We start from the raw sequence: 72,089 nt of genomic DNA, 5'->3' as shown, positions 1-72,089 counted from the left end.
TTTTTGAAGAGATGGACAAAAAAAGTACACCACAATGTTTTACCATTTTATTTTTGTTTTTGTTAACTAAGTGTGTGCTTAGATTGATAAATGTGGATATATATATATATATATATATATATATATATATATATATATATATATATATATATAATGTTAGAGATTTTGATTTTTCTTTTAATTATTTTCACATGGGTCAAAAGCCCATCAACGATCAATTTAGCAAAAGTATAAGCTCAAATAGTACGCCCAGGTCCATGATAAGAAAACAAATCCAAACCTAATCTAAGCCAATACCATAAATAGGTTTACTAGACCCTAATAGGCTATTTTTTTCAGGTTACCATGTCATTAGAAATTAGCTAATCTAGCTAATAAGTTCCTTGTCTTTTGTTTTTGGTTTTTTTTATATAGTTTTTTAAAGTATTTTTCAATCGAAAATATATTAAAATAATATATATATATATATATATTTAATATTACCTCATTAAAACAATATAAAGTACAAAATAATAATAATAATGACTTGAAGCTAAAAAAATTCAAAGTTTTTCAAAAACATAGTTGACCGCAATGCCAAACACCACCTTAAAATATAATTTCTCTGATAAAAGAACAAGAGAAAAAGAGAATTGAGTTAACTCGAAGAGGGCACAAGAAGTTTGGTAGCCTTGCCTGATGAATCGAATCGAAGTTTTGGATTTTTTATTCTATATATTCTATTGTTATAAAACCCGATTTGACAGGCAAGTCAACCTAAGACCTAGCTTGAGCAGGATTTCATGTCTAACTAAGTTAAGAGTTGACCTGGTTAAACCTAGTTGATCAAATTAAAATTCACGTGAGACTCAATTTCACTAATTTTTTTATCCCAAATGATGTTCGTAGACACAATTTTGAGCATCTGAAATTAAAACAAGCATACATATATAAATATATGATTTTATTAAATATATGACCGGATACAATCTTTTTCTAAAGTATTTTTTTAAAAAAGAATAAGACAATCCTCGGAGTCTTCCATTAGATTTGATATATGATGACTTGATTCATTTGAGAAATCAAGCCAAGAATTGTGATTTCCAAGAACACGAATTTGAGCGTGTATTACGAAGCAAGATTTGATGATTTAATGCTTTGAATAGTACATTTAATTTGTCTTCAAAGTTTTGTTGAAGAATTCTTATGGGGCGTTTAGGCTTGATCTAATAGAGTTTCGTTCTTTGTAGACTTCAAGCATAAATAGAAGGTTTGAGAACTTTTGAGAGAGCTTTCTTACTTGAAGAGTTTATCTTGTAGAAAGTTTGTGTCTCCAATAATTCTTTCTTTCTACAACCATTAGAATCATACTACTAACACACTATCTACCCCAAATGGCGAGGACTATGTGTCACTTTAGGAATTGAAATCATATAGTGGCCTTCCCATTTTCAGCACTTTTATGATGAAGTCATCCTTGCTGTCAATTAATAAAGTTGATAAGAAAGGATGCTTTTTTTTTTTTTTCAAAGAGCTGCAAGTATTTATTTATTGCATTTCATAAAAAAATGTGAGACCGTTGATAGTGACTCTTTAAGACTGGGTAGACTTCTTATTTTGAGATGACTTGAGATACAAGGTGCCTTTCTTTGTAGGTAAGTCTAGCGAATCCAATAAGATTACTTATCCATCTGGTTCAATTGACAAGTCTCGTATTCGCTTCGACAAATGCGTTTATCCTCTTAAAGAGCTTAATGTCCCTCTTTATATTCAGGATGAAGTTTATTTAGTAGATTTTTTTTTCATGTTGGCTATGTAAATTTGTATTTCCTAGCAAAGATGGTTTCATGCATCTTAGTACTTTTAAAGTAGCATTTATGATGACGATTAAGAGGCAATTCCTCTTGCGATACCAATTCTAGCAAGTATCTTTCAAAGTTTAAAGGAAGTCCAATCTGTATTAGGTGTGAATACATGAGACATCCCTTTTCCTATTCATTTTCTTAGTAGTTGGCTTGCAGAAAACTTTGGAACTTATCAAACAGCCATTAGCCCTGCCAAGTTAGTTAGGATGACAAGATATGTTGGCTTGGGGTTAGGAAAACATTTCAATTAATCTCAAGCTAATGCTCTTTTCAGAAATCCTAAGAGAATCATATCTCCTGCATTACTTCCCCTGGCCAAAGTTGTTGTCTTGTTTGATGATGGCAACTTGTTGGTCTTCAAGAGTGACTATTTTATGTGTTTTTGATCCAGCTATTTGAATCTTTGTTATGATGATACTTTTATTATTGAGCTCTATTTTCCTGATAGATTCAGTAGACAGTTTGGATTTTGCCAACATATTCCCAGCGATTTTAAAAGGAGAACTGGGTTCCATTCTTGGAAGATGCGTTTCAACTTTGGTATAGTTTTACTCAACACTCATTCCTAGTACAAGCTTTTGTTGCCCCCAAGTGCTGAACTTTCTAGGTGACTAAATGCTACATGGACTGATGGACTTTAAGATGGTCCAAAGTTTGTCCTCTAGAGACAAAAATCATTCTCAAAGGTCCTACTAATGTTGCTACAGTATCCTAGGAGACAAAAGAAAAGAAGAATAGCCTTATCTTAATAAAAAGAAGAAGAAGAAGAAGAAGAAGAAGAAGAATTTCTCCTACCCATAAAAGAGACAAGTAAGTAGTTGATGTTGATTTAGGCAAGGAGAATGGTGCCCAAACATATGCCCACATAAAGAAGACACCACTTGTGATTCTTAGTGTGAAGGGAATGAATGCTTTAAAAAATCATCTAAAAAATAAATCCATTAACTCCTCAGGGGAAAAGGAAAGGAATGCATAATCCTTTTCTTAATGATTGGTAAATGAATACTTGTTTTTTTTTTTTATGTACCTTGTTAATTTTATTTTTTTTAACTAAGATGCTCACAATGATATGTGTGTTGCAAGAGAAGAAAAAGGATGTTAAAGCAATTTTAAATGTTGAAGACAGTGAACATGAAGACAATTATCATAATTGGAAATGTTTAAAACGTAATTAAGAAGGTGTTCAATCCTTACAAACCGAGTTTTTTTTTCATGGAGTCCTTGGTGCATTAATAATACCAAACATTATTGATGAATTGGTTTGACACTCTTTGTTTTTTTTTTTTTGATTAAATATAAGAAATTTTATAGATCAAAACGAAACTAAACTGGAAACCAGTAAGTCAGAATATACAGGCATGTACATATAGAGGCTAGGGGAAAAAGCTCCCTTAGGCAAAACATTACATAGCCTAACAATCTGCTACATAGACGTGGCTGCAGAAAGCAGCAAAACAAAACATAAACAATAACACAAACTTTGCCTCATTAGCCACGACATGATGCATGCCAGCAGATAAGGCTCCTCTGCTAAAAAGCAAGAGCAACAAGAAACTAAGCTGACCAAATGGCAAAGGGCAGAAACACACAGCCAGAGGAGGGGAGCCCAACTCCAGCAAACCAAAAAACACCAGCTGCAAGAAACAGCTCACAAGCAAGCAGCATAAAGTACCGACTATCTACAAAAAGCACAGTGTCACGACCCGAATCCTAGGTCCATGACCAGCAACGCAAGAGTGGTGTCGAAAGGACACTCCACCTACGTTAAGCCTCAAAACGGACATATCAAAAGAACAAGTTATTTAAAAATACGCAACATTTCATAATCTTCAAAAATATTATATTATTCAAAACTAATGAAACCAAATGATAGTTCAAAACTTCTCATTAGTAATTAAAACAAAAAACAATAATCCATAATACTCATTGCATTGTCAAAAATCCAAACTTAATTAAAATAGAGTAATAGTGGAGTGTCTAAGACATCGAATCAAAACTAAAAGGAAAGCCTCGCAAAATAAATAAGGCATACCAACCAAAACTAAAAAAGCAAGAACACTAACAAAGTTCACCTGCTATAAAATACTAAGAACCTGAAATAATATTAAGAATGAGGGGTGAGTTTAGCCAACTTAGTGAGGGAATAATATTTAATATACATTTTAGATATTAATATTAAGAGTTGCAAGTCGATTTATCTTGATATACATATACATATACATATACATACCAAATATATTATCATAACATAGTGGAATACATGTCAGAGATCATATGACACCCAAAGGTGACCACTATGGGATGATCAGTCGCCACAGGCTGATGCCTCTCTCACCAATTAGGTATATAGAATACTATGTGCACATGGGCTAACTACTCTATGTTAGCATGGAGTTATTGGCAAGTCCATATCAAGACATAATAGATATTCATAGAATCATCAAATAAACGTATATCATATCTAATAGAATTTAGTTCGACAGATTGCGAGTGCAAATTCAAGAATAAATAAGTACTCGAAAAATAAAGCAAAATATATAAATATTCAAGAAATTAACTAGTTTTACTCATCGTATAATCAATAAATATATATTTATTTATACTATATGCATATTAAATATTATCCCACTCACTTGAAAAATATAGAACTAAAAGCAATATCAGATGAAAAACCCGAAAAACCTATTGAGGATCATTAGGATAACCTATAATAAATATATGAAATATACTAAAAAACAACTCAAACCAACACAAATAAAATATTACAATGCATAAAAGAAAACTAGGTTTAGTCTCCAAGGATTAGGGACTAAAACGATAATTATCCAAAATAGGGACCAAAACATAATTTTACCAAAACTGGACCAAACTGTAAATGCATAACCATACTGAAATTTCACCCATAAACCATCCTCAATTCCATCTAGAATAAACCAAGGACCAAACTATAATTTTTTAAAGTTTAAGGACTAAAATATAAATTTCCAAAATTGAGGGACCAAACTAAAAATATTCTAAATCAATTATCAAACTGAGATTCATCATCCTTAACCTCATAATAGCAATGTCCAGAATCTCAAAATACATTTAGGGGTCAAATTGTAATTTTTCCAAAGTTTAGAGGCTAAACTGAAATTTTCATAAATCAATGATCAAAATAAAATTTGGTCATCTTTAACCTCAAAACCATTCTGTCCAGATTTTCTAGCAAGGTTAAAATGAATTTTGTAACCCATAAAAATTAATTTAAACAAATCAACTCATAAATTCTTATTTCTAACAACATATTAACTAATCACCAAACATTAAACCCTTAATAATCATAAATCAATCTTAACAACATAAACTTCTAATCATTATAAACCCTAATCTCTCTCTCTCTCTCTCTCTCTCTCTCTCTCTCTCTCTCTCTCTAATCTTTCCATAAACAAATCATAATTAAAAGTAACATGAGAAATAATCACTTACTTGCTACTTCCACCTTTTGTAAACCTAAAACTCAATATCAAAAACTAAAATCTTTGGTTTGATGAGGAGAGGATCACGGTGGCTACAAGACTTAGAAGAGAGGACAATAATTCTCTTGCAACTTTTCCCTATATACCTAGGTTAACTTAGGTTAGGTTTGAGTTGACTTGGGATTGGGTATGGGCCAAAATTTTGGATCTTACACACAGACCGCAGATAACAACAACCACTTCAACAACAGTAACTTAAAGCAGACAAACCTGCATAAGTAGCAACAAAAGCAGCAAAACAACACATAATAGACCAGCAAAGCCAGTAGAGGAGCAACTCACCAAGCAATAAAAGAAGCAACACAAGCCAAAAGGGGTGCTACTATAGCAAACCAAAAAACCTATAATAAGCAGGATCAACATTAGAGCCAGCCTAAGAGCAAGGCCATGGCAAGCACAGCTATCTAGTATGATGGATCACACAGTAGGATGAGCATCACTGAGTATAGCCCAATAGACGATATCACAGCAAACTTACAAGCACAACTCTACATGTAACAACTATCAGAGAGAAACAAAGTGGAGACTAACAAGTTCAAGGGTATAAACACTAAGTAACAAAGGGAACATGCTTCCTTGACAAAATATTAAATCCACATATAGAAATTCTGTATAACCAAAATAGGACTACATAAAACAGCAACAAAAACCAAATTGAGTCATAAGAAAGAAGAAAGGGAATCTAAACCCTCATGTTTACCCTGAAGCCTATTGCTTGCATAGACCATAACTTTGCAAAACCACTACCTTCACCATAAATCTTTGCATGTTGGCCAATATTTGCAGTAGCAATAGCCCTGCTACAAGTCATATATTGCTTCCTGCCTATAGGGGGCTCTCCTCCTGCAGCAACAACTACATCTTGCATAGAATCATCAATAACATGTACTATTTTTTTAAGGAGCACATGGCATAACACCTGGAAGGGGGGAGGCATGTTCTACTAGCCCAACTTTAGCATATTTAGCCTTTTTACGCCCAGGGACTACAGTCTAGTTATCCACTATCGATATCACTTCAGCACATATCGGATCCATACATGGCTCACCATGGTACCTGCCACTATATACCTGTTGTTGTTCCATAGCAACAGTTTAGTAGAAGGAACAGAGCTTGGTCAACACTTTCTTTGTTCTTCATTTCATGTTACTTGTCATATATTAACCCTTTTTTTTTTCTCCTTATTGTTCTTTATTTCAGCTTGGTCAGCAAGACTTGCAAAATGACTTTGATATGCATGTCGGGCCAAAAATGAGTGTTGCTTCTATTGATAGCCCTAATCCTTTCAATATTTTAGCTACTAGGATTGGAAACTCTCATCCATCATCTAGTTTACAACATAAACAGTCTAATCATCAATCTATAACACCACCTCTACCAGTCCTTAATAATATAGGGATTAACTTGCCTACTCCTGGATCTACCTCTGCCTTTGAGCCTTCAAGAGTTACTAGGTATTGTGCTGATGACATAATAGGTGAAATAAGATTTGAATTTCGTTATTAAATGTTGGGAGAGCATTAGAAATAAGATTGTTTATACATCAATCCATTATATTCCTAACTTAGCTGGTGAAGTTGAGAAGATCCTTCACTCCATAGAAGATATAAAGGTTGATTGGTCCTCTATCAGAAGAATGGTGACTAAGGTGATTGAAGATGCAAAAACATTTATCCACTTAGAGTCTTCACTATCTCCTATAATTAAAAGCATGAAGTGCAACTTAAAAATTCTAAAGCTTTTGAAGATGAGGCATTTAGATCTATTTCCACCACTCGTGCTGAGATTAAAAAAAAATTAAGGAACAATTGATAGAGCTATAAAACAAGGAAGACCGAGTTAGAGTCACCCCTCAAGGCATATGATAAATAGCTTTGTAAGACAAAAATTATCACCTCAGGCATTCGAGCAGAGATCACCATAATATCTTCTTCCCCTGTGATACATGAAACTAACACAATTATTCTTTAAAAATTAAAAGGACTGTTGGAGACTAAACAAAAGGAGTTAAAAGGATATAACCGGAAGTCATAATATGCCAATGGTTTCTCTTACTTTGGAATGCTTTATAGTTTTTTTTTTTTTTTTGTAACATTAGCTTATGATTTTATGTTGAGAATACATACTTTATGTAATACAATTCTTCTTTCTATTAATAAAGTCTATATTTTTCCTTCACTTGTGTCTTGTTACCTGGATTTCCATGTTATGATTGTGTTGTCAGGCTTATTTACCTCTATTTTCTATGCGAACAACCATACGGGTTTGAATAGTTTTAGAGGATGATGTGACTGTACTTAAAATAATTTCTAAGTTGCCTACGTACCTTTGTGGATAAATGATCAAGTTATAATATAGTTTAAAATTTTCTTTTGCATGATTGTACTCAAAATCAGTTCCAAGTTGCCTATGTACTTTTATGGATAAAGAATCAAGTGATAACGTAGTTTAATTTTTTGTTGTTTTTTCTTCTTTTCATAGTTTTACCTCATGCGAGCCAGGAGCTACATCAAATTTCAAGAATAATATCTTTTTAAGAATTTCCCATTGATGGGCCAACCCTCAATCCATTCTCATTGACAATTTTGTAAGCTTTATTGGTGTAGACTTCTTCAACCACACAAGGGTCATCCTATTTGGAGAGAAACTTACTACCTATACGTTTTGACATGATTATCAAGTGTCGTACTGCCAAGACAAGATCTTCTACTTGGAATGGGTGTGGTTGTACTTTCTTATTGAAAGCTCTACAAAGTTGTGCTTGATAACATTCTAATTGTTGTTGTATTTCAAAATGTTTTTCATCTAAAGCTTCAAGTTTTTTAAGGCATAGACAGACATTATCTTAATTGGAGTCTTTCTTGGATTGCGATTCTTAGAGATGAAATTTGACATTTTAGTGAAAGAACAACTTCAACCTCATATACCAATAAGTATAGAGTAGTTTGAGTTGGCATTTAGAATATAGTATGATAAGCCCATATTGCTTCTCCAAATCTATCATGTAAATCCTTCTTCGAACGATTTACCTCTTTTTTTAGAATATTGCATAACGTCTTGTTACAAGCTTGTGCCAAGTCATTATTGGGAGCATTGTACATACAAGAGTTTATGTTGTTTAAAACCAAACTATGCATACAACTTGTTCATGATTGTAATGTAGAACTTCTTTTCATTATCAATTATGATATATCTCGATACCCTATAAGAGTAGATGATGTTTATTTGAATGAAGTTTATAGTTGTCTCTTTCTTGACCTCTTTTAATGCTACAACTTCTACCCATGTTGAGAAGTAATCTGTTGTGGCCGATATATAAATATGCCTCCAGAGCTTTTCATCAATGGTAAATCAAGTTTCCAAGCACCAAAGGTCCAAGAAGCAATTGTTAGGTATAAAGGCTCGGACGGCTAATGGATCAAATTAACATGCAATTGGTAAATTTGGTATTTTCTTACACAGTCTATACAAACCATTATAGACTAGTAGTACCCTATTCTTTTGACCCAGAAGTGAAGTTTAGTACCTGATTAATGCACTGCATAGATCCTCAAGTGTGTTTCTTTTAATGCTTATGTAGCTTTTTCTTCTTCAAGACAACACAAAAAAACTGCATCAAAAAAGTGTCAATAAATACTGCCTTGAAAATATATGAAACAAGAAGCTCTTCACCTCACTTCTATCTATATTGATTTATATATTTATATTAATTTTAATTAAATCAATTCAATTTAGTAATTAAATGTTAGGGCAAGAAAATACTCATTTGTTTTGTGCTACACCACAACACTAGCAATAAAAAAAAGAGAGGCTACTTTACAATGTTAATAATGAAAGTTAATAAACTCCAGCTTGTACCTTTTACATATGAAATTTTTTTCCCTTTTCTCTCTGCAATAAAAAAAAGTTAGGACATTTGTTGAAGCCTAATGAATTTTTTAAGTCAAAATCATGACATGAACTCATTTAAAATAAATCCAATCTCACTCAATTAAAATCAAATATAATAGTATTCCCTCTATTTATGGATCTTTAGTGATTGGGTCTATTAAAGTGCCTTTTTTGTTTTTTCTTATTTCAGCTTTATGCTTTGTCCTGAGTTATTCCTGTGAGCAAGCTTATGAGAATAAAGAAAGTATTTTTTTGGTATGTAAAAGTAATTAATGATATCTTACTAGTTATTTATTAAAATACTCTTTAAAAAAATAAAAATATAGAAACAAGCAAAATAAAGAAATCCTAATTGAAAATATTTTTATTACTTTTGATAGATTATATTTTATCTCTCTTCTTTGTGTAGGTTGTTTTTTTTCAAAATAAACACTAGAAATAACTAATAGAATATCACTATATATTTTTTTAGTACCATAAAATTTTTTATTGTATTAGTTGCCTAAAATCTAAAGGACACCTAAATTGGACCTTATTATATATATTAATAATAAAAAAAACTAAATCTCCAAAGCAAAGTTGTTGTACACTTGGAGATCAATTATTGTGGATTGAAACAATATAATTAAATATTTTGCTTTTCTAAACAAAAGTCAGTGAATTGGCTATTAGGGGTAATTAGATAGTTTACCAAGATCAATTAATAATTATCAGAATGATTAAGAGCATATTGATCTTTTCAACTTTTTGATGCACAGTAGAATGATTAAATTATCCTTTTAAAAAAATTATTTAACTATGATTTAGGGTCTATTTTACTTTTTTTAAGTATGGTAAAATAATTAAATTACTCTTAAGAACAAAAACAATTAACTACATCTAGGGCTTTTTTATTTTCATCTTGATTTTTTTAGTAATAATCAAGTTGACTTAGAAGCAAGTTAATTAATTTAATAAATATAAATATTATTTAAAAAACACAATGATTGACATGTGCAATGTATTAATCAACATGCGGATTGTTTTGTGCTATTTGGTGGCTTCTAGGACAACAATTGAATCATCATGGTAGCCCTTCCACCTTTAAGTAGCGCGTGTGACTTATTGACCTTCAATTTGGTGTTAGTGGCTTCCTATCTTCTATTTTCCCTTCATTTTTCTATTCTCATCAATTTTTGCATTTAACGCTTTGAATTTTCAAAACAACTTTTCAATTTGTTTACCTTCAAATTTGCTCTATTTTTTTAATTACTATTTACTTCATTTGAAATATTTTATAAAATTTGAATTTTGGTTTTTTAATTTTATACTCCAATTTTTTCATAAGTTAGATTTGATCTTAATTTTTTTATTATTATTTATTTTATTTAAGATAATTTTTAAATTTTTTTTATGATTTTATCCTCTAGTTTTTTCTTCCTATCATATTTAGTCTCCATTATTTTGGTTGCTATTTTTTTTTTACTCTATCAATTTTTTTCTGATTTTCACCCTACAACATTAAATTGATTGAGAATTGAACGTCTTGATTGAATCTAAATCTAAAATTTCATGAGTTATGACTTTAAGAAATTAACCTAAGTTTAGAAGATTAACTTGAGTTCGTTTGGGTTTTTTTTTTTTTTTTGTCTATTAGAAGCTTATCTTTTTTCAGTTTTATCCTATAATATTTATTTAATTAGATATTGGACTATGTTATTTTTTTTAAAAAAAAATTGCTTTCTATAGATTTTTTTCACTAATTTGAAAAACAACCTGGGCTATCTCGGGTCCTTTTAGCTGTCATTCTTTGTTAAATTTAATGTTTTTTTTTTAAAGATTATGTTTTTGAATTAAATTCAATTAATGAATTAAATATAAGCAAAGAATACTTGCTTCATGATATTTTGTTTCATTTATTTTTCAAGTCGTAACTCTTATGACACGACGTAACTCTTATAACCCGTGTAACCTCTCTTGTTGTGAGTTCTTTTTTATATATATAGTGAAGAAGTGTTCATAAGCAATTATGAGTTTACAACATGCTTTTTTTATTCTTCTTCCTATTATTATATTGAGAACTCATTTTGTATAATTAATTATTGTTATTTTTTCACTTTATTTACTACTGGTTTTTTTAATCATATTATTAATTTAAGTTTATTAAACTCATTCAAGTCATGAACTTGTTTTTAAATTTTTCTTACTTCTTTAAAAACACTATCATTGTCTAATATATTTTTTTTATCAATTTATTTATATTATTTAAATTAGATGAATTTAATTTTTCTTCTTCTATTTAGAAACACCTTAGCCTTTTTTTTTTTACGTTGAAAAACAATTAGGTCAGCTATATTAGGAGGCACATCATGGGCTTAAATCATTATATACTAGTAAATAATCTGAATTCACATTCAAATACAAAGAGGACAAGAAGGTGGCAATTCGATTCCAAATCAACATTCACGACCACAATTCCAAACCCACAGCAGCACCACCAGTCCACCACCGAACATTGGAACACTTCATCCACTCATACCTCTTATGTCCAGCAAGTAACCTAAAAACCTAAAACTGAAGGCAAAATCATTGCAGCCCCTCCTATTTTTCTATTCACCGCTACAATAGAATGAACATTTAGGTGTATTTTTATCCATGGAAGTTTTTAATGAACAATAAAATAACTAAAATACCTCTAAAATTAAAAATAAATTGTCTCAATAGGGGTACTTATTTTTGTTTTTTTTATACATTATACAATTACACATATATCCTTGGATCTAAGAAACTTAATTCTTTAGGATAAGGAGTATTAGTTGAGGATAGGAACATAATTTACCATTAAAATAAAATAAAAATTAATCAAAAAGATTGTTTGTACATGTTTTGCCCTCTCAGCTCATTGGAGCAACTGTGCACTTTGGGAGTGCACAACAACTTTCAGTTGTAAAAAATAAGTTTTCATTGTCTCATTTTATTCCTCATCTATTATGGGTGGCACGTGTCTTCCAAATATAGCCGATCTAGTAACCCTTTCTTTTTCTTTTTCTTCCTTAATTTCTCTCTCCTACCCTAATAAATACATTATGATCCTCATTATTAATGGTATTTCATATTCAATCCTTCAAGTTTTGATTTCTGTATTTTTTTTTTTTTTTTTGTTAAAGTTTTATTTATTTTCAATTAAACCTTTGGTTTTAAATTTGTATATATAATATTTTTCGATTCAATCCTTCTACTTTTAATTTCTTATTTTTTTCACTTTTTTTTATCAAAGTTTTTATGGCTTTCAATGTCATCATTCAGATCAGGTTTATAATTTTTGTTTTTTCAATGATAAGGTCCCTCTTCTTTTGATTTCTTATTTTTTGTCTTAGCTTTTTTATCAAAGTTTTTATAGTTTTCAATTCTATCCTACAAATCAAGTCCATGGTTTTTTTTTTTCAATAATAATAATGACTGTCATAACCCAATTCTAGGTTATTCCACAAATTTTAAAAATAAAAAATCAAAAAAATAAAATAAAGGCTGGCAACGTGGAGAAAGCAAACTAGGAAATCAAGCTGCAATTTTTGGAGGGAATTCAAGGCCTAATTGTACCCCATTATGCCCAAAAATCGAGAAAAAATGCAAATTCAAGGTCACATTAAATGATTATTGGACGAATTTGTATGAAAATTAAGTCCAATGACATATTTAAATTTTAATTATGTTTAAGAATTAATTTAGGTCTAATTGAAGGATTTAATTATACTTTAAATGAGTCAAATTAATTTGGGGGCTTAATTGGTGAAAAATTAAGTTTGAGAGTCTAATTTGGACTTAATTGAAAAGATTGAAATTTCAAGAGACCAAATTTAATTTTTACCAAGTGAATTGATTGAAATTAAGGGTCAAACACAAAAATTAAGGGACCAATTTTGAAGCCCGAAAAATACTTTACCTATAAATAGCAGCCTTCAACACACAAATAAAAGGGGGGGCAATTTTTGACAAATAAAAAAGGGGAAGAGAAACCCTAAATCCATCTCTTTCACACCCAGCTGTCGCCGCCCACCAGAGAAGTTTTTCTTCTCTGCACACAGCTTTCGGTGGTCCTCATTTTTCAGACCCGGCTGGTTTCACCATTTCCCCCACTCGTTGAAATCAAACCAGAGCAATCAAGACAGGCCGCCCCCCTTCGGATTTTTACTTTTTTTTCCTTGGCCGCTTCCCCCGATCATCAGCTCTCAACCTTCCCCACCTTTGCAAAAAAAGAAAAAGAAGCAGGCGCCAGGAGACCCCCTTTTTTTATTTATTTTTTCTTTTTCTCTTCTTTTCTCCCTCAAACGGCAGCCCTAAGATTTGATCTTCTTCCATTTTCCTCAGTCGTTCTCTTGAACCGCCCCCCTTCATCACCATTTATCTACTTCTTCTTCACTGGAGCTCCCCCACTTCTCTCGGCCGCTCCTTTCCCAGCCACCACAGAAGCCGCCGCTGACGAGCCACACATTCTCTCTCCAAGCTACAGCTCGCCCAGACCGAATCGGAGCCTCCAGTAACAGCCTAAGCACGGCGGTGCCCACGGACTCAGGTCAGTCGACACCACTAAAAGCATCGACCCGACTGCTCCTCTGCACACCGAGCTCCTCTTTCAACCGACCTCCACTAGTAGCTACACAGAAGCGGTAGATCTTCCTTCTCCACCGCTGCTCCGGCGAGTCACCCAACACTCCTCAACAGATCTGCGACCGAAAAAGAAGGAGAGAAGCAGATCTAAACGGATCTAAGAAGAAGACCGGAAAAAAATCTGGACCCGAAAACTTAAAATCAACTGCCATTGTTGTGTTTTTTGGGATTTGCAGGTGACTGGCAGCAGGAGATTGAAGAGGAGAGGAAGCCATTACAGCCCCCCCTCACACTGCCTGGATTTCGGGGCGGCACGTGGGAAGACGCGCCACCACTATTCATGCAGTCCTAGAAGTCCTTCCCTGCAATTTCTGGAGTTTTTAGGGACTATTTTATAAATTTCAAATTAATTAATGTAATTTTTATTTATTTGTTTTGATTTTGTATTGTATAAATGTGATGTAAAAGAAAAAAAAAGAAAAAAAAGAAAAAAGAAAAAAAACATAATAAAAAGAGATGTGTGTGTGTGTTTATTTATTTATGTTATTGAATTATAAAAATAAAAAAAATAAAAAAAACAAAAAGAATTAATTGTTTGATAAAATTGCAAGAATAAAGAAGGATTTAATATTTTGATTGGATCACGGTGTAGAAGTACAAACTTGTACGGAAGTTGTATTTCTAAAATCCGATGAAAAGATAAAATTTTTAAAACTTCTTTAACACATCAAGTCCACGAAGCAGCTTACCTCATGTAGGGTATGTTAGAGGTGCTAATACCTTCCCTAACCACAATTAGTCCCTTACCCGCGAATCTTTGACAAGACCAGTACATACAGTTTCCTAGTAGCCCTCAAGAAATTACTAGGTGGCGACTCCTAACAAACCAATACAAGCAACGCAACAACAACGAGAAAAATCATCAGGCGATGCCGCGCGGGATTTTCCGACGTGTGATAGAATGGCGACTCCGCTGGGGAGGTACTGTTTCTGACAATATTGGACTAAGCTTTGTGTATTTAATGTGTTTAAGTTTTGCCATTTTTGTCTTGTTTTATTTTATCCATGCATTTTTAGAATTGTTTCATGCATCACTTGTATTTATTTTTGAAAGCACACACAAGCTTTTAAGTTAGGTGGGGAGTAGCAGTTTGCCTCATGACTTTCAGTCGGGGTTCAGATTTGTGAAACATCCAACTATGAGCTGAGTGTTTACTCGGTAATGAGGGTCACACGATGCCCCAACCATTCCTTGTAAACCCCTATACTGCCTTCACGTGAGGTGGTCACTGGGCAGTTCATAGACCCTTTTGAGACCAGATAGAAAACCTACCCATATTCACATAATGAACAGAACCTGTCTTTAGGTTGTATGTGCTATCATTTATTTGCATCGAGGCAAACCCTTCTTGAAGCATCTGGAACTCAAGATTTGTGGATGACACAATGGTCGTCACTCAGAAAATATTCATTGTAGAGTTTGGGCAAAAATCACGATTCTTGTTCCATCATACAAGAGTTACGACCATGTTGTCACCCCTCGAAGGGCGAGTTCATCATATAGACTTCATGTTCATACAGTTGTCATGCATGCACCAGAATGAAAAGTGAATCCCCTATGAGTCTGCAACACCCAATTTTGAGTGAAAAAAACATTGGAGATAAAGAGCATGTTCGCTGCAACATCCATTTTCAAGGAGAGTTGGAGTCTCTAAACAAAAGCTTGACTCGCCTTTAGCTTACTCGAGCAAGTACTGATTCCTTCCAGGTGACCTATCATCTTTGTTCAAACCCCAACAAAAACTCAACCCAAAGAAGTAGGGGGCCCACATAATCAAGAGCCTTAACACACAATTTGAAGGGGAATTGCATTACCGTTGCAGAATGGAGCCTGTTCTTGTTCTACCAAAATAACTACCTCTGTTTGATCATGCCTGCAAAAACTTGATTTTTTATTTCAACCTATTCCAGTTTTTTATGTCCATTGAGCCTTTCTTGTTAATAAGATCATGTGTTTTCCTGTGTTCATTACATGCCTTCATTTTTGTTGTTTCATTCAAATAACACATTGAGCATAACCTTTAAGTATGAAACCATCGCGCCCAAAATCTTGTGGTGTGTTTCCCTTTTTCTTCCCAAAACAATGCATGATCATACATGTTCACATGAGGATTTTTGGGAATTCAAAGTTTAGTACAAAACAGAAATCACAACAAGAAAAATCGCCAGCCGATGCCGCACGGGATTTTCCAAAGTGCGACAGAATGGCGACTCTGCTAAGGATTTTCTGTTGTTGTGGCGTTGCTTGTATTGGTTTGTTAGGAGTCGTCGCCTAATGATTTCTTGAGGGCTACTAGGAAACCGCATGTACTGGTCTTGTCAAAAATTCACGGGTAAGGAACTAATTATGGTTAGGGAATGTATTAGCACCCCTAACACACCCTACCTGAAGTAAGCTGCTTCGTGGACTTGATGTGTTAAAGAAGTTTTAAAAATTTTGTCTTTTCATCGGATTTTAGAAATACAACTTCCGTACAAGTTTGTACTTCTACACCGTGATCCAATCAAAATATTAAATCCTTCTTTATTCTTGCAATTTTATCAAACAATTAATTCTTTTTGTTTTTTTTGTTTTTTTCATTTTTATAATTCAATAACATAAATAAATAAACACACACACCCACATCTCTTTTTGTTATGTTTTTTTTTTCTTTTTTCTTTTCTTCTTTTTTTCTTTTACATCACATTTATACAATACAAAATCAAAACAAATAAATAAAAATTACATTAATTAATTTGAAATTTACAAAATAGTCTCTAAAAACTCCAAAAATTGCAGGGAAGGACTTCTGAGACTGCATGAATAGTGGTGGCGCGTGGGTTCACGCACCGCCCTGAAATCCAAGCAGCGTGAGGGGGGGCTGTAATGGCTTCCTCTCCTCTTCAATCTCCTGCTGTCAGTCACCTGCAAATCCCAAAAAACACAACAATGGCAGTTGATTTTAAGTTTTCGAGTCCAGATTTATTTTCGGTCTTCTTCTTAGATCCGTTTAGATCTGCTTCTCTCTCCTTCTTCCTCGGTCGCAGATCTGTTAAGGAGTGTTAGGTGACTCGCCGGAGCAGCGGTGGAGAAGGAAGATCTGCCACTTCTGTGTAGCTGCTAGTGGAGGTCGGTTGAAGGAGAAGCTCAGTGTGCAAAGGAGCAGTCGGGTCGATGCTTTCAATGGTGTCAACTGACCTGAGTCCGTGGGCGCCGTCGTGCTCAGGTTGTTACTGGAGGCTCCGATTCGGTCTGGGCGAGCTGTAGCTTGGAGAGAGAGTGTGTGGCCCATCAGCGGCGGCTTCTATGGTGGCTAGGAAAGGAGCGGCCGAGAGAAGTGAGGGAGCTCCAGTAAGAAGAAGAAGAAGAAGAAGAAGATAAATGGTGATAAGGGGGGCGGTTCAAGAGAATCGGCTGAGGAAAATGGAGGAAGAAGATCAAATCTGAGGCCTGCCGTTTGAGGGAGAAGAGAAGAGAAGAGAAAAAGAAAAAATAAATAAAAAAAAAAAGAGGGTCTCCTGGCGGCTGCTTCTTTTTCTCTTTTGCAAAGGTGGGGAAGGTTGAGAGCTGATGATCGGGGGAAGCGGCCAAGGAAAAAAAAAAGTAAAAATTCGAAGGGGGGCGGCCTGTCTTGGCTGCTCTAGTTTGATTTCAACGAGTGGGGGAAATGGTGAAACCAGCCAGGTCTGAAAAATGAGGACCACCGGAGGCTGTGTGCAGAGAAAAAAAATTTCTCTGATGGGCGGCGGCAGCTGGGTGTGAAAGAGATGGGATTTAGGGTTTCTCTTCCCCTTTTTTATTTGTCAAAATTGCCCCCCCTTTTATTTGTGTGTTGAAGGCTGCTATTTATAGGCAAAGTATTTTTCGAGCTTCAAAATTAATCCCTTAATTTTTGTGTTTGACCCCTAATTTCAATCAATTCACTTGGTAAAAATTAAATTTGGTCTCTTGAAATTTCAATCTTTTCAATTAAATCCAAATTAGACTCCCAAACTTAATTTTTCACCAATTAAGCCTCCAAATTAATTTGACCCATTTAAAGTATAATTAAGTCCTTGCACTTAATTAAATCCTTCAATTGAATCTAAATTAATTCTTAAACATAATTAAAATTTAATTTGGCCCATGATTAAATCAAATTGACCCATTAAAAATTTAATTATATCATTGAACTTAATTTTTATGCAAATTCGTCTAATAATCATTTAATTTGACCTTGAATTTGCATTTTTTCTCAATTTTTAGGCATAATGGGGTACAAGGAGGCCTTGAATTCCCTCCAAAAATTGCAGCTTGATTTCCTAGTTTGCTTTCTCAATGTTGCCAACCTTTATTTTATTTTTTTGATTTTTTATTTTGAAAATTTGGGGAATAACCCAGAATTGGGTTATGATAATGACAACAACAACAACAAGAATAATAATAAAAGAATAGTGGTGTTAATAAAAATATTAATAATAGTAGTAGTGATAATAGTGATAATGACAATAGTAGTAACAGCAGCAATAATAATAATAGTGATGATGATTGTGATAATAGTTGTTTAATAATAATAATATTAATAGGACTGCTACTATTATTATTACTAATAATAATAATAATAATAATAATAATAATGTTAACAATAATTATGGTAGTGGTTATAATAATATAATAATAATAATAATAATAATAATAATAGAGATGATAGTAATAACAATAATAGTAATGACATTACTTATTAATAATAGTAGTTAAAATAATTTTAATCCGCGTTCTTTAAATTGTTATTTTTTAAAACCTTTTATATAATTAATTTTTTTTTTTCAATTTCAATCTTTTAATAGGAATTGAACTTCATCATTTTTTTAAATTAGATATTTCATGTCTAATAACTCGGATTGCAGGTTTAAAAAATTAACATAGTTTTTTAAAAAAATACTTTAATATTATTTTTATATTTTTAATCAAGTTATTTTAGTAACATAATCTTTTTTTACCCCTTTTTAATACCTAAACATTATTTTATTTTATAAAAAATAGTCTAACCTTGCAGCGAAGCGCCAGCAACAAGATTAGTGGAGCACTACTTTTACATGATTATTTATCCATTTCATGGGACCAATAATAATTCAATGAGTTGCTACCCGAAACAACACATGGCTCTCGCCAATTTCCCAAAGTTGCTAAAACACAACCTAAGAGAAACCGGTGCTTGTTAGGCATATACGAGCCTCTATACCCATGCGTTGTCGCGGGCTAGACAATTTTTTAAATAAAAAACAATGTTCAGGTATTGAAAATGCATAAGGAAAGATATAGAAAATCATTTATGACAAATATATAAAAACGCTAATTAGAGCTAAACCAACACAAGAAATTTTATCAAATTTGTCAAACTTACGAACTAAATCATATGACTAGAATAACCCAATTAAAAATAAAAAAAAATTATAAAGCTTTAAAAAAAAAGTATTAAATTTTTTAAACTCAGTTAAACTTGAAACACCAAATTCAGAAAAATCACGAAGTCTAATTCTAAAAAAAATAAATATTAAATAATAAAATTGAAGAAAAAAATTCTAATCATACAAAAGAATTTTAAAAAATTACGAATCAAGATCATTATAACTACTATTATTAATAAGTAATATCATCATTATTATTATCACCACCACCACCACCATAATTATTGCTAATATTATTATTATTAGTAATAATTGAAACATTCCTATTAATATTATTATTATTTTAACAACCAACACAACAATCATCATCACTATTATTATCACCATTACTATTATTATTATCATTATCACTATCATCACAACAACTATTATTAGTATTTTTATTATCATCAATATTCTTCTTCTCTCCCATATTATTATTATTTGTAATAGTAGTAGTAGCAATAGCAATATTGTTATTACCACAATACTACAACTACTACTATTATTATTATCACTTTTATTTTATTATTAATTATTGCCACTACTATTATAACTACTATTGTCACAACTATCATTAATATTATTATTATCATCATCATTATCAATAATAATATTATTTTTATAACTATTTTTATAATAATAATAATAATAATTACTATTATTATTATTATTATTATTATTATCATTGTTATTTATTAAAAAAAATAAAAACTATGAAGTTAATTTGAATAATAGAATTGAAAACTATAAAAATTTTGACAAAAGAATTAAGAAAAACAACAAAAAACCAAAAGAAAATGAATCAAATTGAAATCTTTATTATTATTGGAAAAACAAAAATCATAAAATTGATTTAAAGGATCAAATTGCAAGCCATGAAAACTTTGATAAAAAAACAAAGAAAAAAATTAAAAGTAAAAAAACCCGAATTGGAATACCTTATATATACAAATTAAGAACTCATGGTTAAATTAAAAACAAACAAAACTTCAATAAATAAATGACTAAAAAACAGCAACTAAAACTCTAAGGTCTAAATTTAAAATAACAAAAAATTAAGGATCATAATGTACAAGGGCATAAAAGAGAAATGAAGGAATATATATAAAAAAAAAAAAAAAAAAAAAAAGAATAGTCGGTGATACACTGATCATATTTAGAGCACACATGCTCCTTATAATGGAAAAAAAAAAATGGTGAGGAATAAGGTGAGACGACATATGACCATTTTTGAAAACTAGAAACTGTCACATGCACCACCCCAAAGTGTGGTGGCTTCAACACGCAGGCACGTGCTTTGCACGGGCCTATAACTTTTTAAATAAAAAAATTATTATTTTAATGGTAAATTACAAAACTACCCTTAACCAAACTTACAATTAATAAAAGAAAAAATGAGTTTAAAATACCAAATACCCCTGAAAACAATTAATGAAATGTCTTCCATCCAAGGATATATGTGTAATTCTATTTTGTATAAAAAAGAATGAATACCTAAATACCCTTACTAGACAATACTTAATGTTTTTTGCTCCTGGGATATTTTGATTGTTTTACTGTCTATACAACATTAAATGGACAAAAATACTCACAAACAAATCAGTAATGATAAATAAACCATGTGCAAATATCAAATTTCCCTTAATCCAAAGACATTAATTTTTTTAGGACAAAATGATCACCACATTATAGTAGTAAATAGAAAAATACGCTGGGAGCTACAGTGTGACTCCTCCATGCCTTTTAAAAATCAAAATATGTTATATACAAACAGATTTATATCAAAATATTTGATTCGATAAAAATATCTTTAAATTTTAAAAATCAAGATTTTATTAGTAAATACAAAATATATCATCCTACCTTAAAAAAAATACTTAAAATAAGTTAATAAAAGCCAATAATAAAAATCTGATTAAAATTTATCAAAAGGAGATTCTTTATTTTTGTGTCATTTAGACAATAATATTCATAAAATTTGTGCTATTTCTTTTTTCTCATCGCTACTAATAATATTAAAAGAAGACACCTTTAAATAATAAAACAGTTCATAAAATTTCTTCTCATGCCTGTATTTTTAAGTTTCATGCATACGACATATAATTAAAATTCAAAAATAAGAAAATTATATCAAAATTCAATAAAGTTATTAAATTAGACCTTTGTTTTTTTATAGTGAACCTTTTGGTTATTTTTTATGTTATCTTTGATTCTTTTAGGAAAAAAGAAGAAGAAATTATACCTTTTTCCAAACTCTATTAACAATAAAAAAAACTCCTTAGTGAAATGGTAGAATAAAAATTGTATTTATTTGTATATGTCTCATACATATTAAAAAGAACTTTTTTAAAATAAAAAGATTTGTAAAAAACTATAATATAATCATGTTAGAATTTAGTATAACCTTGAATAAAATTTATATTCATATTTGTGCCTTATATATTTGTGTTACATACAAGTAGTTTTATTCAAATATTATTCCTATACAAGTATTTGATTGATTTTTTTAATTTTCTTAGAATTAATTTTTATGTAGTATCTCTAAAACACACCATCTCATGATTAAAACATAGAGACATGGAAAAATAAGGACATGCCCGGTGAGTGAGGGAGAGAGCACATAGTGATCTAGCAGTGTTGGCCAGAAGTGTGCATTCGTTTTTCAATATATATGAACAGCTAAGATTGAAAAACGAGGGAGAAGAACACATCCTCCTAAGAAAGAGTAGAGTACAAAAGAAAAGGAAGGGAAAGAAATCACCTCCTAGAGCTCATGAAGCAGGCAGGACTCCAAACAGGATAGCCTATCCCAGAGCAATTTCCCTAGCGAGAATTGATCCTTCGAGAGCATAACTTTTACTTCCCTCCCAGATGCTCATGGGTACTGCAAAAACTGCACATCTCCAGGAGGTCTTTCTGTAGTGCAGCATGCTATTTTTTAACCCACCTGCTCATACGCAAATGGCACATCATGCAACGGGTGACCTTTTTCATTTCTCTGTATTATCTTTCGTGCAAGAAAAACTTGCTTCCCAACAGCAAAGATAAAAGCTTTCCCGTTTCCTCTGGCACCCCTGGCAGTCCTTCCAACACGGCGCACATATTCACTTGGATCACGTGGAAAGTCAAAGAGTACCACATGATCCACACCAGAAAAGTCAATTCCACGCGATGCTCTGCCACAAGTTTCAGAGATATAATTATTACTATATTAAGTTTTAACAATTATGATGCAAATGAGAAATGGTCAAATTATCTTTAATGCAAAGCAATTTCTCTCAAGTTTTGTGGATGCAAGGGTGCGGATTTAGAGCTGTCTGTTAGCATAGCTTAAGGCTGGATATAATTCATGCAATAAGCAAACACCGTACCTATCAGTGCAAACCAAAAAGAGAGACTCTTCTTTGGGCCGAGAAGGATTCATGAACTCCTTCATATTTGCGAGACGTGATTCTTGTGCCAGAGCAGCATGGAATGGTAGAACTCGAACAAGAGTCCCTTTTCTATCAGTACGTTTTAATGCATTCTCTACCTTTCTGCAAGTCTCAATCTGTAATTTTAGGAGGAAAAATTTATAATTTACCAGTTTCAACAATAAAAGGTCAGATAAGTTCCCCCATACACAGAGCTCAAATTTACCTTATTACAGAAAATAATTGTTTTCGAAACTGGACTTTGCTCCACCAGTTGCAGAAGAGCAGATTTCTTATTGAGAAATGCTGTCTCAGGAGTTTTTTCTGCCTCAATTTCTCCACTGCAATCTACTAGAATCTACATAATGCACATGACCATGTAGGTTAACTGTTATCATATTCCATATTCTAAAATGTCTTCATATTTATTAGTTATGATCATATGAAGGATGCCAGCACTGTCCTTGATAATGGCTAAACTTTACCCATAGAACAGTTTGGCTACCAGCAGAGCTCATCACCAAGAGGGCTCTCGTATGTTATGAGTGGTGGTAAGGATGGGGGGAAAGAGCAATAGAAAACCAACCTCTTCAAGCCTGGCACTTGTACGATGCACACCAGGTCCCATGATGACTTCACAATCAGGAAAGACTTCAATGAGTTTATTGCATACATCTACAGGTAAAGTTGCAGTCACAAACAAATATTGTGTGGTAACAGGAGAAGAATTGATCAAGCCTTGCAGGGAAGCCTCAAAATTCTCATCATTGAACAGTATGTCTATCTCATCTAGCACAGCACTGCAAAAATGAGGTTCAGATGAAGCATTTAGCACAGGCACGATGTAGTGCAGAGAACTGATGTGATAAGCAGATGCATAGAGACACAAATCTGTGGTGATTGCAACCACCGCTGACAGGTTGCTTAAGCTGGCAATGGATGTGCATTCAACACAGATTGTGGTCAGAGTTATTGAATCATGCTAAATGTGCCTTATGATTCAACATCACGGAAAAATATTCCCTTATGAATTTATTTGGTGCATGCTTGTTTTTTGCTTTTTGGCTCAGGTTACAAAAAGTACGTACTGTAGAATTAAAAAAAGGTAAAATTCACATATAGAGTAAAAATAATACAAATTCATGGCATAAAAGGAACAACTGAAATGAGATGCACAAGGAAACCCATTGCAGTGCTTCTGATGCAATCAAAGTTACAGCACATGTAGAGTAGTGCACTAAACTGAGAATTTAAAACGCATCTTGACAGTTCGCAGAGTTCCTTACCAGAGGTGTTCTTAATGCAAATTGCAAGATCCAAATCTTGAGGCATCAAAAATATTTATTTCTCATTATTCAATGGAGTCAGCAACAAGTTGGTTTAATGTCCTTACACAAACAAAAATGGTAAAAAGAAAGTTTCCATTTCGCTGTTTTGTGTCCAAGGAATTCAAAATATCTACTCTCCATTATTGACTCACATCCATCATTATCACCACAACAACTATACAACTTCATTTAAACTGAAAATAGCTGAACAAACAGTCATTGCAACAACAACAAAAATTCCATTTTGGATCCAATATACCATGAAGGTATTTGGAATCAGTTACGGTTATTCATGTCCCAGACTCCCGAGGGATCTTCTTCCAACCAGCTCTTGACTCACATGCTTGTAGTGCCTTTAACTAGTTAATAGCAATTGGTGTTTCTCATGCAAACCATATTTACCAATTTTTTCATTGCATTCTAATTGGAACAACAGTCAACTTATGGAAGGCTTTTATAAGATCAATAACAACAGTTATTATTTGTATGTTTTCTTTCATCGAAAAAAAAAGAAGAAAACAAAACAAAATAGTACATGTTTGCATGCCCTCACTGGACCATCCACCTCATCTGATATAGGGGAAAAATCTAGCTTTCTCTGTTCTCACAAATTGTTAATCAAGCAAAGTAAAACAGGGCTGTTATCACCAGCGGAAAACATAAAACACAAAAAGTTACACCCAAAAATGACAATTAGGTTCATCCATGTAGAGTTTATGCTTTATTTTTTAGTATAGGTTTATGGTACTCCAAAAAGAAACATGAAATAGATAAATCCTTAATTATAATGGTCATTTCTTGTCAAAATTAAGACAATGCTGTGACAACTGACAATGATGATAACAATTATTGCTGCCTCTAAACATTTACCAAGGAAGAGAAACAATATTACAGTACACATTAGTGCAGAATTCACTTTTAGATGTGCACCATATACCAATCCTTCATTTAGGCTTAGCAATAAGATGTAAAGCAAGTAAGCTTCAATGGAAGTAAGGTTACCATTTAAGATTCTGTAATTTCAAGAAGCCTTCTTTGATTAGGAACATGAAGCGACCAGGGGTTGCTATTAGAACATCAACGCCTTGTTCTAGATTTTCCAGTTGTGTCCTCTGTCGAAATCCACCTGTCACAACCATAGACCGAAATGGAACCCCGTGTTTTGACATCGATCTGCAATTGTTCAAAACCTGCAAAAGTTACGTCTTCTTTACACATTCACCAGGCATTCATAAAATCAGATGCCAATAGCATGAAATATCCATGCTTTTTAGTTAAATGAAAAGAAAAGTATTACTTTGCATTTGTGAAATTTATAGGGAAAATAGGATAAAAATCAATAGACAATGACATCATATACAAAATTTAGGCACTGCTTAAGATAAATGGCCTCAGAGTGGACATTCCATGATCCATTGTGAAGAAGGTTTAGAATGGTAGTTCCTGCTCCTTGGAAGGTACCAAATAAATGACTACTTGAATTGCCCGGTAATAAAGTCTAATGCCGGGAAGGGGATTTTTCTCTACAACCACTTTCCTTTAAGCTGCCTTTCTCTTATATACAATAGGAGCAAACTCAACAGATTCGATGGCAGCAGATTCGTGAACAAGAGCTGTTCCCATTCCTTCAACAGCTAAATCCTGGAGGATGGCACTTGAGTATATTCTATAAAGAAAGCTAGTCCTATTCCCACCGACCGCTACTCTAACAGCTGCCAATTTCACCCTGAGGGGAACTGAACTCGCTCCTTACCCCGGCTCTTACACAGTAAATCCAAACCTTGCATTGATAGCTTCAGCTTTTAACCTGATGGTCAATCGAACTACAACTCAAATCCTTTGATGCTCAAATGAGTTTGGGTGTGAGTGTCACAGAGAGATGGGTGAAAGATAGGGGATTTAGCTTTTAACAGAACATGGGTTTTATGCATTTAATGCTCAAGTCTTTGAACTTATTAAAAAAGAGAGAGCACTTCTCTTTTAAATCCCCAACAGATTTGATCCTCTTGAGAGACTGAGGTGAGTTTTCACTTATCCTTACAAATGAATGTAGGCATTTTCCTTTCTGAACATGGACTTGGATCTTAACTGGATCTCACATGGCTTTGGATGAAGCCTAAAATCAGTATCTCTTACAAACAGTGATCAACCAGGGCAAAATTCAACCCCTATAATTATCATACATCTCTATCACATTAAACTAGCTCAATTCATACAGCAGATAAGTTGTGCGACAACTGAGCACAGCTATAAGTAAAGCACATTATAACATTAAAGTCAGCGCTTAAAAATATGCCAAAAGTTGGGTTGAAGCATTACATCCCGATTCATATCTATAGGACTTAATTCTCTGTGCTTCTTATTTCAGAAGCTTAAGTTTATTCCGTCAACTTTGAGATAATTTACCACAAACTAATGGAAGGTAATCAGGGAAAGTTTACAAGGTGATGCACCAAATTGGAGTAGTGGCAGATGCATAAGCTGGTGAGAGAATGGATGCTAAGTGATCTGATTTCTTCTCACATATGCATAGCTCATAAAAAAATGATACGAGAAAAAACAAGCATGAAGTCACAGAGTAAACTATGAGGGAAAGAGTTTCAAGATCACATGAGGTGGATTTCCATCGCCTTTAGTGTAAAGGTAGCTAACCTGTGATGCCAACTCAGCAGTTGGCACCAATATAAGTACTCGAGGACTTTGAGATAAGGATTGACCAAGTCCTTGGAGTTCTTCTTGCCTCAGACGTTGAATTAAAGGTATGAGATATGCCATTGTCTTCCCTGATCCACTTTGGTCTGCTATAATACAGCTCTTCCCGTCAATTACAGGTGCAAATGCCATGGCCTGCAGTTATCCATGACAGAACAAATGTATATAAGTTGCACCTCACATGGGTATCACTTTCACAAGGCATGGCGCAATGTTTCTAAAAAATACGAATCTGTCCATGATAAAGATGGGAAAAAAAAAAGTCTTCAAATTAAGGAAAGCCTCTCTGCTAGATTACTCGACACATGGTCACCACTGGAACTAACATAGGCTATAAATAAAGCAGAGAAAATTCCAAGGCTAGTTCACTTAAAATAACAATTAAAGCAAGTTAGTTAGAATGAGAGGTATACTCGAGTCTTCAGAGATGGAGCATTGACTGGAAGTGAGAGAAAGAGAAAAGGTGGTACACTTAAACAACAGGGCATGATATTATTGTACCTGAATATGAGAAGGGCGCACAAAAACCTGCCCTTTTAAAGACTCAATCATAAAGTCAGTGCATCCCAGGTCTCTAAATGATTTTCTACTAAAGAAGTCATTCTCATGTCCTCGTTGCATAGAAACCTGCATTGATCTGGAGTCGATTCCTTTACCCCAACCTCTTGAGTGGGAAGAAGAAATATGTGTTCCAGCCACTTTGGAATCGGATTTTCGAGGTTTGATATCATGCCTTGATGTCCTATTAACACCACGCTCGTCTGAATTCCTACTGATGGGCTCTTTATCTGCCTCCTCCTCCTCCTCTTCTCGAAAATGTTGGTTTTTGTTGAATTGTTGCTTTGCCTTTCTGGCAATAAGTTTTAACTTGTGTGCTTTTAGTTTCCCAAAATTTGCAGCTACTCCCTTAGTTTCAATACCTATGACAGTGCCGGTGCCCATAAATATTAATAAAAATTAAAAATATTATAAGTGCAGATTGAAATTTATGTATTTTCCACATTATTTTTTAAATTTCAAGTAACAAAATCGATTAAAATTGGAAAAGATTATATTCCACGACCAAAATCAGATAAGGAGTAAAACAACAACAACAACAACAACAGTAACAATTTGAGAAAAAAAGAGATAAGGAAGGGAAAGAACCTGAATCATCCTTATTTGAAGGAGGAGAAGGAGTGTGATGAAGATCATCGAGAAGGTGAGAGTGAGAAGCAGAGGCTTGAAGGTGAGGGACAGCTCTAACCAAAGACAAAACCCTAGGACTGCTTCTATTCAATTTCAATTCAATGTGGCTGTGGCTGTGGCTGTGGCTGTGGCTGTGGCTGTGGCTGTGGGCGTGATAGGCGATGATAATGCTTTGGGGCCTCAAGCTTACAAGAAGAGGATGTGCCATTTCTTCTTTGGTGCTTAAAGCTTGGAGATAGATGCCGATACCTAATAGGAATTAGGAATAGAGATATTCTCTTCTCTTCTCTTCTAACCCGACTTCCCCTTCTACTTCCACTTTAACCACTGCCTCTTGTAATATCTACGGATGCGACTCCTCTTTTTTTTTTTCTTTTTTTTTTAATGCCTCTGCTTCTGAACCGGATAAATTTTAAAAAAAAAAGAGAAATTAGGATAAAAGTTGATTCAATTTAATAGAAATTAACTTATGATTTAACTGATTTGATTAAAATTTAATTTGATTTTAAAAAGAAATAAAATAATTTTAATTACATATTCAATTCAGGATCTAAATCATAAATTTAATAACTTTAATTTTAACTCTGAAAGTTTGGACTTTGAAGTTATTTCATTATAAAGATTGTATAGTAATATTGAGACCGAGGCTTTTATAGTTTATTTTTATCTTTCAATTTATTTTATTTTTTTATAATTACACTTTCCATTTTAAGATTTATAAGTATATAATATTTAAATCATCACGCCGGTAAGTTAAATGATTCAACGAGAAATATTATACTATTATTATATGGATCGCGCTCCGTGAATTAATAACAATTTTTTTAAAAAAATATAAAAATATTTAAGTTGGGTTAAAAGTACATAATATATTTAATTTTTTTTCCTTTTAAAATATGTTCAACTTTATTTTTTATTCTTTAAAAAATAATTTATTTTCTCTTATTGAATTTTTTTATTCATGATGTAAAGAAAAACTAAATTGATGTAACTTTTTTATATTGTATAAAAATTAGGTGATGATAATTTGTTTCATTTTAGATTGGGTTGAATTTTCTTATTAAAGCATGTTTGTTGTTACTTTTCAAAAATATTTTTTTTTAATTTGAATTTTATTTATTTTTTTCTTACTTCAAATAAATATTTTTTTAATATTTTGTATTATTTTGATTTAATAATCTAGTTAGACAACCAAACCCAAGGAGATTAGGTCAATAAAAAAAATCAATTAATATTTTTTCTTTAATGCAAATGAATGTGTTGATGTTTTTTTATTATTTGATGCTATGAAATACAAAATCAAATGTAAAAAATAAAAAATATATATTATCTCAATATATTTTTTCAAAACAATATTTTTAAAAATAATCATAATTGATGGGCCCTGCTACTAGCAAAACCATAACGCTATTGGATATTGATGAGAGGCAGGACTCGTCGCTCATGGGTCTAGCTACTAGCAAAACTCATCGCTATCAAGTCTTGTTAAGCAATTGGACCCAAAGTTGATAGGCCCTGCTTGATAGCAGGATCTAATAGCTTAGATTTAAAAAAAAAATTAAAATTATATATATTATTAAACTTATTAGCAGTGGGTCTTGCTGACAACTGGACCCATTAACGATCGATCTTGCCCCTAGTAGGACCCATAAGACCGGAGTCCTGCTGCCCCCATCCTTGTTGGGCCTTGTTAGACAACAAGACCCATCCTTGAGCTTAGATTTTTTTTTCAATAATTTTGAATTATATATATTATTAAACCCATCAACGATGGGTCTTGTTGCCCAACACGACCCATTAGCTTTAAGTGTTGCTCCCCAACAGGGCCCATCAGCTTTGGATTCTGCTGGCAACGTGACCTATTAGCAATGGATCATGCCTCAGAAGGTCCCAACAATTCTTGGATCTTGTTGGGTAGCCGAACCTGAGAATATTGGATTTTATTGGACAATCAGGCCCAAAGCTCTGGACCTATTCTGTTTTTTTTTTTTTTTTTTTGACTTCTTTCAAATAAAAAAGGAATGAAAGCCTTCTTCTTTTTTCTCACTTCTTCTTTCCATCCCTTGCTAGGACAAACCCCAACGCTTAAAATCCACAATGCCAACAATACACACTCAAGACATTAAGAATCCCCTCAAAGCACGCTAATGGCTCAATCATCATCCCGTGTAACACCATCTTGGAAAGATGAGCTTGATATTGTTATCCTAACTTTAGAAAACTTAGATTTCTTCGAGCAGCACTTGGCAAAGGGCCATGAATAATGAAATGCTCTCATCATTTTCTTCGGTCTTCCATCACCACCTTCAGAGACATGTCCTAAATTCGTCTTTAAACTCAGCAACAGAAAATCCTAACTTTTCTTCAATCAAATGCAGAGTCACAATGGTGGCCTAGTAAAACATGTATTTTTGGTGAGTTTTGTGTTAAGAAGACATGAAAAAATTAGCTGGGATTTACTCCTTCAATGTGGAGCTGTATAAGTTTTGGGGAGAGATTAATCAACCCAATAGTTTCTTATGAAAAATAGCCAGTTTTCGTTGATACCAAGAACACTAAGGGGGAGCACATCCTATAGTTCTCTTCTATCCAATTTCATACCTTGTAAATTAAAGTTGCCCACAATCAATACAATAGCCTTGGGTATATCTGTTTCTTATTGTAGAGCAAGGCTCAATGCTATTGAATCCTGCCTTGTAGCAGAGCCCAATGTTATTAGATCTTGTTATGAGTAGGGCTCAACTCTAGTGAGTATTATTGACAGCAAAGCCCAACACTAGTGAATTTACCTTTAAATTTAGTTGCTCAATCAGACCCAACAATAATTATTGACTACACATGGAATAGACAACATTCATTGGATTTGCCTTTGGATCTGGTGGTCAAACCAGATCCAATATTATTTCATTTATGTTGTTTAAAAGACGCATATATATATATATATATATATATATATATATATATATATTAAAAACAAAAAATCTACTTTCTTATTTTTTATTGTAAATTTTTTACATGATTTTTTTTAATATTAGTTATATTTTTACTTTTTTTTTTCTTTTATCGCCTTACAAATTATCGAGTCGTGATTTTTTTTTTTTTATTAAATCTTACTTTTTATATTGTGATAAATTTATATTTTAAAAAACAATGATTTACATAAAAAAAAACATATTTTATTTAAAACAAAAAAGAAATAAATGAACAAGGAAAGAAAGTTTTGATTGAAGATATACATCTTTAATAATTGTGATTTGTGTGAATATTTATTTTAATGATGTGTATTTTTTATTTAAAAATCACACTACTAATAAAAAAAGATATTTTTTTTTCATAAAACAAAAAAATATGCATTAATAAAAAATAAAAATCCATATAATAAAATATATTTATTTTTCAAAATTTAAACCTTACTTTTCTTACAAATATTTTAAAACTAAGTTAAAATTGATTTTAAAAAACTTGCACTCCCTGGCAAAAAAATAGTACTAATACTAAACGTTAGCTATCTATTTTAAAAGATAGGAATCCTTTTTCTATTTTCCAAATTCTAATCCTATTTATAATGCAATGAAGAATAATTTTTTATCAATTATATCTTCTTGTAGAATCTATAATTTAGACAGAGAATGTGAGATAAAAATTTTATCTCACAACAAAAAAAAAAAAAAAAATCTATGATTTAAATTTCCATTTTACTTTTAGTATAATATTTTCTAAAATATATTTTCCTTAAGAAATAGTTAATCTCTGTTAATCTTAAAGAAATTATTCTACGTTAGTAGTCATAGTGTCAGGGAGGGAGGGAGGGAGGGAGCGAGTAGCAGACTAGCAGACTAGCAGTAATAGTGTCAGGAGGTGATGAGAGCAGCAATAAAGATAGCTTAACAAAAAATAAAAATAAAAAATAAAAAAGAATTAGCCACGTTGATTTTTAGCAACACAAAAGCTAAAATCCAAAAAGATTTCTAACTAAGAAAAAAATCATATTAAAATTTATCATGCTTAAAAAATGATTTATTACATGATTGATATTTATCTTGGATATTTCTCAACCTTTTAGGTTTCAAAACATGAATCATATATATCTAAAAAACATCATAAAAAAATACATAAAATAAAATGAGTTTGTGTGAACCATGAAGTGTGTATTTGATATTGTAGTAGTTTTTATAATTACAGTTTTTTTTAAAAAAAAAGTTTAAGAAAAGGTACAATTATAGCTTCTCTATCATCCAAGTTTTGACCCCAATTTGAGATGTAAAGCAAATTTAAGCAATCTCAATATGTGTTTGATAATTGATATTGTGATGCAATGTGTTTTTTAAAAGTTTTTGTCTCTTAAAAATATATCAAAATAATTTTTTATTTTTGACACCACCACATCAAAATTATCAAAAAAACTCAAAAATAGCATCAATTTGATGTCTTTTCAAGGCAGATATAATTTTGAAACATTGTTAAAAACACACTCCCAAATAGATATAAACCAAATAACTTTTTAAATGGTGGTTCGCCTAAACATATCTCCAACCACGTCACATCATCACAATGTATAAGACAGAGTTAAAGTGGATAACACTATTAAAAAAATATGAATCATATATAAGATGCTAAAATCACAAACTATTTCTTTTTATAATCTCCACTGTATAGGTGGCCCACTTACTATATAAGATGCTAAATTTAAGTAATGAAAGCCAAATAATTTTTAAATTTATGATCAACTTACAAGCATCTCTAACTAGAATGCATCACAATGCAAAAATGAGCCGAAATGAACAATAACTTTGAAAAAAATATGAATCATATGTAGAATGCTAAATTGACAAATTGTTTCTTCCTATAATTTCTTCTAGATAGGTGGTTTGTGCTACGTTATACGCCAAGTTAAATTTTTCATAATGTAAAAAATGCTTAAGTGATGATAGCGTTTTAAAAAAAAAATAAGAAAAAATTGGGAGCCGAGTCATTAATTCAAATAGGTTCAGTAAGTTTGATTAATTTAATAATATGATAAAAAAGCTAATGACAAAAAAAATGACAATGACTAATAAAAAAAATGAATGTGTTGCCAATGTTATGAAAATATACCTTCTAAATAGTCTTTTAAGGTATCAACAATTTTATTTGACAACAAATAAAAAATTAAATGAGAACGCAATAACCTCATGAAGAGAAAAATAAAAAAAAAATTGAAATTCAATTACTTGCTAATCTAAAGTTGAACAAATTAATTTTTTTTTTTTTAAATATAACTTTAGTCAGCATGCCAAGCTCACATCTCGGTTATAAGGTTGGAATAACCTCATAAAAAATTGAATAAAACAATGGATGTCAACTCTCAAACAAACTAAACGATGAAAGATGGAACTAGAAAAAAAAAATCAATTTAAAAAGTATTAAAAAAAAACCCCGAGGCAATATAGATTAACTCACCTAACTCGTGACTTGGGATATAAGATTAAGATAATCTCATATAATGAAAAGCAACAAAAACCATGAAACTAAAGATCCAAAAACATAATATCGAATGATGAAATTGAAAAATAATATTTAAAAACATGACATAAAAAAGATTGAAGTTAAATGAAGCTAATTTTCAAAACCTGCGACCCTGATTATGAGATTGGATTACCCCATAGAAGGCAAACCTGAAAAAATCATGAAGCAAAACTCTCAATCATCTAAGATTAAAAATTAAAACAAATAGCAATAAAAAAATAATGAAAAAAATCTAGTATAAAAATTAAATTAAATTAAATAAAACAATAAGGGAAGAAATTAAAAAATAAAATAAATCAAGAAAATAAAAACTAATTCTGGTATAAAAATAAAATAAAATAACGAGGGACAAAAATAAAAAAATAAAATAAATCAAGAAAATGATAAAAACAAAAGAATAAGGTCAATTATGATAAATGAAAAAAAATTGAGGATAAAATTGAAAAAAAATCTAATTTTATAAATTATTTTAAATAAAGCAAATAATAATCAAAATAATATGGACTAAATATTAAAAAAAAAACCAAATGGAAAGGCTAATTTAAAAAATTAGAGCGATAGATGCAAAAATTAAAAAAAAAAAAAAAGAGAAAATCATCAATATGTAGCTAGAAGTTCATTAAGCACACGCGCCACCCAATAATGTAAAGGCCACTAAGGATATTCTAACACTAGCCCAACAAACAAATGAAACACCTACTCTTCGACATGCATTTATATCATCTTTATAATAATATTTATATTTATAAAATTATCAAAACAACCCTTAGCTAACTTTGATAATAATAATTAAAAAAATAAACAAGATTAAGAAAACAAAGGAACCATGTAAACCAATTAAAAAAACTTGGTATTTAAAGATATTTTAGTAATTTTAATGTGCTTTGAAAGTAAAAATACAAAATAGTTCATAGACTCTAGTGAATTAAATTTTGCTTTCAATGATGATTTAATAATTTCTTTGTGATGAAAAAAATCTATATATGCCCTAGATTATTCGAATAATAACTAATAAATAATGTAAAAATACTATTTTACCCCAGTGGCTAGTGTAATGTTTTTTTTTTTTGTGAGATCAACAAAATAATAATTTCACCAATAGTAATTTCAATGTAACTATCATGTGTACAGTAAAACAATAATACATCTTAGGTGTTTTTTTTTTTTAGAAAAAAAAAAAAAACACAACCAGAAAGCCTTCCCCTGCAAGTCGCTAAACACTTATCGATGACTTCCACTACTTTCACAAAGCAATCATCTAATGTTTGAAAACAACATCAAACACTTGAGGGCTATCCCAGTGCTCATTTCTGCTTTGCATCCACAACCAAAGAGATTGAGTGGAAAATCCATCTTCTACTTCTTTCACGAAAGCAAACAAAGACCAGCTACATCTCAAAGAAAAGGGACCTCGAGTATAAAAATGGGCGGAGAGGTCTGCCAAACTTGAGAACTGGTCTCAATCCACATCTAACTTGGCTACAGAATCAACAAACAAATGGTGGCGTATAAAATGAGTTAAGAGTATGATCAACCAAATCTTTCGATCCTTCGAAGACGTATTTCTTCCAATGTAAGGTCATCAGAATGGCTTGAAAATTCACGGGAGGACAATCCACGAGCACCCCGACTTGTCCCACACATCTCACATACACTTAACAGACTCGAATTATCATATGTACATGCTTGGCATCTCCACAGCCCTGACATTGTCCTTCCCGTCTGCCTCCCACCAACACTTCCACGACCAGAAATGCGTCCTCGCCGGAATTGAAATAAATTCCTCACAAACCTCAGAGGCCAGCTTATTACATTGGTAAGGGTTCTGATGGTTAGAGTGAGTGGGTCTGGACCTGAATACGCTCTCTTCAACTTCAGATAGAGAATCCCAGCAAGTATTCCACCGAGGTGGCCAAGAAATGAGACGCCAGGTACAAACATTTGGATAAGAATCAACTCTGCCCAAGCAGCATGGCGTGCCGGTATGACCAATCCATAGACATTTGTAAGACTCTCGGACTGAGAATTGAGGACAACTTTCATGGCAAAGAGAACACCAGAAAATCCAGCAGAATATTCAGAGTAGAAAGGTTTGTCATAATCAAAGAAGAGGAGGAGGGACCTGGCTAGCAACAGTGTAATACCCTGGGACATAGCAAGTAAAGCAGCAATCATAGATGCAAATTCAACACTTCCCACAGAAGTTTCCAATTGAATTCCCTTCCATAAGAGCGACATCATGTTGTAAACGAGATGAGAGTCACTCACATGATAGAATGGTGAGAGCAGGAAGCGTTTCAGGTCCCTATACTGCTCAATAAAAAGCAAAAGGCAAAGGCATCATCAGTTATTTCCTACAATTAGGACACAACCTACAAATACAAAATCTTTAAACCACAAGATGGTTTTTTCACTTAAGAATTGTATACAAAAATTAACAAAGAATAAGATAGGTAAAACCACTAGACTTTAGCAAATTAATAGCAAAGCCCATCATCAATCAACCAATCGATTCTTTCTAAAATATTGGAAAAACCGATTCTTTCTGATATTTTGGAGAAACCCAATTGATTGATTTGCCCAATTAACAAATAATAGCAATTAAAACATGTAGGATCTACTCTACTCTACTAGTATAGTAATGATGACCACAACGACGACGACCCAGATAGGTACCTTAAGAATGAGGTGGGGATTAAACCAGACTTGATCGATAGAGGGAAGGATATGACGGAGAAAAGCAGGCCTCAAATAGATGAGAGTATTGGCACCGAGAAGAGCCGCGGTGACGGGAGGTTTCCATGGCAGCCTATAGTACTCGCTTACAGCGTGAATTGCCAGCAGCGGCAGCATTCCCTTTGTTAAGCTTCCTCTTCTATCCATTTCCCTTCGATTTATCTATCTAACAAACTCGATTGTTCAAAATCTACCTCTTCTCTTTTCTCCTGCCTATTCAAAATACATACATATGTAATAGAAAATAACTATAAAAAGCATCACTGCTAATCCTCTCCTGCTGCTAAAGTCGGTTACCTGCAGAGAAAGGAATTCTAGATGCTTCCTCTCTCTCTCTCTCTCTCTCTCTCTCTCTCTATAATCAACCCGACCATGGTCACTTGTAGAAGTGAGCAAAAAACAATTACAAAAACTAATTAAATCAAAAAAATTAAAACAATTTGAAAAAACTAAACCGTAAAAAAAATTAATTAAATCAATTAAAATTTTAAAAAAATTAATCAGTTTGATTTGATTTTGATTTTATAAACTTGAAATAAAAAAAACCAAATCGAGCCAAACCGGAAAAAAACAGAGTAAAAATAAAAAAACAGAGCCAAATTAGTTGAACTAGTTTTTATCTTAAAAAAACAAACCGAACCAAAATCGGTCGGTTTGAACTGGTTTCGATTTTTTTAAAAAAATTTCGGTATGGTTATTATTTTTTTTTATAAAAATCAAACCGAACCGAAAATGCTCAACCTTAGTAACTTATTATTGGCTAAATCGATAAAAAAAATGAGGCCAATTTAATTAAAAAGAATAGAATAATGTGGTTGCAAGTTTTTTTTTTTTTTTTATATAAATCAAATTAAAATATTATTCTGGTTTTGATTGTGTCATCATTAATGATGGAATGAATTTGATTTGACAATGTTAATTCTCAAGTCAATTTAATAAAAAAAATTAGATCTAAACTAAATCTTGAGTTGATAATTATGAAGTTGACTCGTTGAATAAAACTAGGTTTTATAATAATGTTTTTTTTATATGTAAATAAGTAATAAATATAAATATTAGTTAAGAAGCAACTAAAAATAAAATAAAAATTTTATAACAAATAGTCAAATGGGTTAATAAGTGAATTAAATTTTGAGGAATTTTTTTTATATGAAGATTTTAAATTATGTTCAACTTAATTTTATTTATTTTAAAAACTCAAATTTGTGTAAATTAACTTAAATTTTATAATCCCCAAGTTAATTCAAAGTACAAAATGACATAATTTATGCCTATGTTTAGAATAGTTGAGCATGATAAACCACGGTGTTCAGCTAGAGGTTTCAAATGAAATTCCAAATATTTGGGAGTAGGTTGATAGTAGACGTTAACGGGACATAACGATGTAATGCATGGGAGTAGCGTGAATACGTGCATGGACTGTGTCTTAGCAGTGTGCACAGATTGGGCCTTAGTAGTTGGAGAAATTTATGCTTAATGTTATTTTTTTGTTGCATTTTATTTCAGTGATACGTGAAGTTCATTTCTATTATTTCATTTGTTAGGCGTCGGTTATTGGTAGTGGCCTTGTGATGTTCCTCTGTTTTCAACTTACTCTGTTTTTCAGTTTCATGCATATGGTCTGCTATATTAAGTAGCCATGGATTATTAATAAGGGATAAAAAAAATTATTTTAGTTAAAGTGTGGTACGTCCTCACCCAAAAAGGATATTTTTGTGAATGTTTTTATTTACATTTAAACACAACATGTCATTAGTATTAGAGCTAGGTTTCTTATGTGAACTAACAAGGAGCGAATTGAGCACTTAGGGTCTCAACTCGATGTAGTTCAAGAGGGATTACAGAGAATGGAGTTTGATATGAACGACAAGCTCCACCATTTTGAGGAAGCTCTCAATCGACTTTCAAATATGTTGCTCTCTAATTCAGAGTCCTCAAATCATGGCAATCACCACCAAGAAAAATAAGATGGAGGCTGGCAAATCATCTCGTCCAAATCAACCAAGCTAGAATTTCCACACTTATCTGGAGACAATTCAACGGAGTGGTTCAATTGGGTGGAACATTTCTTTGAATACCAGGGCACGACAAAGAACCAAAAGGTTCCTATGACTATTTACCACCTTGAAGGGGAGGCCAACTAATGGTTGTAGTGGCTTCGTAGGATGTTATAGGAAGAAAGACACGTGATTTCATAGGAAAAATTCAAAGAGGAATTATGGGCTCGCTTCAAACAACCAAGATACGAAGACTTTGATGAAGCTCTTTCAAGAATCAAGCAACTGATAACGTTGAGAGATTATTAATGTGAATTTGAGAAGCTCGGCAACAAGGTACTTGGATGGGCATAAATGGTATTGGTGGGGATGTTTATGGAAGGTTTGAAGGATGAGATTTCTAATGGGATATAGATGTTTAAATCGCAATCCTTTAAAGAGACCATTAATTTAGCACGAATACGAGACAAGTAACTTATATGACATCAACAATTGACATGAACTCCACCCACAAGAACTCATCTAGCTTTTCCACAAACCATGCGTACAGCTTCTTTTACCCCTGCTGTTCCAATTAAACACTTTGCATGGGAAGAAATGCAAAAAAAAAAAAAAAAACTTTGTTTCAACTGTAATGAATGCTTCACAGCTGGATATAAATGTCAAAGACCATAATTATTACTTTTGGAAGGGCATTTGGGTAATGTGGTATATGATGAAATTATTGACCAATAAACATTGGAAAAAAACCAAGTTGAAGATACAGGGGAAGTATAGGAACATGAACTGAACCCGAAATCACATTATATGCATTAGCAAGATGAATGGGTCCAAAAACTATACTAGTCGTTCTTACAGAAGCATTTTCTATCTGGGTAGCTAATGGAGAAAAACTAAAGTGTCAAGGGCGTTATGATAAGGTACGAGTAGAGTTGCAGGGCACTGAGTCTTACCTCACTTTTTTTTCTCTACCTTTAATAGGTCTTGACCTTATACTTGATGTGTAATGGCTTGAAATGCTTGGCTCCGTGGTCTGCAACGGGAAATAATTGACCATGGATTATATTTAGGACAATCAAAACTGAAGGCTGCAAGGTGTAGACATGCAAGCAATTCAGGTTGCGTCACCTAATGAATTATCAAAGGAGCTTTACCAAGGCCATGCATTATTTGTAGTATGCTTTCAACCAACCCTGGGAATAACATCACATGGTGCGCCACCTGATGATAAGCAACAAGATATGTAAAGGTTGCTGAAAGACTATGCGGACGTGTTTCAGGAGCCCTCAAATGTACCACTTGTGCACGAAGTAGAGCATTGCATTATGCACAATAAAAGGATTGAACCATTTAATGTATGCTTGTATGCATATGCCCATTTCAAGAAGGAAGAAATTAAAAAACAAGTTTAAAAGATGCTTAATTCTAGCCTCATTTGACTAAGCACCAGTCTGTTTTTATTACTGATATAATTGGTGAAGAAAAAGGACAGAAGTTGGCGATTTGGCACAGACTACCTTGCACTCAATACCACAACCATCAAGGATTGATTTCTCATTCCAATAGTAAATGATATATTGAATGAATTACATGGCGCATCCTTTTTTACCAAGCTCAATCTAAAGGCCAGATATCACCGAGTAATAGTAAATTCTTCTAATATACTCAAAATTGCTTTTCGTACTCACAACAGTCATTATGAATATTTAGTGATGCCATTTGGCCTTTGTAATGCACCCTCTACATTCCAAGTCATCATGAACTCTATATTTTGACCTTATCTTCAAAAGTTTATTTTGGTTTTCTTTGATGATATTCTCATATATAATTGTACTTGATATAGGTATGTGTTGCATGTTAAACAAACCTTGAAGATTTTGAGGCAACATCAACTTTTTTTGCCAATGCCAGCAAGTTTGCATTTGGCCAACATGAATTAGAATATTTGGAACACATTGTTACGCCTCAGGGAGTGAAGTTCAATAATCATAAAATTACAGCCATGGTGGCATGGCCTCAACCAACTAATATTTATAAATTACATGATTGTTTAAGCTTGACAGGATATTACAGGAAATTTATTCAAAATTATGGCATCATCGCTCAACCCCTTAACAACCTCCTTAAGAACCTCCTTAAGAAAGAGCAGTTCATATGGAACAAGGAAGCTAGAGTAGCTTGTATGACTCTTAAGCAAGCGATGACCACCATATCTGTTTTGGGGATACCCAATTTCAATGAGTCCTTCACTATAGAAATGAAGGCTGCAGGAGAAGGAATAGGTGCAGTTTTAACTCAACAAGACAAGCCCATCATCTTTATGAGCAGTACATTGGGAGTTACAAAACAATTATGGTTAACCTATGTCAAATGAATGTTTACAATTGTAGAGGCTATATGCGTATGAAGACCATATTTATTGGGGAGGAAGTTCTTCATCCAAACCAACTAACACAACCTAAAATATTTTTTGGAACAACATTTGGTAACATCGAAGCAGCAAAAATAGATAGCTAAATTGCTAAGCAATGATTACGAGATCACTTATCGCCCAGATTGTGAAAATTTAACAGCAACGCCCTCTCACGTAAGCCTAATAATTCATTCCTTAATCACCTCAATGTACCCACTGTAACCATATGGGATAAAGTTCGAAAGGCATATAAAAGAGATCTATACATTCAATCAGTCACTCAATTAGCTAAGAGTTAAATTGAAGGGTCATATATATAATGACATGGGTTATTCTACTTTAGAGTTTGGGTAATCATTCCTTCCCAATAGGAGTTATGAAAAAGGTTACTATATGAGGCTTACGACATAAAAATCAAGAGGCATTCAGGAGTGTTACAGACATTCAAGTGGTTGGCTCAATAATTTTATTAGCCTTAAATGTATCGAGAAGTCCATAAATACTCCAACGTTGTGAAGTATGCTAAAAGATTAAACCCAAGACACTCTCACCTACAAGATTTCTCCAATCGTTGCTTATTTCGTGTTAAGTATGAGGAGATATCACTCTTGACTTTATTGAATGACTGCCTCATTCCCACGACAAGGATACAATATTAGTAGTAGTGGATAAGTTAAGTAAATCTTCACCTTTCCTAACCTTAACTCATCCATTTACTTCTAAAGGTGTGGCTGAAAAATTTATGGAATGGATTATCTAGTTACATAGGCTGCCAAAATCCTTCATCAGTGATTGAGATCCAGTCTTTATTAACAGGTTTTTGTAAGAATATTTTCAAATATCAGGCACTAAGTTACAACTTGGCTTCGCCTATTATCTTCAAATCGACAACCAAACAAAAATGGTCAACCACTGTGTGGGGCAGTATCTTTGGTACTTTATACATCAATGGTCACGTAAGTGGAGTGCCTATCTTCCTTGGGCTAAGTTATGTTATAATACAATGTACCATGCCTCAACGAGAATGACTCCATTTCAGGTGTTATATGAGTGTTCGCCTTTCTCATTCCCATTTTCTCATAACAGTTTTTATTTTATCAAGGAAATGGATGGGAAATTGATAACTAGAGATGCGATACTATAACAGCTTAGAGCCAATCTAGAAGCCTCCATCAATCGCATGAAACAAATAGTTGATAAAAAAAGGAGAGATGTCATGTTGGAAGTAGGTGAAACAATGTTTCTCAAGTTACATCCCTATCAACAACAATCAGTTTTTAAAAGTGCCCACCAAAAGCTTGCCAGTCAATTTTATAGGTCGTATCCTCTGATACAAAAAAATTAGAGCGGTTGCTTACAAACTTCAGCTGCCAACAAGAGCCTGCATTCATCCAATTCTTGTTAGGTAGTCACAACTTAGCTAAGCTAAGTTTTAACTAGTTGGTAGTGTCTATTTTTTAAAGTGTATCTTATTATCATCCATTAAACTTGTATATCACTAATATAAGGGCTTCATAGACAGTTATGAAGAAAATAACAAATATAATCTACCATAATAATATCATGGTAGTCAACAAAATCATAATAATTGTCATAACCTATTTTGGCTTATTCCCCAAAATTTCACCCCTTTTCCTTTTAAAATAATAAAAATAATAAATAAATTAATAAAAACAAGGAGATTGACAGTGCAGAAAAAAACATTTGTTGAGGAAGGATTTCAAATATAGAAAGTTAAGCTACAATTTTGGATGGAATCAGGAGTCTAATTATACCTTATTGTACCCAAAAACTAAGAGACAATGTAGATTCAAGGTCAAACTAAAATTACTGGACAAATCTGAATAAAAATTAAGCCTAGGGACATAATTCAATTTTTAATAGGCTAAATTAAAAGTTTAATTATGTTAAAGAATTAATTTGAGTCCAATTAAAGGATTTAATTAGGTGTAAATACTTAATTATACTTTAAATTGGTCAAATTAATTTTATTAGGGGTTTAATTGGTGAAAAATTAAGTTTAAGAGCCTAATTTGAGTTTAATTGAGAAGAATGTAATTTTAAGAAACCAAATTTAATTTTTATCAAGTCAATTGATTCAAATCATAGGTAAAATTACAAGAAAATCAAAAGTTTAGGGTTAATTAAGATTTAAATTGAAGAAATCTCCAACCAAAAACCATTTTACAAAAGGCGTCGAACTCCGGGGATCCAATTGATGGAAATCAGGGGCAAAATTAAAAAAAAATTGAAAGTTTAATAGTCAATTTGTATAAATTCAAGACCAAAGACCAAAATAAAAAAGCACTAGAATTCAGGGCTAATATTGAAGTTAAACAGGGACAAAATTACAGAAAATTGAAAGTTTATGATCAATTAAAAGTGCTATTAAAAGAAATCAAATGTTAGAGAACCAAATTAAACTTTGATCAAATCCCTAAATTAAAACCTTAAAAGCCAAAATAACGCCGTTTTATTTAAATGAAACGACCCTTTTCCTTTCAAATGCAACATGTATGACCTGTACAAATGTAGTTCGACTAAAAAAAACTCAAGATGATATTCTTTTTTAAAAATATTGAGATTACAACATATTAAATCGCCATAGGTTAGCCTGAGTTAATATTCCAAATCCACAACTCAGGTCATGAGACCATTATAACTTACATAAAGCAAATTATGATTTGGTGGGTCAACCGTAGTTAACTTACCAAATTCATGATCCGAATAATAAGATTAGGATAACCCTATAGAAAATAAATCGAAATAAATTATGATGCCTATTTTTTAATCAATTCAATGTTGAAGGATAAAGTTGAAAAAAAAAATCAAGTTAAAAAAAAGAACACAAAAGAACAAGGTTAACCCACCAAACTCATGACCCCATGTCTTAAGACCAAAATAATCTCATAGAAAGTAAATCGAAAAATAACCCAAGTCAACCCGGGTTGACCTGTAAAGCTGATGACCAAGGTCATGAGACAGTGATAATCCTATGGAAAGAAAATCAAATAAATTACGAAGCTTAATTCCTAATAAACTCATTGTTGAATGGTAAAATTAAAAAAAGTTCAATTCAACACACAATAAACAACCTGAATCTACTTGGATTAATTCGTAAAACCTATGACGTAGGTTATGAGACTGGGATAACCTCAAACAAGACAAACCAAAATAAATAATGAAGTCTATTTCCTAATCAACCCAGAGTGAAGATTTTAAAGGATAAAATTGAAAATAAATACCAAGTAAAAAAAGAGACAAAAAGAAACTTGAGTCATCTTGGTTAACTCGTTAAACCTGTGATATGAGTCATAAGATTGAGATAACAACATAAAAAGAAAAACACAACAAATCATAAAACATAATCTCCAATAAACCAAATGTCAAGGGATAAGATTAAGAAAAACATATAAATTAAAAAAAAAAGAATATTACAATGAATAATAGTTTATAAGATGGTATACAGTAAAAACACCACCTCCTTTAGTTTTTGTTAATTGTGTGACAAGTAAAAGACCTGTATGTTTTACATAGAGGTTTCTCATGATTTTCTAGTGCCAATTCTTTGGCTTAACTACGATCGATATACATTGTTTGCTTGTAATAGTATCTATAACTAATTTTAACTTTTATTATAGTCGATCAAGCCTTGTCTATTATATTTTTTCCTTTAACAAGAAGTCCGCTTGATGTAGGAGCAATGAATATTGTTGTTATCTTAAGAAATGAGTCGTTAATCACCTTTATTTTGTTTTTCAATACCTTTTGAATCAAATCTCTAAAAATAATACAATTGCTAGTATTATATTTATATGAATCATGCCACTTATAATATTTCCACCCTTTTATTTGTTCAATAATGAGGTTGGATGATTGTCTAGGAGTTTGATTTGTTTTCATTGTATCAATTAACTGAATATCTTTTATCCTATTTCCATATCAAATGAGTATTTTTTTATTTCATTAATAGTTTTGGTCATTTTTATTTCTTTATCAATATACTTACTAGCCTTTTTGTTTTTTGTTTTTTTTTTTTTACATTTTTAATGCAATGATCTCAAATAATTTTCCCACTTTGCATTCTATAACTAATATTAATTATTGATGAATTTTTTCAAATTCTTTCGTTATTATAAATATTTTATACACACACTAAATGATTTCAACATTTTATACATTGATCATCTTTTTACACCTTTAATCTATTAACATTTAGCCTCTAGATTATATTTGGTTTGGGGTTAAGGAGGTATTTGACATTAAAATTGAACCTGTCTTTCATCAAATTTTGATTTTTTTTTTAATTTAAATTAATATTTTTTATTAGTATTTTTAGATCGTTTTGATGTGCTAATGGAAAAAATAAAATTTAAAAAATATTAAAAAATATATTATTTTAATATATTTCCAAGCAAAAAATACTTTAAAAAATAATCTATATTTTTTAAGCATTAAAGTGTAAGAAAGTGGCGGAGGGTAAAAATATTAAAGATATTTGATATGTGTGTAAAAAAGATTTTTAGTGATATGATCTAATTTATTTTAAATAAAATTGAATTTCCATGTAATAATAAATAATATTTTGTAATGGAATTCATTTGTTTGGTATTGTAAAAAGATGGAAAATTGAAAGTTGGATTTAAGAAAAATATTTACACAAATTTCAAAATTTTCCGCATTAACGATCTTGTTCCCCCCACCCCTTTATAAGTGTTACCTCTTTAGGGGTTAATTATTAACTCATTTAACCTTTTCACCTCCCATAAACAAGGTGGTAAAATGTTAACCCTTAACATTTAACTTCTTTTAACCGAAATCTAAACACAAACTAAAAGTAAATTTTTATTGGTCTCAAGTATAGTTTATATCAATTAGCCCCCTCAGTTCAATTTCTTCTCCCCTGGTATAGGTTTCATTTTTTTGTTTTTTTTTTCAAATTTCTTTTTCACTTTTTATCTTCAATATTTGTTCGTTGTAATAAGGTTTTCTCTTTTGTTTCATTGCAGGTTACATGGTTTCTATCGCTATCTCATACCCACATAGCAAGTTTCGCAAAGTAATCATGATTGGTTCGAGTCAATCCAATATGTCATTGTATCAATAATTAAAAAAAATATATATATATATACATTATACAATGTGTCACCATTTTAGTATTTAAAAAGTGTTTCGGTCGATATAAATTAAAATTTTAACTTTCTAGCATTTTTATATGTCTTTTAGGTTGAAGAAATAATAATTCAACCATGGGCAAAAAACCCTAGTTTGAAACTATAGTTTGAGGACAAGACAAGTTGAACATTAGTGTGATTAAAGTTTGCACTCCATTAATCACACTGGATGTTCTTTACGGCATGTTAAGAGAAGAAAATGGATGTGATGTCTAAAACTCAAGGGATATATCTTGGTAGCTAGAGAACTCAAGGGATATATTTTTTCTTGTTTAAACATTGATTCTCTCTTAATTGTAGAATTGGTGAAGGAAAGGATAATGTTGATGTTGATGAGTGATGCTCTAAAACTAGTTTTTATAAAATTTATTTTTACTAATAAAGTGTCTTTTTCCATTGAATTTATGTTTTATTTTGTTAATTCAAATCCATTAATTTTCAATTTCAAATATTAAAATTAAATTGAAATTTATACATGCTACCATTTATATTCAACTAGTTAGGCGGCCCGCGGCATACTTTTTTTCATAAAAATTATCAAAAAAACTTAAGACGCAAGAATGTTGGGTTTGTCTGTAAAGAAAGACCCATGAGCCTTAGATTTGACATTGCCGCCACACCTAACGCTCTTGGGTCTGGTCGCAACGCCAAGCCCAAAAGCATTGGGTCTAGCGTGTTGGGTCTGGGTCTGGGTCTGGGTCTAGGTCTAGCTGCAATGCAATACCCTTGTAGCCACACCTAACGCTTTTGGGTTTGGTCGCAACGATAGGCCCAGGAGAGTTGGGTCTGGGTTTGATTGCAACATTGGACTCAAGAGTGTTAGGTCTGTCTATAAAGAGAAACCCAAGAGCTTTAGATCCTGCATTGTAGCCACACCTAACGTTATGGGGTTTGGCTGCAATGCTAAGCCCAAGAGTATTGGGTCTAGTGTGTTGGGTCTGGATCCAACTACAACGCAATACCCTTGTAACCACACCTAACGCTATTGGATTTGGCCGCAATGATAGGCCCAAGCGCGTTGGGTCTGGGTTTGGCTGCAACATTGGACCTAAGAACATTGAGTCTAACTACAACACCAGATCCAAGAATAATATTTATAATGTCAATTATAATACCAACAGTAATATTTATAATATAAATAATAATATTAAATTTGTCTAACCCAAGTTCTTATAGTTTTAATCCCTTCAAATCAATTTATGGTTTTTCTTCAATAGTAATAATATTTTATTTCAATTTTAATAACAATAACAATAATAAAAATAATAATAATTTTGAATTTTACCCTTCAAATCAAATCTATGGTTGTTTTTCAATATTAATAATATATTTTTAAAAAATTTATTAATTATTATATTAATAATATTAATTATAATAAAAATAATAATATTTATAACATAAATAATGATATTTTTAATATTAATTATAATAAAAATAGTAAAATTTATAACACAAATAATAAAGTTTTAATATTAATAATAACGTTAAACTTGTCTAACTTAAGTTTAAGTGGGTTTGATTGTAACCCCAAACCCAAGAGTTTTGAGCCCTTCTTAAACGCACATGGGTCAGAGCGTTGGACTCTAGAGCCTTGGGTCTAAAAGGTTGCAAGACCTAAGGGACTTGGGTCTGTGCCACAGCAACACCCAAGCAACTTGGATCAGGTGCCTTTTTCCAGTCCCGAGTTTCTTGGGTCTAGAAGGAGAGGTCAGATCCAAGTTAATAATAATAATAATAATAATAATAATAATAATAATAATTGATTTTATCATTCAAATCAAATATATATTTTTTTATAGTAATAATACTTATTTCAAATTTAATAATATTAATGAATTTAATAATATTTATAATATTAATAATAATATCTAACTTGTTTTGCCCAAATTCTTATAGTTTTTAATCTCTTCAAATAAAATTTATGATTTTTATTTTATAGTAACAATATTTTTTTTTTCAAATTTATTAATAATGATGATTATGATAATACTAATAATAATAATGTTTAATTTCACCCTTCAAAACAAATCTATGGTTGTTTTTCAATATTAATAATATTTTTTAAAAACTTTATTAATATAATTAAAATAATAATATTAAATTTGTCTGACCCAAGTTTAAGTATATCAGACCCAAACTTTAGGCACGTATTAAACATCAAATATAAGAACCTTAGGTTTAGCTACAACACCGAACTTGATGCAGCCCAAGAGCCCTGAGTCCGGATGTAGTCCAAGAGCTTTGGGTCCTGACATGAGACCCAAGAAATGATGGTTCAGATGCTAGACCCCAGAGATTTGGATCCTAATGTTGGTCCCAAAAACCTTGGCTCCAAATGCTAGACCCTAAAATCTTGGGTCAGGCAAGGCTACAAGACCTAAGGGACATAATAATAATAACAATAATAATTGATTTTATGCTTCAAATCAAATTTATATTTTTTCCAATAATAATATTAAACTAGTATGATCCAAATTTTTATAGTTTTTAATCTCTTCAAATAAAATTTATGATTTTTTTTAGAATAATAATATTTTATTTCGAATTTAATAATAATAATAATTTTAAACTTGTCTGACGTAGGCTCTTATTGTTTTTTAATTCATTCAAATCAAATTTATGGTTTTTCTTCAATAATAATAGTATTTTATTTCAAATTTAATGATGATGATGATGATGATTTTTATTTTTACTCTTCAAATCAAATTTATGATTTTTCTTCAATAGTAATAATATTTTATTTCAAATTTTATAATAATAATAATAATTTTAAATTTTACTCTTCAAATCAAATTTATGGTTTTTCTTTAATAGTAATAACATTTGTTTTTTAAATTTATTAATAAGAATACTACTACTACTACTACTACTACTACTACTACTACTACTACTACTACTACTACTACTACTAATAATAATAATAATAATAATAATATTAACAATAAGAATAATACTAATAGTAATAATAATTTTTAATTTTACTCTTCAAATCAAATCTATGATTTTTTTCTTTGAATAGTAATAATATATTTTTAATAATTATATTAATAATAATGAAAATAATTATATTTATAATATTAATAATAATAATAAACAAGCCTGACTCAAGTTCTTATAGTTTTCAATTCCACCCTTCAAATTAAATCTATAGTTTTTCTTCAATGGAAATAATAATCTTGACACGAGTCTGCAGCTAGGTGCACAAGTCTGACCTTAGTGTTTAGGGCATGGCAACCATGCCTGATCCTAGTGTCAGGTGTCTAACAATCATGCCATGCCCCAGCACCTGAGGCTTGTAGTCTTATCATGCTCCAACAAAATCCGATCTGACCATTTTATTCTCAATCATTCTTTAATATCAAATGCATCTTGTGAAAAAAAAACAACCCTACCCCCCATTGCATGCCTAACAAATTTCTTTGACAAGGAAAATTTTGTTATTACACTACTTCAATCCATAATAATCTATATTCTTCGTAAATAATAAGAGAGGCACTAAGCTTTTTTTAGTATATTATATAATTATAAGTTTTTTTTTTCAATTACGTAACATTTAAAATTTGATCAAAATAGTTCATTTATAAAATAATTTGATTTTTTTTTATATCATTTATATTTAAAAATGAAAATCAAGATTCTTAAAGATGGTAGAATATATATGAATTTTCTTTTAAAAGTGGAGTTCATTAAAAAAAAAGGTAAAAAATATAAATTATTTTAAAAATTGATAAAATCTAAATTATTTTTTGTTTAACTAAATAGCTCATTACATTTCTAATTAACTTAATCATAATGAATTCACAAGTGTATTTTTTATCTTATAAAAACCAAACATATAACTCATTAATTGAAAAAAATATATATAATAAATATTTTTAGGAAAACTTTATAGACCAAGATACAATTCATTGCGAATTTTCACAATGTTTTTTTTTTCTTTTTATCATTTTCATTTTAAAATATAACTCAATTTCATTTTTTCATATTGTTTTAATTGAGAATTAAGTCTAATAATTTGTTTTTATTAGGTCAATTTCATTATTTTTATCATTTTCATTTTAAAATAAACGTTAGGCACAAGAGCTTTGGGTTTGGCTGCAACACCGAACCTGCTGTAGCCTAAAAGCCTTGACTCTGGATGCAGCCTAAGAGCATCTCCAATAGCTAAATTGATAAAATAGCATTTTGAATTGTATAAATATAGCTTTTTTTACCATGTGTATTCCAATGGAAAAAAAAACCATTTGAAAAGCCAAGTCTATTAAAATGGAATAAATAAGTGTTTTATTCTTTTTTTTATGATTTTGATGTTATTTTTTCCACATGGCTAGATTTAATTGGTTTATTCTTTTGTTGGTCCCACTTTGTTAGTTTTAGCTCTTTTGAGAGATATGTAGAAATAGCATTTGTGGGAAAGAAAATGCATTTTAGCATTTCATTTAGCTCTTCCCTTGGAGTAAGAAAAACAAATAAAAAAAAGCTAAAATATTACTTTTTTTATTTTTGGCTATCCATTTAGCAACTCCATTGGAGATGCCCTAAGAGCTTTGGGTCTTGACACGAGACCCAAGAGATGATGGTTCAGATGCCAAACCCCAGAGATTTGGTCCTAACACTGATCCCAAAAGCCTTAGACCCGAACGTCGGACCACCGAGTCTTGGGTCAGGCGGGGCTACGAGACCCATGGGACATAATAATAATAACAATAATAAATTATTTTACGCTTAAAATCAAATCTATTTTTTTTTTAGTAATAATATTTATTTCTAATTTAATAATATTTATAATAATATTAAACTTGTATGATCCAAATTTTTATAGTTTTTAATAATAATAATAATAATAATAATAATGTTAAACTTGTATGACTTAGGCTCTTATAGTTTTTAATCCATTCAAATCAAATATGTGATTTTTCTTCAATAGTAATAATATTTTATTTCAAATTTATGAATAACAATAATCATAATAATAATAAGAAGAATAATAATAGTAATACTAATATTAACAATAAGAATAATACTAATGATAATAATAATTTTTTATTTTACCCTTCAAAATAAATCTATGGTTTTTTTCAATAGTAATAGTATCTTTTTAATAATTATATTAATAATAAAAAAATAATAATATTAATAATAATATTAAACATGCTTGACTCTAGTTCTTATAGTTTTCAATTTCACCCTTCAAATCAAATCTATGGTTTTTCTTCAATGGTAATAGTAATCCTGACGCGGGTCTGTAGCTAGGTGCATAGGTTTGACTTTAGTGTTTAAGGCATGACAACCATGCCTGACCTCAGTGCCAAGTGTCTGACAATCATGCCATGCCCTAGCGCTCGAGACCTGTAGCCTTACCATGCCCCAGCAAAATCCAAACTGATCATTTTTTCCTCGATCATTTTTTCAATACTAAATGCATCTCGTGAAAAAGACAACCCACCCCCAAATTGCATGCCAGTAAGTTTTTTTGACAAAGAAAATTATGTCTTTACACTGCTCCAATCTATAATAATTTGTGTCCTTAATAAACAATAAGAGGGGCACCAAGCTCTTTTAGTATATTGTATAATTGTAAGATTTTTTTTTTCAATTCCTTAACATTTAAAATTTGATCAAAATAGTTCATTTATAAAATATATTTTTTTTCACTTTCTAAACAACGTAACATATATCATTTATATTTAAAAATGAAAATCAAGATTCTTAAAGATGGTGGAATATATATGAAAAAAAAAATTTAAAAGTGGAGTTCATTAAAAAAAAGTAAAAAATATGAATTATTTAAAAAATTGATAAAATCTAAATTACTTTTTGTTTAACTAAATAGCTCATTACATTTCTAATTAACTTAATCATAATGAATTCACAAGTGTGTTTTTTATCTTATAAAAACCAAACATATAACTCATTAATTGAAAAAACATATATAATAAATATTTTTAGGAAAACTTTATAGACCAAGATACAATTCATTGTGAATTTTCACAAAGTTTTTCTTTTTTTTTTTTTGTCTTTTTATCATTTTTATTCTAACATATAACTCAATTTTATTTTTTTATATTTTTTTGATTGAGAATTGAGTCTAATAATTTATATTTATTAGCTTGCTATGGAGTTATTGCAATGATAAAAAAAAACTCCTGGACATTAAATTAATGCTAGCTTTGAAAAAAAAATAGAATTCAATTTTATTATTTAGAATAAATTGAAAATGCAGGGATCAAATTTAATATTAAAACAATTTTTTTTTAATTCTTCATGAGCTGTGGATTTTAAAATCTTGATCACCAAAGTTTTTAATTTTTTTAAAAAAATTATCCTTATTTATTGAGGTTTTAATCTACACTTTATTTATTTTTCATTTTGGTCCTAGATTTCATAAGACAAGAGAATTACTAAAAAAAAATAAGAGAGAGAGGACAAAGTTGTTAGTTGTCCATATTTAGACAACTAATTATTGACAAAGTTTGTTCTAGATGATTTTTGATTTCTTGATCAATTAAATTATTTTGAAGTTAGATATGAGTTTGTTGAGATTTATAAAGTATTTCTTAAATAATTTACATGAGAAAAGGAATTTTTCTGTTCAAGAAATCGAACCTAACTTCCCAGCTACTGGAGAAATTTGCAAATTCAGTAGATTTGACTAGAGGCATGCGTACATGAACTTTTTTTTTTTTTTTTTTTTTTTTTTAATCTTTTGCTCTTCAAAACTTGTTTGATCCCATTTCCCTCTGTTGATCATGTTTCTTCCTTTTTCATCCTAAGAGAGGCAAGAAGATAAAGCGAAAACTACAAGTCCAAAGAACTTTTATTTCTCTATAAGATCATTTTTTTTTTTTTTGATAAAACTCCCTTTTCATTATTCATTCATTCATTCTTTTTTATTTATTTATTTTATTTAAACAATGATTTTTTTTTTATCATAATCCTGGTTCTTCATATAAAAATTTATCATGATCTATAATGCAATTTTCAATTAGAAAACTAAAAAATAATGTAGATTATCCTTATGTGACTATATGAAAAAAAATAAAAGAATAAATAAATCAATTTTCATTTGTAATTATTCATAAAGTAATTAGTAATATTATTAAAAAATATCTAATTGTATTTAAAAATTATAAAATAATCAAATAACTTTTTAAATATCATCTTAATAATTTTATTTAAAATGGATTGTATTATAAAATAAAAAATTTTTAGCCTTATAAAAAGCCAATGATATTGAAGCATAACCCTACTCACCTGGATTAAAATAAAAAAAAAGTCAAGTATTATATGTTGATGACATATCATCTTTTTTTTTTTCTTCTAAATAAAGATGAGTAACATATTTTCTGCTTAGATAAAATATTTTTCACTATATATATTTTTTATTATTGAAAAGATAACATCTATTTTTAACATATTTTTATTTAAAAACACCTTAAAAACATGCTAAAAACTTTAACAACTTTATTTATAATCCTAAATCACTTTCTAATCACCTTAAGAGTCAATAATCAAAATGAATAAAAAAATTAGAAACCCTGATATATCTTTATGGCATGTTTAAAAGGTAAAATTATCATAATTAAATTACCCTTTTCAAGATGACTGCATTAATATTAATATCGATTTTTTTATTTTATGATAAAAATGTGGACGCCAAAATTTTTCTGTCTCAATGACTCTCTCTCATCTCTGAGGGTCTTTGATAGTAGGTGAATAGTAAAAGTCAATAAATCTTCAAGTAGAGCCTTTGATAGTAGGAGTATAATAATGTAAGGACGTAGAAGAATATAAAAATATAAATCACGGATAGACTTTGAGAAAACCCAAGCCATAGGGGAGAGGAGAGGAGAAGAGAAGAGAAGAAAGGAGAGCTCAAAAGGCAAATCTTCCCGTTAACGAAGGTAATTTCGTTTATGTTTATACATTTCTTGTTTTTTTTTTTTTTTTCGAAATTTAGTTATCATGATTATGGTTTAGTTTCAATATTATAAGAATTCAGCTGGGCTAGCTGGGCATAATAGGATATGATGTGAAATTTGATTTTTCTTATAACATAAAAGCAAAAACAATATCAAGAGTTTGGTGGGATTTGTTTGATTTTTGAACCCATCTATTGAATTTTTAGGAATCTATGCATCAACCCATCATACCCGGTTTGCCGGATGACTTGGCCTTGCGGTGTCTGGCAAAGGTATCTCATGGGTACCATGGACTTCTTGAATCTGTCTCCAAGAGATGGAGGGATATGATTCGCAGCGCTGATTATGCCCGCTATAGAGCGAAACAAGGATGTTGTGGTGATTGGCTGTTTGTTCTTACTGAGCAGTCTAACAACCAATGGGTTGCCTTTGATCCTGAAGCTGACAGGTGGCATCCCTTGCCAAAGGTTTCTGGGGATTGTGCTGACCGTCAGCATTTTGGATTTTCCTGCGTTTGTGTTTATAATCGACTCTTAGTCATTGGGGGCTCCTATGCACCACTGGATTCGTCAGTTCTAATTCAAAGACCTTTAATAACAGATAATGTTCTCCAGTTTGATCCATTTAAGAAACAGTGGACAAGTGTGGCAAGAATGCGAACACCACGTTCTCACTTTGCTTGCAGTGTTATCTCTGGTAAGGTTTATGTTGCTGGTGGGCGCAACTTATCTTGCGCCAAGGGGCTTGCTCTGGCTGAGGTTTACGATCCTTTAACAGACAAGTATGTACATTTGCACAACTGCAATATTTATTTGTGATGTTGTCTCACACCCTTGATAATTGTTTAGTGACTACTGGTTGCTTCTTATTAAACACCAGGCTTTTGCACGCTTTATGATTTGAGTGCATGATTAATTACCAAAAGATGATCTGTTTTTTTTGTTAATTATCTAATCTGTCATGGTCCTCCTTTTTCTTTCCATCATTTTCTCCAGTCTTGCCTGGAACGTTTCTATTGTCAATGTTTACAACTTTATTAGCTGAAAATTTGATTACATCTATTTTTTTTTAAATCCATCACCATTACAGTTTACTGCTTAGGTTTATAATGACATTCCCCAATCAATCATGCATCTTCACTAAGTCAATATGGATATTTGCTTTGGAGTATTATGCATGTAAATGCACAGAAAAATCTATGTTAAATGGCTGTCACCCTGGGGGGGTGTGGTTGTTTGTGATTGCGTTAATTCCATGAACAATACTTAGTCCACAGTACCTCAATTAAGGGCTAATGGAATTAAGATCTTGTTCAAATTCATCCTTTTCTAGTGCAATTTGTTGCTGGTTATGACATCCCAGAAATTGCAGATGGGAGGAATTGCCGCCAATGCCGGCACCACTGATGGACTGCTTAGGATTATCATATAAAGGCAAATTTCATGTTTTGAGTGACCAGGTTGGCCTGTCAGAGACAAACATAACTCAAGTTTTCAATCCATCAATTAACACATGGTGCACAATGGAGGACATTTGGCCTTTCTCTAGGGCAATGCAATTTGCAGTTCAAGTCATGTGTGATGGAAGAGTATACACAGTTGTTGATTGGGGTGAGAGCTTGATTAAAACAAGGGACTCTGAGGGAGGAGAGTGGTACACTGTGGGTTCAGTACCTTCAGTCATTCTTACCAACCACACGAGGGCTTTGGAGGCCTTTAGTTATGGCTTTGCTTCCCTTAGAGATGAACTGTATATATTGGGTGGAAAGGTTCTCAAGTGGGAAGAGGCAGGAGCTGGAAGGTTTGACATCGTGAGATTGGATTTGGTGAGGGTTTGCAATCCAGTAGCTAGGCCTTTAAAATGGAAGGAAACCAGGCCAATGTGTGGACCAGCATGTGGCTCTATTCTAGGATGTGCATCCCTGGAAGAGGAAAGTTGTTCTTAATCGAGGTAAAGGAACCCTTTGTTACTTCGGTGTTCACCATCTCTCGGCGAAGCCTATATTATGACTTTATTGAATTTTTACAATCCTGTAACTATAGTTTTTTCTTAATAGACTGCTTAGAGTTTTCTTTGATTAGAATTCTCCTCGATCTTGTGGCTAATGTACCCTCGTGTATGCTTCAGTTGGACGTGAAGAATGCACTTGTTATGGCCAATGCAGTCACGGCTAATACAAAGGTGGGAGGCATGTAATGGTAGTATCCTTCCAACCAGGAGCATCAGTCAGTCATTGGACATCCGTTGACACCATGTTTGGCTTGCTTTTTAATGAAAGATTCCTCGTCTGGTTGGCTTGCTTTTTAATTCCAGGATTAGTTTAATGAAGACGGTTTTTACTTGAAAACTTTCCCTTGATGACGCCTTAACAATCGATTTGCAAGATTGAGAACAGGAAAAGACAGGAGAAATATGGCTCAAGTCTGCTTCACTGTTTCTCTTTGTTTGTTTATGCCTATTGGAATAGAAACGCGTCTCTCAATGTTCCTAACCACATCGTGACTGAAACATGGGGAGAAGTAATCACTGAAGCTATATATTCCAAGAACCCTTCTGAAAGGAGTCAGTGTATTTTGATATGGCAACTTCACTGTTTCTCTTTGTTTGTTTATTGCTCTTTGTTTGTTTATGCTTAGATTGAAAAGCTAGAATTTAGTGATTTTTATCAATCTTCGAAAATAATAGATAGAAATACTGCAAACACAGCCATTGTGACTTCTGTCCAATCCAAAACTTGCTGCCTGCAGTCAGTTTGGGCTATAACATGTATTGGTGGGGTTTTCTGAACGATTTGATACACGGTGGTGTGCGACGGTTGCATGGAAGAGAAGAAATTGGCCCTGCCTGCGTGAAATTTAGAGGTATTCGAGATTCATATTTATGGTCATTGATGGACATGGTTCAAATAAGCCCGAACCCTAGGACCTCCTCCAGGTGTGGGCTCGGGCAGGGTCCTTATGGGGACCTACCGTCTCGAGCCTAGCCTGCTTGTCATTGGACTTGGGGGACCCATTATCTAAAATTTTGGTTCTTGATTGTGGTGCCTGAACCCATCTCTCTTTTTTAATTGATTGAACTTAGGGTTTCAAACCCGAATCCGACTGCTGGGTTCACTTGTTTTCATCAACTTTCTGCTTATGCCAAATGCATACCCATGAATCATCAAGTAAAGTTTGAAGCAGATGCACAACAACATTCTTTTCTGTATCACCACCGCATGAGACTTGTTTTTTTTTTTTTTTTTTTTTTTTTGTAAAAATGGTGGAATAAACCCTCTATTTATTATCAGATTTAACGGTTTTATTAATAAAAACATTTATCGGTATTTACACTAGCAATAGAATCAGAATCAAATCTCATGTGGTAGTCTGGGGCACTCTTGAATACCTAAATTAGCATATATATATGTTACCTTAATCATTTTATGTTAACGACTGGAATCTCTTGAAGTTTGCTTTAGATTTGGCTTCGTAAGCTTGGTGCAGGGCTTGTTAAGGACAGCCTAACTTTTAAGCTCTTAGAATCTCTCAATTAAGTAAATTCTTGGACATCTACTGACTTTTTCGTCAAGTGTTTGAATTTGATAGAGGCAAAAATGGGCGGGCCATGGATGATGATGGGTGGAAATGATAAAGATGAAGAAGGTTCTAAGTTCAAAGCTTTTGATTTTTTTCCCATGTTCTATTCATGTTAACCTAATCTTTTTTATTTAATTTTTAATTATATTTAACCAAATTTATTATTTTTGGGATATTCCTTTGAATGTTGCATGAACATTTAATATATATATATTTTTTTTATGTTAGCACGATTTAGACAATTCAAAGAAATTGAAAAATAAAAATTAATTGAAAGTTTTTTATTTTTTTTTTAAATACTACAACCACCAAAAAAAAAAAAACCAATTGCTAAATGATAAGAGCCTCTTTGTTATTGTGGTAATGGTTGTTTTTTAAAGTATTTTTATTTGAAAATGCATTGAAATCATATTTTTTAGACCTGGTCCGGTTCAAGGCTCATGTTTCGGGTTTTGACTGGATTACCAAGTTATCTGGGTCAAATTTAAAAAAAAAAAAAAACAATATCATTTTAGTAAAGAAAACAAAAGTCAACGGGTTGCAACCGGGTTGCCGAGTCAACCCACTGGGTTACACTAGATTTTTTTTTTTCTATTTTTTTCTTCAACCTGACCCGGTTCTAACCTTGAATTTCAAAATTATGATCAAAATGATATATATATATATATATATATAAAATTCATGCTTGATATCAATATATCAAGTAAAACAACCTCAAATACTAAATCATATTACTTTAAAGCAATTTTTTTTAAAAAAAATTAATTATTGAAAATAAAAAAATAAGTGGCTGTTTGGTAATGTGGTTGCGGGTGAGGTTCACCCGCAACCACACTACCAGGTGTTTGGTAAAGAAAGAAAAAATGTGGTTGCTGGTAAGGCCCACTAATTTTAGTGGCTGAACCGCAGGTTGTGAGAAGCAGCAAAATGCTGCTTCTCACGCTGATAAATTATTATCAACAGTGGAGCATGGCTCCACTGCGCACTGTTCACGTTTCCAGGTTTTTTTTTTTTTTTTTTTTTTTTTTTTTTTTTTTTTTTTGAAAAACCATGAAAATGAGTTTAAATTTTTTTATTGTTTTTTTAAAAATTATAATGACGTAGCATTTGTGAAATTTGATCGCAATTCCAATTATGTTATTGCCGGGTCCGGCCCAGTTAAAAAAAATTCAGTTTTTATTTTTATTTTAATTGTGTTCTATTCAAAAAATTAAAAGAAAATCACTTGATGACGTAATAAAAGATTCAGTTTTTGTTGTTGCGCGCTTAAAAAACCATGAAAAATATAGTTCTTGTTGGATAGATTTCGTATGTGATGACATTGCACATAGTGTAATATAATAATAAAAAATATTTGATATCAATATTATTTATTTCATGATGTAATAACAGTAGTTAAATTTACAATATTTAAATTAAAATCATTAATATTAATATATATATTTTTTAATTATTTTATAACCTCAATTTGAAAAGCATTATTTTTTAACCAAACACATTAAACTACTTTTTCTTCGACCTCAATTTCAACCACAGTTTTAACCAAACACCTATTTTTTCAAACCAACCTCAACTAAAAGTACTTTTTATAAAACAACTTTTTTCAAACCACAACCACAAAAGCTACCGCAATACCAAACACACCCTCTAGAAAAGTGGTCCTACCATGAGGCTTTTATAATGTTTTCATGATCATAATTCGTGAAAAGCTGAGAAAGTGAGTCCCTGCATCCTTCTAGCTGGCTGGCAGCAAGTCTCCATGATTAGCGAGGGTGTCGGTGGAGAAGAACTTTCAGGTCACTGCCAAAACAAAAAGACGAGTGAGTGTGGACCATTCTCCAGACCCCATTTCGCCTTCCATCCCATTTTTCATTTCATACTATACCAAGAAAGATACATTTACACTGCTCTGATTATCACCAAACAAGGACAAAATGCAGTGGCTTGTCTCCATTGAATTAAAGGTCCAAGACTTTTGTGAGATGGACCCTTGCACAGGTCATAATCTACTTTCCTGCTAACAAATTTATGTTCTTCCAATTTACGAGTACCTCGTGATGGGCACAATAGAGGAAACGGCTATCATGCCGAAATCAGCAAGATCTGATTTTTATAGTTGTAGGTTAATCTATCTAGTCGTTGTTAAAACAAAAAAGGTTTAATGGGTTAATTTTGTAACTCGTTGATCCGAGACTTGATTTCTAGTTTTATGGATCAACCTCGTGACTTGTTGATTTCGGTGTTTGGTTTAAATGGATTTTATATTAAATTAGATGGAAATTGATCTGATTAATTTAGAGAATCAATCCGCGAACCGATCAAAACTCGTTAATAGATAAGAGTTCATTTTCTTGATTTCTCACCAATAGGAATGGCTGAATTCTCTTATACCAAGATATCATTGGGGTTGCCTTGCCCCATCTTTGTGGATTCTTGGTCCTTTATGGGGCTTTTTAGCCCCCTTTTTTGAAAAAAGTATCTTTATTAAATGAACGTTGTCAAATGATAATGATAATAAAAATCGTGTAGTTGTGCTGTAAAAAGCTTGGAGAAGTAGTGGTGGTGTTATCTTGTCTGCTCCATCTATCCAATAAATGTATGTATGAAGAAGAAGAAATACCACGTTGCCTCTCCTTCTCCTTCTCATTCTGATATAAAGTTGTTGGGATCGTCTTATCTTACACTCCTACATATATATCAGCAAGTAGTCGTGTGTCTGTAGAAGAAATAGTTAATGCAAGCAGTGAGAGGAGGAGTAGGAGGAGGAGGAAGAAGATGATGATGTTGTACTTGTGGTTGGGATTTATGTATGGGTTGACGATGTGCTCTTTAACATGGAAATGTGTCAACTGTTTTGAATTCGAACACTCTCAGCCTCTGCCTCTCCAAGATTGGAATAATAATGTCACTTATAAAGCAGCAGCAGCAGAAGCAGAAGCATTTGCATATGCATATGCTCGTCGCACACCACCGTTAATGGTGGGTCTTACACTTGTCAATGCAGCTGCTTCAAAGGGAGCTGGTACCTTCTTATTACTCTTAACTCTCACCTCATCTCCTCCGTAACTGATAATATGAATGATAATGACTTGCAACCTCACCAGTTTTCTCTCTTGTTAATTATTCGAATAATATGCAGTCTGCCTGGACGGTTCATTACCAGGGTACCACATCCACAGAGGATATGGATCAGGGGCAAACAGTTGGCTCGTTCAATTGGAGGTATCCAGAATGACTCAGAAATTAACAACAGTACTTGGCTACTTGCTCTCCTATCATGTCTTGTTCTTCAGGATTCAAGCCTCCTCCTAAGCACCTGCTCTCTCTCTCTTTCTTTCTCAAACAGGGCGGAGGATGGTGTAATTCAATCAGAAAATGTGTTTTTAGTAAGAAAACCCGCCATGGTTCTTCACATTATATGGAAAAGCAGATACCTTTTGAGGGCATACTCAGCAACAAGGCTGAAGAAAATCCTGGTCATTCACGTCTCTTGACAACTTCTTCACTTGACTTACTCTCATAATTCTTGCACAAACTATAACTGCTATGTGCATTTGCAGATTTTTATAATTGGAACAGGGTCAAGGTTCGTTATTGTGATGGTGGATCTTTCAGTGGAGACAGTCAAAATGAGGTCAGTGATCTTTCAGCACATATTTTCTTTTATGTGCTTTGCCAAGTCTGTTCTTCATTGCACAAAGTCTCAAGAACAGGAACTGAAAATCTTGCATTATTCATAAACTTACTTCCGTCTCCACTCACCTACAGTACCAATCTCATTTACAAATATTTATCTACATTTCCCCACAATCAGCAGTTTGAGGGTATTGCTGACCTGCTCACCAAGCCGCTGGGCTCGAGCTGTATTCTCCAATTGAAGTTTATTTGTTTTGTAATGGAAGATTGAGTGAAATTTACCAGGCCTCTGGCTGAGTGAATGACGATTTCATCCTTACTCCACAGGCAGCACAACTCTATTTTAGAGGACAAAGAATCTGGTCAGTTGTCATGGAAGATTTGATGTCGAAAGGAATGCGCTATGCTAATCAGGTCCCTCAAACCTGCCATACAACTTTTATGCACTGTTTTAGTTTTATTTATTTGTAGTTTTTTTTTTTCCTCTTTTTTGTTTTCTAGGCTCTTCTCTCTGGATGTTCAGCTGGGGGTTTAGCAGCTATACTACATTGCGACGAATTCCGGCATTTATTTCCAAGAACTGCTAGAGTCAAGTGCCTCAGTGATGCTGGTTTATTCCTTGACGTGTAAGCACCTCGAGATCCTTGCATTTTCACTCCTCATTGTGTTTCCAATTAGTATGGCTAAACTGTAGTTGTCTCTTGTATGTAGACCTGACATCTCTGGTTGGCGCACGTTAAGATATATGTTTGCAGGAGTGGTCATGCTGCAGGTACCTAGACTTTCCTTCATATTTTCCATTACAGTGGCTCAGTGCTGTGAATCCTACTTATGGGTATATCAAGAACAACGAATTACTCAACAAGAAAATCATTATTCATGCAGAAAGTCACTAATTGATGATTCTATTCCTATATCTTGTCTATTGATATTTAACTTTTTTCATTCTCCATAATGATCTTTTCAAGCTTAAAACAATTAGCTATTTAGTTGATCCTAACATCTAGTCAATCAATTACTCAATCTCAGTTTGTCTGGACTTAGTCCGAAGCAATTCTCTGTCGTTCAAGTTAATGTTGGACTGGAATGATGCTTCTTCGTCCAATCCATCTTCACTCTGTCATCTACGTTTGCTTTATAGCATTTCTACATTATCCTTACCGCCTCCTTTGAGCTTTATGTATAAAGATCATGCTTCTTGGGGTGGATTTCTTTGCTACCTCCTTAATTTTTGAAGTCGGTTGACAATGGCAGAATCATTGAACACGGTTCCATACATCACGTTAGCACTGGTTTTTTTAGTCATCTGAATAATTTTCTTTGTGTATTTGTTCATTTGTCATGATCTTGATTCTTGAGGATAAAACTGAAAAAACTACGTGGTTAATCTATTGCAGGGGATGCAAAAGAACCTGCCCCAGGGTTGTACTAAACGCTTCAATCCAATCATGGTAATCTTTTTCCTGCAGCACATATGTTACTTGCCATTTTATTTTTCCTCTGATATTATTCATGAATCTTCTTTGCACAGTGTTTTTTCCCTCAGCGATTAATTGCTAGCGTCAGGACTCCACTTTTTCTTGTCAATACAGCTTATGATACATGGCAGGTATGCATTATGTCTGTACTGCCCTAAAATTTAATCTAGTTAATGAAATATAAACGAATTTACTATCTGAGGAAGTTTCTGTCATTCCTATCTGCCTCATGTGTGACGCATATGCAAGGGTGTCACGACATGTTAATACAATCGTACCTTTTACTGTATCAGTTTTACAAAATAATATAAATTATTTTTGAAATCTCACTTAACAGTTTAAGCTTTTAGGTTGAGATGGTTCTTTGACATGGTATCAAAGCCTTGATGACCAAGCGGTCACGAGTTTGAATCTCACCATCCTTATTTATTTGATAAAAATTAAACACAAGGTAATGTGAGTCTATGCAAGTTTCAAACTCAAAAGGCTTTCACTTGAGGGGGTGTGTTAGAGAATAATATAAATCATTTCTTGGGACCTCACCTAACAACTTAAGCTTTTAGATTGAGATAGTTCTTTAACAGCCAGTGTATGCACAGAATCGTTCATACAGATACAGTCAGGTCACTTGCATTCGTGCTAAATCCATATGAGATTTCATGCTTCACATGAATACATTCTACTATTTACAGAGAGTGTTTGATGACACAAAATAACAATGATTTTTTAAATACCCTATCTTGAACAGATCCAGGTCAGTTTAGCTCCTGCCTCAGCTGATCACCATGGAAACTGGAATGGATGCAGAAAAAACTATGCACGCTGCACTGGATCACAGATTAGTTTTCTTCAAGGTGATTTATTACTGTTCCTACAAATGATAGTTTCATGATATCACTTATTTTGTCGAGGCAGTATTTTGATGATAACTTCTATGGTAACTTACCACCACACTTGTTTCACCTGAATCAGGTTTCAGAAATCAAATGCTCCATGCTGTAAGAGGCTTCTCAAGGTTGAAGAAAAACGGATTGTTTATAAATTCATGTTTTGCTCATTGCCAGACAGAGAGACAGGACACATGGTTTTCTCCAGGTTCTCCCCACATTAAAAGCAAGGCAAGGCCATTCCAACCTAACTTGTTATTCTCTGAAGTTAATAAATACCACATCACTGCTTTACATAGTATTTGCTTAAATTCATTTGTTAAACACCCTATTTTGAACACAAAACAACCCTGCTTTTGGCCCCATCAGTGTGAATCCCTGCCATCAAATTCTTAGATAACATGCAACCTCTTCGCTTGTGTCCGAGTAAGAAACAATCAAAGGAAGAACACCACCAACCAATGCCTTTGCATTGCCTTAATGCCACCGAGTACAAAATCATTACCAACATAACTTTCAAAAAACTACAGTTCCTTTTCTTTTGAGAGTTTTAATTATAGACAACTGAGGCGGGCTCTCTGTGATGCAATTGATGATCAACTTACAGGGGATAGCGGAGTCTGTTGGCAACTGGTATTTTGATCGTGCTGTTATTATGGCTATTGACTGTCCGTACCCTTGTGACCATACCTGCCACAACCTGGTGTTCAAGTGATTTTCTACTTATATAGCTACGATATGTGTCATTGAGCTTCCAAGAAAATAAAATCTCGATGAGCAGTTCAAGTGATGGTCATCAAGACTCGATTGCCTTTTTCGTCTTTTCTCTTACATCTTCACTGGGTTGAAGCGTCATGAAAGTTGTAAATGGAAACGCAGAATTTATTAGCTGTGAGATTCATGCATGGGAAGGTGCTGAAGGATCTACGACTGCACTTTTGGTTGTCAAGGAAACTAGGGGATGCAGCTGCCTGCTGAAACTAGCTAGTTTTGATTCTGACAACTTCTAGGCATTAGGAGTTCAATTGTGAATCACAGAATAATAATGATTGGAAGTATGTTGATCATAATTTCTCATGGCATCATAAGAATTGTGCTTAGTCATTGATAAAGACGGCCAACAGGATGATCATCGGCAATGTTATGATACTGATGGCTCCGTATTTCTAACTCAATATTGTTGTTCTTTTAAATAGCCCAAACCTGTGATATGATGATCATTACATAATTAAACATGGATTTGGTAAGATCGTTGGATTTAGTTGAGAATTGAACCTAAAAAATTATGAGTCTGGTAAAATATTAGATTTAATATATTTGGATTCAATCATGAGTCTACAGAAAATATGACAAGATTTCAAAGGTTGCAGGGTAGCCAACATATTGTCACCGTTGCTGATGAGCAGGAAAATTGAAAGAAAACCCTATGCATATTCCTTGCTAGGAAATGGACTTTGCCTGTCACAATGGTTAAATGTGCTGGCATTTGTGCTTGAATCTACCTTGCACTAGGCATAAAGTATAGAGTTGATCACTAACATGATTATGGAGGAAACACTCATTCGGTGCTTATGTATAATTATTAACCACAACTGGTTGAGTTATTCTCCGGTGATTATGCGAATCGGACAGCATGTCATTAAGCTGTTTTGTGGTGGTCAAATCCTCTTTTCTTTGCCTTTTGTAGATTCGAAAGATAGATAAGAGTGGTTGGAGCAGTAACCTAAGATTTCAGTTCACGCTTGGCATGGTTTCTAGGCATGTTGGCATCTTAGAAATCTGAAAGTCTTGTGCACTAGTACTCAATCTGCTCCATGCAGAAGAGGTAAATTTTTTACTCTTTAACAGATCATGTATGGCACCAATCCGAGATGGTGCCTTGCTGGACTCCTGGAAATTGCTTTCCAAGGTTGTAGTCCCATGTTTCTCCCCCCCAAATCATCATCATAGAAGTAGGCGTTAGAGAGAGAGAGACGATGAGAAGAAGAAAGTATCTTCTGTGACCTTTCAGCTTAAATTCCAAAACAAAAGGAAAGAAAGAAAGAAAGCTTCAATCTGCAAATTCTGCCAACCAAGAACCAAGGATTAGCATTTTGATTCTGCCGTTTTGACATACAGAAATACTGTAAAATATCTTGCAACAAACACTCTGAAATCACAGCCAAGGTCTCTCTAAAATGGAAGTCCTCTTCCTCTGTGCCATCAAATGTTTGCATAATAATTTTTAAGAGCTGATTAATCCCTAGATTATCCCACAAGTCATTACAACGTGATCACGTGTATACCGAGCTTTGAAAATAATTGTTATTAATACCACCAGCGATGACAATTTGCGTCTGAGCCATCTCCATCTATTCGATATTTCTGGTGGTTTGAAGTTGATTTGGTGCATCACGAGTGTAGTGTCGGTTGATTGTGCTCGGCTAGAAATGATATATGTGTTGTGCTATTCCGACCACTTGATATCTGTTGTCTCAGAATCAGCGGAATGGATCTGTAAGGTCTTGTCTGATGATCCACCATCATCTGCCAACCCCCATGGGAAGACGCTGCTATCGAATAAGGACTTTCTCTGAAACCCACTACTTTCGCTGCTGCAATTACTTGAATCCCAATGGATGTTACTGAACGGCCCATTGAATCAAAGGGAAGACCTGCATAGATTTTATTGTCCATTTGAGCAGATATGATTGACCTTGAAATCGCGGGTACTAGTGTTCTGGAGTTGAGTTCTTGGTTAGGCTCAAAAAGACTGCACTTCTGGTCAAGCTTTAAATATTGCTCATGATTCAACTGCTGGACTGGGAATTGCAGGTCAGCAATTGAATCTAAAGGGCTGTGCTGGATGTTGGGGTATCGATTGAATGGCAAGGACTTGTCTTCCTTGTGGACACTGGTTTTGGAGGCATTCAAATTGTCATCTCCTTTTTCAATCTTACAGCTCGATACATCACTGAGTGATGTCTTTGAACTATCTGCCTTGAGATTGAGTGAGATCGCTGTATCCAGTTCTCTTGAGGCCTTCTCAGGGCACTTTCTGGTAGAAAGCTTAGCCTCAGAAAGTGGCTTGTGGGTGTTGGTGTCGATACCTTTCTGCATTAGTTTCTTCTTAATGGAAGAGTTCCATAGATTCTTTATCTCATTGTCCGTTCTTCCTGGTAACTGTGCTGCAATTCGAGACCACCTGATAGGACAGGAATGCATTACAGTTCTGTGAGCACAGTTATCATTTGATCTGACCTGAATACCGTTAGTTTAATACAAGGAAGAAGGCACTAAATTATTGACACCTGTTGCCTAGAACTGACTGGAGTTGGATTACGAGGTTCTCTTCCTGGCTTGAGAATCTGGTTCTCTTCAAGTCTGGTCTCAAGTAATTGATCCACCTCAGCCTGCAGCTCTTTCCGCACCTTTCAAGACCTGACAATTCATGATCACATTAGAAAATAAACAAAAACTTGTTAGAAGCAAATTAAACAAAATCCCAGGGTTGGCTGGCAGGGGGCGCCTCCCAGAGAGACAGGAAGTGTCACCTGCTAGCTTGGGGACGGAGCTCCAGCATCCATGTCCATGCTCGGTAATGTACCTCAAAAGCTTCTCATCTTCGTCCGGGGACCACAACCCTTTTCTTAGTTTCTGCTTGTAACCGCAAGATTGCCTCCCCATTTGAAGAAGAAATTAAGCTTAATTTTCTAGTTGAAGAATGGTCTGTCAGAACTCAGAAGAAGCAGAGCCTTGGGATCTTAATAGGCTTGTGTTTCATTAATGTTACAACTAAGTTGGAAGTGGAAGAGATCAGAAGGAAGGAAGGAAGGATGCATACAAGTTTGAGAAAGGGAAACTCCTGAATTATTATTAATTGATGGAGAAGGGGAAGCCTCAAAAGAAGTGAGAAGTCGCCCTCAAGAGGTTGATACATTACACACATGTTCGAGTCTCTTCTATATAATTGCTTTGGTTTTGGCCCGCACCTGTCTCATCAAGGTCCAAGCATCAATTTTATGCACAAGCTGCTCTGATAAAATAAAAATAAAATAAAAAAAAGACCATAAAAAGATAAGAACAGCAGAAATTATTAGATTATAAGAAGTCTTTGTGTATTGTTTGTATTATATAATAATTTCTTCTTCCTGCATGCTGGCCACCATCTAGGAAATGGGATGGTGACTCGTTAGTCTGTGTTTTTTCTTTTTAATATTTAATTGTGTATTTTAAGTGTTGTTTGATTATTTTTGATGTGATAATATAAAAAAAATTAAAAAAACTATTTTAATATATTTTAAAATAAAAAATACTTTTAAAAAGTTTTAAAAAGTTTCATGCATTATAAATAAACTAGAAGTTACGGATTATAGTTTAAAAAAAAAAAACATTCAAGTTTCTATCATAATTTATGATGAAAAATCAGGTTTAAATAATGAAAAACAAATAATTTTTAAAATTATAACCAGCTAAAGAGTATATTCATTTGGTAAAGTCAAGAACTGAATATTTAATTCAATTATATATACATCAGCAATCTCACAAGCAATACTGAGTTGGTACAGACGACAAATTGAAGATTTAGGGTTTGAAGGATGTAGCAGCAGGGTTACTTCAATGATTGTTGTTGGCCAGCCCTAACATGATGAACTCGGATGATGATTCTAAACCATGATTCCCTTTTAACAAGATAACAACAAATGGACCCACCCTAATCAGAAACTTGTATCAGATCTCTAATGTAACAATCTTGTGAACATGGAGTGAGATCGATCGATGGGAGACAGAGGATCTGTTGTCAACGGGAGATCTCGATCACACATGATGATCAAGGAATTACTGTGGTCCTTTCTGTGGAATCTGCAGAGTTCTTCGACCTCACTCAAGAAAGATACATAAATATGGCACTTTAGGGTATGGCTCAGTGGTCAATTATGAGACTTGTCTTGTAGTGGTTCCGAGTTTGATTTTTTTTGTGCCAGTCTGTCATTCCTATAATGTTTTATTTGTCTACTGAGCTTGCAAGATGTTCAGTAAGTCCAGGAATTAATCGTGGTGTACGTAAGCTAACCCGAACAATTCAGGTTAAAAAAAAACATAAATATGAAATATGAGGTCCCTGAAATTGAGCTCTGGAGTAGCTAAGATCAGACTTTGTCAGCTCCTGGCTAGCTTGGGATGTTTTACAGATGAAGGACGTTTCTGTGATGTGAAGGAGCTCCAGTAAAGTAAAAGTTGTCTGCGCCCTACTCTTGCGGCTTGAAGCATGTCCATTTGATAAGAAAGAGCACCTTCCATTCTTAATCATTGAGATTACAAAAATTAATAATAATAATAATAATAATAATAATAATCGTATTTCCTGTTGATTTCAAGGTATACCATGAGAGAAAGTGTTCTTTATTGTTAAATTTAAATTAGAAATTATTTTCTTCCATGAAATTTAAATTATTATTTGTCTTATAAAAAAATATATTGCCGTATAAGTAAATAAAACATCGAAGCACTCTTGTAATACAATATCATATATTTTAATATATTTTTATTTATTTGATTTAATTTTTAGTTAGCTATAACATTTTTTTCTATATTGTATCATATAATTCTTAATTTATTTTATTAATTTGTAGTTAAAGAATTAAAATTTGTCTGGAATGTTAAAAAAATAATTGATAATTTACTATTTTTTATGTTAAAAAGAATAAAATAAACTAGGAAGTGTAAGAGTTTATTTGGAAATGTGATTGCGGTTGTTTTTAAAATGTTTTTTGTGTCGAAATACATAAAAAATAATATTTTTTTATTTTTAAAAAAATTATTTTTAAGATTAGTTTATTAAAATGATTTAAAATATATATAAAAATAATTTTTAATAAAAATTAAATTAAAATTTTATGAATGCAATTGTACCGCATTTTCAAACTGTACAAAATCATTATTAGCTCCCGTACTTAAGTACAAGTACATTCATGAAACCAGTCACAGCTTGCTTCGAAAGCTCAATTATTCACTGTTAGATGTCGCTCAACACTTGCAGCTATATCATTGCAACTTGCTTGTTTCCAAAGGCTAAATAGGCTTTTAAATTAAATATATATAAAAAAAAAGTTCTAAAAAAAATACAAAAATATAGTAAAATTATGAACAGCAACTTCTATGCGTTTTGGCTTCACCCGGTCCAACGGTAAAATAAAGAACTATATACGTGGATCTGTGAGCAAAATCCCCTGCACCACCTTCAGCTAGCTTCTTTCCAAGAGCTGTCAACTGGGTAGGAGCGAGGTAAGAGCACGTTCCAACGCGATTCTCTCAACTCAGCAGCATTTGATGGCATCGATCATCAGCTCATGGTGAAATCAGCATAAATTAATATTGAACTCACTAAAATCTTCTTGTTGCAAGCAGGCACGATGAAGCTAGCAGAACACAATCCCAGAATTCATGAAGCAGAACAGCAAATAATAAAGCTGCGGAAATTAAAATGACCTAAGAGTTTACATAACATAATATTCAGTAAGCCTGAAAAATATCCATCCATGGCTGCCATAAATTGACTGTTTGCATAAATATATAGATAGACACGCTCATTTTTATTTTTATTTTTATTTTTATTTAGAGCAGCCATTCGTATGGAAAAGATTTATCCACTTCAAAATCAGCCTCGACTGTATATATTTTGGTAGAAGTGCATATGCTATTTAAGTATTCGCCATGCATAAGCAGCTGGCAAGATCACTGGCTATATTATACATTAATCATAAATAGGAGGCGATGCATTTTCAGAGCTTTTACTCGGCTGTTACTGCTTTTGCTCCATGCTTTCGTCAACCTTGGGCCTGGTATTCATGAGGACCTGCATGCAAGAAGAGGACATATGCATATTAATACCGTATTGAGGGTAACTTTAGTAATTAAGTTGTAAGAGATCATCATCACTTCATGATCGATCACCTTCCGAAGCATGGTGTTTTCATTGGTCAAAGTGGAAATCTTCTCCTCTAATTTGGTGTTAATTTCCTGCAATTCTTTGGCTCTTGATTCCAAGTCATTGACGTAAACCTTCTTTCTTTCTCGAGCTTGTTGGGCTGAGACTCTGTTCCTTAGCAATCTGCTACATACAGAAGGGAGATCCCATGATCCAAGCCTTACAAATTAAGAATGAGATCTTGATTATGGAAAATTAAGATTATTTCTAAATAATTAGATTATTCTATTACATCAATTGTCCAACCTAGTGTTTGGAAAATTCCAGCGTAAGGTTTGGTTTATGCTTGTTTATTGTGGGAATCTATGACTTATGAGAAACAAGGTAATCTTCAATGATGAAATTGCAATCTTCAAAGATAATTTCTCCTTAATTTTTTATCGTCTCTCGAATTGGCTCATGTTTGCATATAAGTTCTTTATAGCTATTGACATTGCTTTAATTATGGGGCTTGAAAGTATTATAAATTGGTTTAACATCAAATCAAGGCTTTAAGCGTGTCATATCAGCTCCTTCAATGACTTTTCTTAGGTGTATATTGTTTTTTGCTACCTTCTAGTTAGCCCTTTTAATATATCAACTTCTTACAAAAAAAAAAAGGGATGACCAACCTCCTACATTGTTAACCGTGTATATTGAATTTAAATTTAATTTATTATTATTTTTTTAAAATTTTATCATTTAACATTTAATTAATTCTGAATTAATTTTAATTTGTTTATTATGAGTTTAGCATAACCTCAAATAATCATTCAGATATTTGGTTTGTATTATATTTTACGAGCATTTGGTTTTGTTATCATATAATTAAGTGAAAAATAGTTAAATAAAACAAAGTTATCAAATTTAGTGGAGTCCATGATCCAAATTGTGGGTTTAGCGGGTTAAGCCACGAAGCCCAGGTAATTCAATATTTCATCATCTTAATATTAAAAAAATATCTTCTTAAATTTACTTTTTTAAAAACAAACAACGCTTTTTACTGGTTGTCTGAACTATCGATATACTTACCAATTTAACCGAATCATGTTAGGACAACTCCCAAACGGTTTAATTTTAAACCCGGGTTAGGTAAAGAAGTGGATCGGTAGATTTCAAGGTTGACTTGCTAGGTTAAATTTAGTAACAATATTAAACAGTTCTCTACAACCTAGCAATTTTAGGTTTTAACTCCTTTGCTTCGCTATTCATATGAAGAGTGAAGGAAGTTTTTTTTTTTAACCAATTCCCCTCTTTTCTTTCTTTTCATTTTCATTAATTTTTTACTAATTTGATACTTCAACATTAAGTTTGTATTGAGTTTTACATCGATTTTTTTTTTATTTTATCTTTCAATATTTGATTGAGTTTGAATTGACTTTATAATTCGTTTTAGTTTGTTTTCTATAGATAAGGTTATCGTTGTTTCAAATAATATTTTGACATTTGATTTGTGCTCGATTTTACAAGCGTTTATTTTACTTATCATATAATTAAGTGATTATATATATATATATATATATATATATATATAAAGGTATCAAACCTGGTAGAGTCCATGACTTAGATTGCATGTTTGACGGGTTAAGCAACAAATATGTTATCTAGATCATGTCATGACAACTTTCACATGATTTAATTTAAGTTTGTACTAGGTAAGGAGTCAACTCAGCAAATTTCCTAATTAACCCGTTAAATCTAGTTTAAAAACAATGATGAATAGTTCTTTGTGACCTAGAATTTTTTTTTGTTCAAAAAAATATTGATTCGACCCGTCATGTGGCACGCAAACATATATATATATAATTAAAATTAAATATTTGAATTAAAATCTACTGATATTATGTATAGCTTATAAATAAATGAG

The 72,089-nt window shown here is 32.3% G+C and overlaps 6 protein-coding genes across 8 annotated transcripts in view; 2 read left to right on the top strand and 4 right to left on the bottom strand.

The window, feature by feature from the left end:
- Window positions 1–21,868: 21,868 nt before the first annotated feature.
- Window positions 21,869–28,282, bottom strand: LOC118057359 (DEAD-box ATP-dependent RNA helicase 50). The gene is made up of 8 exons (XM_035069916.2): window positions 27,909–28,282; window positions 27,264–27,682; window positions 26,703–26,897; window positions 25,053–25,240; window positions 23,309–23,522; window positions 22,949–23,080; window positions 22,681–22,859; window positions 21,869–22,485 (listed from the first exon to the last, which is right to left on the bottom strand). The coding sequence occupies exons 1-8, from the start codon at window positions 28,156–28,158 to the stop codon at window positions 22,248–22,250; spliced, it is 1,815 nt and encodes a 604-aa protein (XP_034925807.1). The 5' UTR covers window positions 28,159–28,282; the 3' UTR covers window positions 21,869–22,247.
- Window positions 28,283–34,529: 6,247 nt separating this feature from the next.
- LOC118057358 (rhomboid-like protein 14, mitochondrial) lies at window positions 34,530–36,566 on the bottom strand. Its single transcript, XM_035069915.2, has 2 exons — window positions 36,132–36,566; window positions 34,530–35,765 (listed from the first exon to the last, which is right to left on the bottom strand). Exons 1-2 carry the CDS (start codon window positions 36,336–36,338, stop codon window positions 34,986–34,988), a joined length of 987 nt encoding a protein of 328 aa, XP_034925806.1. The 5' UTR covers window positions 36,339–36,566; the 3' UTR covers window positions 34,530–34,985.
- Window positions 36,567–53,452: 16,886 nt separating this feature from the next.
- LOC118057357 (F-box/kelch-repeat protein At1g16250) lies at window positions 53,453–56,308 on the top strand. Its single transcript, XM_035069914.2, has 4 exons — window positions 53,453–53,679; window positions 53,904–54,478; window positions 55,069–55,647; window positions 55,825–56,308. Exons 2-3 carry the CDS (start codon window positions 53,910–53,912, stop codon window positions 55,640–55,642), a joined length of 1,143 nt encoding a protein of 380 aa, XP_034925805.1. The 5' UTR covers window positions 53,453–53,679; window positions 53,904–53,909; the 3' UTR covers window positions 55,643–55,647; window positions 55,825–56,308.
- A 2,693-nt stretch (window positions 56,309–59,001) lies between these two features.
- On the top strand, window positions 59,002–64,523 carry LOC118057356 (pectin acetylesterase 10). 2 transcript variants are annotated; one of them, XM_035069912.2, is made up of 12 exons: window positions 59,013–60,297; window positions 60,415–60,497; window positions 60,622–60,751; window positions 60,836–60,909; window positions 61,239–61,325; window positions 61,413–61,537; window positions 61,623–61,683; window positions 62,309–62,362; window positions 62,443–62,520; window positions 63,138–63,243; window positions 63,362–63,507; window positions 63,884–64,523. In XM_035069912.2, the coding sequence occupies exons 1-12, from the start codon at window positions 60,051–60,053 to the stop codon at window positions 63,989–63,991; spliced, it is 1,299 nt and encodes a 432-aa protein (XP_034925803.1). In that variant the 5' UTR covers window positions 59,013–60,050; the 3' UTR covers window positions 63,992–64,523. The 2 variants fall into 2 exon arrangements, with proteins under 2 accessions (XP_073268221.1, XP_034925803.1); XM_073412120.1 differs by lacking the exons at window positions 63,138–63,243; window positions 63,362–63,507; window positions 63,884–64,523 and adding an exon at window positions 62,740–63,107 and having other exon boundaries at window positions 59,002–60,297.
- A 730-nt stretch (window positions 64,524–65,253) lies between these two features.
- On the bottom strand, window positions 65,254–67,150 carry LOC118057355 (uncharacterized). Its single transcript, XM_035069911.2, has 3 exons — window positions 66,810–67,150; window positions 66,567–66,696; window positions 65,254–66,460 (listed from the first exon to the last, which is right to left on the bottom strand). The coding sequence occupies exons 1-3, from the start codon at window positions 66,940–66,942 to the stop codon at window positions 65,668–65,670; spliced, it is 1,056 nt and encodes a 351-aa protein (XP_034925802.1). The 5' UTR covers window positions 66,943–67,150; the 3' UTR covers window positions 65,254–65,667.
- A 2,677-nt stretch (window positions 67,151–69,827) lies between these two features.
- The window catches only part of LOC118057354 (uncharacterized), a 3,262-nt gene continuing 1,000 nt past the window's right edge, over window positions 69,828–72,089 (bottom strand). The window contains exons 3-4 of one of the 2 annotated variants that reach the window (XM_035069909.2): window positions 70,210–70,369; window positions 69,828–70,111 (exon numbers count right to left, since the gene is read on the bottom strand). In XM_035069909.2, the coding sequence (XP_034925800.1) occupies window positions 70,058–70,111; window positions 70,210–70,369 (214 nt within the window). In that variant the 3' untranslated portion in view covers window positions 69,828–70,057. The remainder of the gene's footprint in view (window positions 70,112–70,209; window positions 70,370–72,089) is intronic. The other variant, XM_035069910.2, reaches the window with a different exon arrangement.

The sequence above is a fragment of the Populus alba genome, chromosome 10 (assembly GCF_005239225.2).
Source record: "Populus alba chromosome 10, ASM523922v2, whole genome shotgun sequence".
Classification (NCBI taxonomy): Eukaryota; Viridiplantae; Streptophyta; class Magnoliopsida; order Malpighiales; family Salicaceae; genus Populus; species Populus alba.
This window is presented reverse-complemented; position numbering and strand designations above follow the sequence as displayed.

Bases quoted from the DNA above. Each gene is read 5' to 3' on its own strand.
- LOC118057359 (XM_035069916.2), bottom strand. From the start codon at position 28,158: ATGGCACATCCTCTTCTTGTAAGCTTGAGGCCCCAAAGCATTATCATC. The intron at 27,683-27,908 runs GTTCTTTCCCTT...GCACTGTCATAG, and splicing joins TTCAAATAAGGATGATTCAG to GTATTGAAACTAAGGGAGTA. The intron at 22,860-22,948 runs GTAAATTTGAGC...CTAAAATTACAG, and splicing joins CAATTATTTTCTGTAATAAG to ATTGAGACTTGCAGAAAGGT.
- LOC118057358 (XM_035069915.2), bottom strand. From the start codon at position 36,338: ATGGATAGAAGAGGAAGCTTAACAAAGGGAATGCTGCCGCTGCTGGCA. The intron at 35,766-36,131 runs GTACCTATCTGG...TTTATTGAGCAG, and splicing joins ATCCCCACCTCATTCTTAAG to TATAGGGACCTGAAACGCTT.
- LOC118057357 (XM_035069914.2), top strand. From the start codon at position 53,910: ATGCATCAACCCATCATACCCGGTTTGCCGGATGACTTGGCCTTGCGG. The intron at 54,479-55,068 runs GTATGTACATTT...CAGAAATTGCAG, and splicing joins TACGATCCTTTAACAGACAA to ATGGGAGGAATTGCCGCCAA.
- LOC118057356 (XM_035069912.2), top strand. From the start codon at position 60,051: ATGATGATGTTGTACTTGTGGTTGGGATTTATGTATGGGTTGACGATG. The intron at 62,521-63,137 runs GTATGCATTATG...TATCTTGAACAG, and splicing joins CAGCTTATGATACATGGCAG to ATCCAGGTCAGTTTAGCTCC. The intron at 63,508-63,883 runs GCAAGGCCATTC...ATCAACTTACAG, and splicing joins CTCCCCACATTAAAAGCAAG to GGGATAGCGGAGTCTGTTGG.
- LOC118057355 (XM_035069911.2), bottom strand. From the start codon at position 66,942: ATGGGGAGGCAATCTTGCGGTTACAAGCAGAAACTAAGAAAAGGGTTG. The intron at 66,697-66,809 runs GTGACACTTCCT...ATGAATTGTCAG, and splicing joins CTCCGTCCCCAAGCTAGCAG to GTCTTGAAAGGTGCGGAAAG. The intron at 66,461-66,566 runs GTGTCAATAATT...CTGTCCTATCAG, and splicing joins CAGTCAGTTCTAGGCAACAG to GTGGTCTCGAATTGCAGCAC.